This window comes from Gouania willdenowi, chromosome 8 (assembly GCF_900634775.1).
Source record: "Gouania willdenowi chromosome 8, fGouWil2.1, whole genome shotgun sequence".
Lineage (NCBI taxonomy): Eukaryota > Metazoa > Chordata > Actinopteri > Blenniiformes > Gobiesocidae > Gouania > Gouania willdenowi.
The window spans coordinates 31,139,848-31,211,936 of record NC_041051.1 but is presented as its reverse complement, the minus strand read 5'-3'; the positions used below and the strand labels follow the sequence as shown (position 1 = coordinate 31,211,936).

Here is a 72,089-nt window from a genome sequence, read left to right as displayed (position 1 = left end):
CCTCTTTTTGGAAATCAATATATGGTCACCCTAAGCATGCATTATGAGCAGTGTCGTTTTGTTTTGTCGGGGCAATAAGATGCCACACACTGCCCGCAGAGCAATTTCAACCAATTTATGTCAGAAAAACACTATCCACAGATTGTGTAATTATCCTTTGAGCCCCCCTGTGTGCACTTGTGCTAATAAATCACCCATCTATAGCCAGAAACGGTGACAATCCTGAAAATCGTCAATGTTTTGGACGATCGAAGCCCAGATTTCTTGCAGGTGTTGGTGTAAGTGTTGTGGCTGCAGAGGAGCTCACCTCTCAGTGTGTGTGTGTGTGTGTGTGTGTGTGTGTGTGTGTGTGTGTGTGTGTGTGTGTGTGTGTGTGGGGTTGATTCTCAGTGGGAGCTCAATGCTGGAGGGCTGCTAAATGCATTAAGTTATTTAAGTGCGTCTATGACCGTGAGATATGGCAACAGCAGACGTGTTAACTAGAGGTTGAGGCCAATGAGGCCTTCTCCCATAGGGCCTCACACTGGTTGGTGCTGACATATTCCCACTGCTCATAAAAACACAGACCCAGGCTGTTATAGGGAAACTATTGGCTCGGGTTACTGCGTATAAAGTATGTGCACCATATATAATATCTATATATATATAAATATATATTTATGGGCTGTATTTCTAAGGCTGTTCTTGGAGCCACAATGTTGGAGCAAAATAAAAGACTTCCTCACAGAATGTTTAATCAAATACGTCTCGACTTCACCGCTCATGAAAGGAAAGTCATCTTTTGGAAGACGGAGCGTGAACTGAACGAGGCAAGAGAAGGAATACATGGTAATGGTTTACAGCAGTGGTCCCAAACCCCCACATTGGTACCAAATAGTACCCCCCAAAAACTCAAAGTGACTTCTCAACACATTTTTGGAATGAGGTGATATCACGGGGAATACACGTGGTAAGAATGAAGTAAAAACCCTTCGATGCATCCGTCTGCAGGACTCCACATCCCACAATGCAATGCACCAAACTTGTCCAAAAATGTAAATAACAGAGAGTTTAAGATGGAGATCAAAACTAACTTCTGAGTGGCAATTTAAAGCTTTTACATCTTTTTTTTTGAGCAAATGATTGATTTCTGAGGCCTGATCTAAATAACAGGTGACTGTGGTTCAGTGGTAGAGCGGGTCGTTCAATAACCGGAGGGTTGGAGGTTCATATCCGGCTTTATCCAAGTCATTGGTGTTGAGTCCTGTGTGCATGCATGTTTTTTTTTAAGTTTTTCATCACCACCTGGGACAGTGGGGGTTCCCAGTCTCTGTCACTGTTGTTTTGGGGGGTGGCGGGTTGAAAAGTTTGGGAACCCCTGCTTTAGAACAACTTTAATGGCTTCCACACCCGTCGGTTGTCTTAAGATGCTGCTAATAAACGGTTGAAGGAGGATCTTCTTCTACTTATTATTAGGTGTTGTAAATTAACAGATTAGTACGCTAGCGCCCCCTCACATTGAGGTCAAAAGCTGAATTTTCAGGTTCCATTTCTGGTATACGTGACCGCGCCGCTCACAATCATTTATGAGGTCATGCAGCCCACGTGGATAAAGAGGCTCTGAGACACTCAGATTACTTCTGCTGTGAGCTCAGAGATGTTTTTAGTTACTTCCACTTCACTCTTTCTCTAAAAATATCATATTTTGCTTTTTACTCAACAGGGAATCCCTCAATGCATTAAAAGCTCTTTAATCCTGCTTTAAAAGCCACTCTCTTCATTACTGCCGTACTCTCCATAACGACGGAGCCAACCACCACAGCAGGGTTTAAAGTGTGGACTCCTCATGCACTCACATGGTGTAAATAAGTGACGTTAACCTTCAATGATCCATTCATGAAGCGAACGTGTGGTGGAGGATCCGTCAGTGGTGTTGTTGGCGAAGCGTGTGACTGGTGCCGTTTTTGCGTTTTATGAGGAGGAATGTCGGTGCGCGTACACCTCTGACCTCTCCATCACTCAATAATTCCCTAAAGTAATTAGAGCAACTGGATGATGCCACACGTAACAGCATCCCAGCGCAGCGTGGGCATGTGTGGGAGGAGAGCATCGACAGCAGGAGCATCAAAGAGGAGATGCACAGTAATTCCCAGGCTTTGTCGGTGTAAAAATAATAAGCACATGTTCACGCGCAGCCTTCCATGAAATCCATTTAAGACAAGGATTTAAATTAGGTCATCATAAATTCATGAAACAGCCGTTAGAGAGCGTTTGACTGAACCGCACACATCAAATACCATCCCTCCAACATTTTGATCTGATCTCAGCGAGGCTGTCCTTTTGATTTCTGGCTTTCACTTGAGGAAATGTTTCCGTTTTGCACTGCTTTGCACACACACACACACACGCGTGTGCTCAAACACCTACTAAAATTGCTCGAGCAGGAAAAAAAAACAGGTCAGCAAAAACTTGGATGACCCACTTTTAGTTTGGAGTCGTCGAGTTGGGAGGAGGTAATCAATGTTGGTGAAATTTTAAAGCACCGTTTCTGCCTCACAACACACACACGTATTCCCCTGCACACCTGCAGATATGTTGCAATATTAGGCTAAGATGTTCAATTCTGGAAGAAAGCGTACACATTCATACATGGGGGTTTTTGAGTACGCTAATCCCATTTTTTACAGGATCCACGCTGGAAAACCAACGGTTTCCACTCAAAATCAAAGAAATCCAAGATGGCCACCATCTGTATTGCCAATTTGGATATTTTGTCATAACTTTGGTTCTGTTTCACATGAAAGTATGATCTCAGTGGCGAATTCTAGGTTTTCAGAATCAAAGAATTCAATAATGTATCTTAAAATACCATAAATTGAGCTCAGACAAAGATCCAAGATGGCCGCCATCCCTAACTTTGGTTCTGTTCGACGTAAGAAAGTGATCTTTGTGCAAAAATGTAGGTTTTTGGGGACAAGGATTGTCATGAAATAGCTTAAGATGATGTAAATTTTATCCAGAGCAAGATATATGATGACCACCACAACGCTTTACACGTAGAAAGGGTGAAATTGTGATTTTTTTTTGCAGCCACAACTGAGTATGTACAGTTGGTTTTAAATCCCCATCAAAACATATAAATATACATATATTCCTTTATTTCTCAGGAAGATTATATCCATTGTGAACTTGGTGCATCTATGTATAAGCATTAATCTGATGACATAACTCATGCATGGAACACCATCCCAACAACAATACGAGATTTCTCAACTCTTATTTTTAGCTCATTTTCCAACTAACTCAAATCAAAATTGTCCAAACAACTGAATAAAACCTGACACAATCATGTGACTTTAGCACAGGAGCCGCAAACTGCAATCATAATGGTATTTAGATACGTTTTATATTGTGTGCGAGTATGCAGTGTTTGTGTTGTGTGAGTGAATAAATACTGTATGTGTAAATTTGGATGCCGACGCTTAAAAACATATGTGAGTGCGCTCGGATGTTGGTGATGTGTTGGATTAAATGTATTGTGTGGGTAACGTGGCTGGTTTTTGGTCCAGTCGGGAAACTGAGGATGGAATTTAGCTTTGGCTACTGTCAAGGTTGGAGTCAATTATAATTATAATTGTGTAATTGATAATTCATTACAATTATGGCAAAATTATAATTGTCGTTTTAAAAATCTGATGCTGTCGTAATTCTAATTAAATTGTAATTGAGTTCAGATAATTGACTTTGTAAATGTAATTGCCATGAAAATTCTATGAAAAAAAATGTAAATTATAGTTTAAGGCAAAACTGTGTACCCATGTTACAGTTCTACACATATGTAGTAAACAATTATTAAAATATGTTTCATATCAAGCTTTCTCACATTTTACCATTTAAAAATATATTAAAATAATCCTAGCACTGTAACCAATAGATAGGAAATAAATTAGATAATAGATATTTGTTTTTAGTGCATTTTAAAGTTTTTTTAGGACCTGTTTGTTATCTTTAGAGATGCTAACAGAACGCTAACACAAGAGGAAGGTTATCTTTTATTAGCTTATTTATTTCAGGCTCAGTAATTGTGATTAGTTGCAATTGACTTTAGTAATTGAAAACATAATTGTAATTGACTTTCTGAGGACAAAAAAAATATTGTAATTTAGTTGAAATTGGAAAAAAATGCCAATCACTGAAATCTTAATTGAATTGTAATTAAACACGGGTAATTGAAAACACAATTGTAACTGAAAAATGTAATTGAACCCTGGCTACAGTCCTGCATATTCACAGGTACTTGTTTACTTAGCATTTTGTAGTTTTTAATATGTATATGTAACGGCCTGATTCTACCTTAAATGGATCTAATTATACACTTTTTATTGTTTTTCCTCTTTCATGGGGACGTTAAGGTCACTTCTGTCTCAGAGACAAGTTGATAAACATTTAGAGGTCCTGACATTGCTGTGATACACCGCACTATGTGTCTCTCTGTTGTTGGTATGCCCGCTGTAATGGTCATGCATGCAGAGGACTAAGGGATTAGACACCAGAGCCTGCAGAGGGAACCTGAGAAACTGCAGGGACGTATATAACACAGGGATGATGATGATGATGATGATGACTGATTTAGATTCCTTTAGTGTTCCTCCTGTGTGTGTTCTCCCTTTTCTGTTCGCCTATAATGGAAGGATGAGGATTCATGGATGAACAAAAGGAGGAAAAAGGAAGGTTGTACGGATCGATGGATGTTAAACTGAAGGGGAATTTAAGAGAAATGCTCTAAAGCACACGTGCCAAATCCAGCCCTTTAGAGGATCCAAATCGGGCCGCACGAGAAAGTTAAAAAGTCAGAGAAAGCATGAATCATTGAGTAAATTACCAGCGAATTCAGTTGTAGATATCTCCCCACCCCAAAAAAAATACACACATTCAATGAAACTCCACAATATTAGCAGAGCTTATTGATACCCCTATGCTTAGATCACATGGTTGAAGTCTCTTTTAATCTGAAATTGTTAAAAAATTCAAAATTCTTCAGAAATCCAGCAATTTTTGTCAAATTATTTTACAAAATCCCAACAAATTACATAATATTGGCCAAAGTGGAGATCCTGCATGGACTGATATGTGTCACTTGTCCTGAAGAGCTCATATCCTGCATGTTTCCGGTGTCTCCCTGAATCTAATGATGGTGTCATCATGCAGGGTTACAGAAATCCTGATAACAAGCCTTTCCAATCACATCTTCCAACCTCTGCTCTAAAAGAAAGCCTTAAAACACCAAAGAATCACATTTTAGGGCTCATTGAACATCAAAAGCTGTCCTGTGTGGAGCGACTGCAGTTCGAATGGTCGAATCCCTCATAAAAAGTGTCCACATAACCACTGACTCATTCAGGAAGTTGGAATCTTTGAAATCACAGAGTTAAGCTGCCGTCTTCTTATCTTCCTTTCGACCTCCAGTTCCGTGCTACAAATAGTTTCCGTCCTCTCCTTCAGGTCACGGAGGAGGTTCTCATGAAAAGGTTTTTCAAGTTGAGTTCTCAGTAGGCGTGGGCCACCTGTGCGCACCTCGCCTGGCCTGTGTTTGAAGAGTCTTTGTCATTGATAGATCCAGCCTGGCTTCACCTGTCACTCTGATCTTTGTAGCCGTTGGACTCTGCATCTGTCTGTAATCCATCAAACGTCCGTCACATACCTGTGGGAACCTGATGACAGCCCTGGTATGAGGTAACGCTACACTGGACTTGGTGTGCTTTCTCTGGGGGGGGCTTCAGCGTGCCTTAGACTGTAAGGGGGCGACGGGATCTCATCCTTCTTTTACGTTGATGCTTTTAGGGGTGATACCAGGATCGACCTCACACTAAAACAACTGGTGTCGAGCAAAAGATTGGAGGAAAGCTGCGTTGGAACCAAAAGATCCTGTGTCTGTAGATAAAAACACTCTTAATCACATTCGCTTACGGAACTACTACGTACGAACCATGTGAGGTGCCCTCCCCCTCAGGCCGGTTCTGGATATCTCGTCACCGATGAGCTTCGTCTAAAATCTGATTTACTTGCCAGGCTTCAAACCCACACAGATAAAGACAGATTACAGATGTAATTAGTGCCTTAGTAGAGTTACATACTGCTGCACTTCAGAAGTTTTTTTATTAAATTACCCATCACCCAAATCAGTGGTGCTGCCAGCCGGAATCCTGTACGCAATTTCTTTGACGGTGTGGGAATAAAATAAAAAATAAAGGGTTTTAGGAGACTTTTATCCCAATGTGCATACTGTTGTGAAGGTTCTCCTTACAATGTCCGTGTCCACTGCCAGTACTGAGCGTTCATTCAGCTGTTAACGGCGGGGAATACACTGTGTGATTTTTGGCCCTTTATGAGCCGATTTTTGACTTGTGCATCTATTTTTGGGAGGTTTTCAAAAGTCCCCCAATTCCATTTCATCATCTTTCTCCATTTAGAGGACTGTACTGGCTTTTAAACTTCCCCAAATCATACCAAACATGCTAAATAGAATAGCGTCAATGGAGTCAACTTCTGTTATTCATTTTTTAAGGTAAATGGTCTTTGATTTATATAGCGCCAAACCAAGGTCATTTCCTCCGCCCATTTGTGCTGAGTCTGGGACAAAACTGATGTGAATGCCCCCTAATTGTCCATGTTGGGGCTTGAACCCAGCACCTTTTAACCACTACACCACCGTGCTGCCCATAAAGAACACATTATTTTTATAATTTCATGTTTAAAGAATCTTTATAGAACAAGAGACTCAGTGGAGAACATGAAGGTAGAGTTGCTCGGGCAACTCTCAGGCCACGAGACTTGTCAGCTTGGTAACTGGAAGTGGACCCATGCCAACCACTGGGTGATGGACTGGGTTGTTACCATGGCGACCAACCCTCTATCAGCTACTGGTGAAGGCACCAATCACAGCTCATAATTCACACAAAGTGAGTTAAGTATCAGCTGAAACAGTGACGGCAGTGACAGTTGAGCATCAGAATGGAAGAGTTGGTGTGAGAAAAGAGAACAAGAAGACTTGAGCAGTAAACAGCTCCAATCAGGGGACCAGCGTCTGCCGACGAAGCCAGAATAACAGTGTGAGGATGAATGTGGCGCCTCCTCTCAGAGCGAGGAGGGAGGGGTGTGAGGGAAGGGAAGCTGACCCCTGTCCAGATCAGGATCACAGCTGACACAGGAAACAAACACCCTGTTTCACATCACTGAGTGTGTGAGAGTGTGTGTGTCAACGAGGGCAGAGGTTCTCAACATGTTTGCTGGGACTCAAAAACAAGTCCTTTTATCGATGCAGAAGAGCACTGACAACAAACTTACCAACTACCAACTTTTCTATAAATGCTTCAGTTTAAAATTACATTTTTTTGATATTTTTATTCATTTAAAATACACTTTTTGTTTAGTCCTCAAAGTCACTGGTAACAGGTATCAGTTACAGCTGATGATTCACACACAAAGTGTAAAAAATCTGCCAAAATTCTGTTAAAAACCCCCTATCAGACACACGCAACCCAACCTGGCAACGCAGCTTTTTTCCTTCCCTCAGATGCAATTCTTAAGAAAGTGACGAGGCAGATTTTAAAATCTAATGTTTAGAAATTTCAGTAAGTAAAGAAAAGTGAAGATACCTTCATTGATCGATCCGTCCATTTCCTGTCACTCATCCATGGTCAAGTCACTGGGGCAGCATCCTTAGCAGCTAGGCCCAGACTTCCCTCTCCCAGGTTAGTTAGTCTAGCTCTTCCAGGGGTATCCCAAGGTGTTCCCAGGCCAGCCGAGAGACATAGTCTGTTCAGCGTGTCTTGGGTCTTCCTCGGTGTCGCCTATTGATGGGACATGCCCCTTAAGTCTTGAAGCCAAATCATCTGGGTTTTCTCAATCTTCTTTGAGCCTCTCTCGGATGACTGAGCATCTCACCCTATCCCTAAGGGAGAGTCTAGCCAGAGAGAGGACTCATTTCGGCCGCTTGTACCCGCAATATTGTTCTTTCGGCCATGGCCCAAAGTTCATGCCCATAGGTAAGGGTAGGAATCAAGATTGTCTAGTAAATCGAGAACTTTACCTTATAATTCAGCTCCGTCTTCACCACAACTAACCAAAGACTCTGCACCAATTCACCTGTTTTTCTCTCGATCCATCCTTCCCTCACTTATGAACAAAACCTCAAGGAACTTGAACTCCTCCACTTGGGGCAGGACCTCATCCCCAAACCAGAGCAGGCACTCCACCTTTTTCAGGTCAAGAACCATGGACCCAAATTTGGAAGAGCCGATTCTCACCCGGGCCACTCACACTTGAACCGCTGTGAACCGATCAAGTGAGAGCTGAAATTTTGGTGAAATTTCAGAAATTCATATCTTGGTTCGTAATTGACCATTCGTTATGGAATTTGATTCATTTATGGAGGTTTGTTCCTCAATTGCAATTTTTTGGGGAAAAAGTTCATGTTATTGGAACAGTTTGGCGCATTGCATCGTAGGATGTGTTTTCCTGTAGACGGATGCATCAAAGAAATTTTTATTCATTCTTACCATGATTTCTTGTGTTTGCCCCCAAAAACTCTGCCAAAGTTACTTCCCAACACATTTCTGGTGTTTTCATGGACGGAAAGTTGTGGCAAAAGCAATGGGCCGATGTTTATTTTAGGGTTTACACGGAAAGACCTGATACCAGCCAAAGTTTAATGTATGGTGGAGTGAGGTGATAGCACAGGGAATACTGGGAACAAACTAGAACTAAAATCATGTCAAGTCAATCACTGTCCTTGTCTGGTGAAGAAACACAAGTTACAAAGTATTTGCACTATTATTGTCCTGCCCTGAGGCGTCCTCTGTTTCCTGGATCTAAAAGGCCACGGGCCTCAACTTCACACTGCACAACTATTCCTGTTGCTGTTTATTGGGAAGCACGCCTCACCTCTCCTCGCTCAGATTGCCGTACGCAGCCACACCCAGAGCGAGTCCAGCACACTGACGGACAGCGGCAGAGGGGCGTTATGAGCTGAGAAAATGCAAAGGAGTTCAGGCGTGGGACAGACGTAGGGACGGATGGAAACACAAGAACGAGAGACGCTGTGAAGGAGGCACTAATGTGGTGTCAGGAATCCAATATGTGTGATGTCAGGACTGGGAACCGGCGGCACATTGGTGGGGTGCATGGATGGAATTACGGCGCAACGGAGGAATAAATAAATACAGTACAGGGTTGGAATGATTCAGCTCATAGACGAAATGAGCCGCAGCACTAAATGTGGTCTCAGAGGGACACTTTGACTTTGTCGTCAGATTCCTGATTTGTTAGCGAAGAATGACGGGATGCAGTAACAGAGGGAAGGAGTCAACCAGGGTCAAATGAACGAGGTGGCATTGAGTACTTCTTATAACCACTCAGACGGAGTTTATGAGTGTCCTCTTTTTCTTTAAGCACATGTTCCCATCTGGTCTTGGTTTGGAACTCTCTGTCCGTTCCTAATAACTAGTTATCACCAAAAATAAAGGAAGTTTGATGATAAAACAACATTTATAGTAGATGCTGATGCCACTGGGAAGGGAAGATCCACAGCAGCCATTACTTTAATGTCCTTTACGTTTCTTCACTCATGCAAAACTTACTGAAAACATGTCCACATTATCAACATTCATGTCAGCATTCAGAATAGTGTCCAATCTGAGCATTACTACAGGAAACAACAAAGATTGTGTGTGTTTTTGTTGTCATTTTGTGTATTTTTCTGTAAAATATTTGTGTAATGACTGTGTAGTTTAAGAAACGTGTTTGTGTATGTTGTTGTTTTGGTGTTAATTTGTATATTTTGCCATCATTGTGCAGGTTTTTTGGAGAGATTTGGTTTATTTATGTTGTTTTGTGTCTTTGTTTTCATTGTGTGTTTGAGTCTAGTGTTTGTGTATGTTGTAATAATGTCGAGTAGATTTGTCGTTTTTGTTTGTCTTGTGCATTCTTTAGTGCATTTCCTGTCATTTTGTGTGTTTTTGTAATTATTTGAATAGATTGTTCAGTCATCTTGAGTTATTTTTAGGTAATGTGTTGTTTTGTGAGTCTTATCGTTATTTTGTGCATTTTTCTGTCATTTAGTGCATTTCCTGTCGTTTTGTGTGTATTTGGAGTCACAGTGTTTTTGTTGCAGTTTCAGGTATTTTTCTATAGTTCTCAACTGGTGGGTCGGGGACCAGTACTGGGTGGGTCGCGGACAGCTGGTCAAAAATAAATAAATACTTAACGTCTCTCGTGCTGGACTTGTCTTATTTTGAAAATAACTTTTCTTTTGACAGGCATGCTGTGAAATATATTGATTTTTGTTATTTAAAAACAAGATAATACATGTGTGTTTATAACAGTTATTTTTGAAAAACCTAATTTGTTTGGTGGAATTCTGTGGGTCGCAATTCAATTACCATCGCAAAATGTGGGTCCCAGTGTGAGATCAGTTTAGAACCTCTGGTTTAGAGCATCTTTATAATCATGTGTTTTTCAAGTGGTGTGTATGGTGTTAGTTTTCATATTCCTTTAACTTCGCAAAATACAATTTTGCGCGGATTTGTTTTTCAAATGAGGCCGAGGAAGCTGAGGTTTACTGAACTCTGAACAAAAGCTGGAAAGTATGTTTCAATCCCAGAGAGAGACGTTACGCCGTGCACGTCACTGTCACATTTCAGTCCGTTGGCAGTGCAGTTAGCATGTCACCACTGAAGGCTTTAAATCAGGGCAGGGAATCATTCCTGTGCTGGAGAGAGTTAAAAGCATTTTATGGTGCGAAGAAAAGGATCCACAGAATCAAGTTTCTTAATTGCCCAAAGCAAGCATGCACTGTAATAGATGCATGAAGAAGTCTGGTGGAAAAAAAACATTCCATATATCAGTGTTTCAAGAGTCACATTATCAAGATTTATGACAGCATTTAGAATAATAACCAATCTGAGCAGTAATACAGGAAAGAATAGATGGTCTGTGTGTTTTTGTTTAGTGTATTTCTGTATGTTTGGAGTCATATTGTGTGTTTTTCTCAGTCAGATTGTATGTTTTAGGAGTCATTGGTATGTTTATGGGGTCATTTTGTGTGTTTCTGTTGACATCTTGCTGTTTATTGTAGTTTTTGAATATTTTTGTTGTTGTTTTGTGTATTTTATGTCCCATTCTGCGTTTGGCGTGTGTTCTCGTTGTAAGTTTGTGTATTTTGGTTGACATTGTGTATGTTTTATTGGCATTTTGTGTATTTTTGTTGACATTGTATGTGTTCTTGGTGACATTGTTGTTGTTTATTGGGTTTTTTTTTCTCATTTTGTATATTTGGAGTCATTTTGTCGATTTCATGTCCCATTTTGCGTTTGCGGGGTCCTCTTGTGTGTTCTTGGAATAATTTTGTGTATATTTTATTCATATTTTGTATGTTTTTGTTGACATTGTTGTTGTTTAGTGTTAATTTGGGTGTTTTTTGTATGTCTGGGGTCATTTTTTTAAATTTTTTTGTCTGATTTTGCAGATTTTTTAAGCCTTTTCTTACACATTTTGTATGTTTTTGGAGTCACTGTTGTGTATTTGTTATAGGGGCTGGACAAAATTTGGCCCGCGCCCATCGCGGCCCTAGAGTTACACATTCACATAGCTGGGGATGCACTGAATCCCATATCTATTTATTTCCATCTTAATGAATAGTTTTGTGCTGTAAGTGTATTTTAATCTCTTTCCAAGTGCATTCAACAAATTTTCCACCCAGTTGACAACAACTGGCACCAATTAATAACCCAATAATAAATAATGTATGTGTACTCATGCAATCTTTGCTCAAAATTCATGTGTAAAATAAAACTTAATAAAGCTACTGAGAGTTTAGCACAGGAGCTGACAGAACTTCTGGAAAGAAATGCAAGTTAATATTTTTTTAAATGAAAATGTAAAAAAAAATTAGGGATTTTTTGTCCAAATTATGCGATGGGAATATCTCACCAGGACGTTGTTACTAGTCAAATTTATATGAGAAACAGCAAGGACAAGCCTGGTGATTTTATTATTGGATTTGTTAGTTTGTGTTGCGATTTCCTTCACCAAACGTTAAAAATCAGGTTCAATCTGCACGTAAAATAATTCAAAACACTGCTACGTTCAGAGTCAAGGCAGCTGTGGCTACAGATGTGGTTGGCCTCCACCGGTGGGACTGCAGTAAGCCTGAACAACACTTTCTGACAGCACGACACAAAGAGAAAAAGGATGAAATAGTAAAATTCTGCAATGCAGCATAGTATTATAGCATAAAACGATGCACACAAAAAAATTTAATTAACCTGAAGGTTAAAATCTCAGTGAAAAGACTAAATGACTGAATCAATGATGATTCAACACGTGCAACAAAATGTCTCACATCCTATCAATAAATAGCATATGTAATATTTACTTCAAAGCACGAGCAAGATCAGAAAATAGCACAATCTGCAGGGAATTTCAGAATATGACAAACTGTGTTAGTATTCAAAATCGCTCGCCTTGATCTTAAATAGGTTTGGGTTGGATAATAATCTACATTTTACAATTTTCCTGCTGTTTGTCACCAAAAAGCAATAAAGTAATGATTTGATTTAATAAACTGCTCACAATCACATTAAAAGGAAAAAAGGAAACAAAAGATATTTATTGGGCAAATGTTTGCTCATTTGGATGAAAAGTGGAACAAAAAAATTAAAGAAAGGACAAAAATTGGATCAAAGTGTCAAAAAGAAGTTCCAAAAAGGGACAAAAACAGGAATAAAAGGGATATTTATTAGCAAATGGAAGTCTGAAAAAGCATCAGAACCACTGGAAAAGGGGCAAAAATGGGACAAAGGAAGTTGCGAATTAGAAATAGGTAAAAAGGGGTTAAAAAGTTTCCCCCTTTTAAGGTTTTTCTGGAGGAATAATAATTAAAACTAAGACAAAGAGCCACATGTTGAGAATCACTGACTTTATAACTGCTTCTACATGGTGTCCCTGGATAAAACCTCCCTTTGCTCCTTATCTGCTGTAAACCAACACGCCACCGCATGTTTTCCTCCTTTAGCATCGTTGGTGAGCACCTGAATAAAGCCGACTGTGGAAATGTTATAAATACGTGCGATTAAAGCTGTTAAACATGATGAATGTCTGCTGTTTATTAATAACTGGGAGAAATGGTGATGGATTGATCATAGGAAGTGGCTTTAATGACAGTAAAGTGTTGAAACGACAAACAGACACTAAGTTAGCGACTAATGAGAAACATCAGACAAACTCAACCTAATGTAAGCTTGTTTAGTCCATTTTTTTAAATCATTTTCCACTGATTGTTTTGTCATTAGGTCATTTCATTCGGGACTAAACTCTTGGATATTAATTGATTCGCTCCAAAATATTCTTTTTTTTTTTTTTTTAAATCAATTTTCCAACAGTCCTTGAACGCCCCTCATTTTCCGCACGATAACAGAGCGACAAAATCTCTGTATTCTCCCCCATCTGTGATGCCAACAACATTAGTGTGACCATACGTCCAGATTTACTCTGGGATCATTTAGGAATCAATGCATTTGTCCGGGTTTCCCAGACACATCTCAGGGAACACATTAGTTTAACTTAAAGTAACTCCGCTAAGATTTGCTTTATCTGAGAAGGTGCACCAGTTTCTGAAAGCTAAGGAGTTGCTCTTTACAGTCAGCATCATCTCATTTTTAAGGGTAATAACAACTTATTTATCTACTATATTGTATTTTGCTGTTAAACGTCGGCCCAAGTGTCCCCTTTATTGCAAATCAAAATACAGTGACCTTAAACAACATACTCTACAAGATAAATGAATGATGAAAGACACTCACTTTAGTCTGAAATAACTTGAATGTCACTTTAGATGTCTCAGGATAAGCAGTATATCAGTAGGTATTTAAAGTTACAATAAACTGCGTATCTTTTTTTGTTTAGTTCGGTAAAACATTATGAAACACTTTGCATGCACAATGAAGCGTACTAAAAAGTTTGCCGCATGCGCATTTGTCATTTCCCTCTGGGCTAAGCCCCCGATGTTTCAGACACCTAGAATCGCCCCTGGTTCAAGTTGACACTTAATACATACATTATCACACAAATAATATCCTTTCCTGCAGGGATTTAATTTAAATAAGCCAAGATTAACTGCAATATGTGCAAAAACACTGGAATATTCCACTTTGAGAGTTTTTTGCATTTGAACACTGAGTTGAGTTTGTGACCAGCTTACCTGGCTGCTCAGGCTCAGGCATGTCGCTGTCTGTTTATCGGCTTTGCTCGCAAAAATCTCTTCCTCCGACTCCGGGGGCCTGTGGGTACCTCTGTCTGCCTGCACTCCCTCATCCCTTTTATGCCTTCAGCAACACACACACACACACACACACACACCAACAAGTGGAACAAGGAATCGAGGGATCCAAGGCCTGTCACTTGAAACCCTTGCAGGGATTTGTAGAGGAGAAAGAAGACACTGTGGGGGGGGGGTAAAAGTGCTTGGGAGACGTAATGGGCGCTCCAGCCTTTTTGGCAAACCATCCAACTGTTCATTAACTCATTAGGGACCTGGCCAATAACGAGCTGACTGATGCTAATGATCTTCTGACAATTTGACGGAGGACGTGTGACGGTGACGGAACCTGAAGGATTTGCGGCGTTTTGAGTCGGAAAGTAAAACAAGCTGAAAAAGGATGAGGCTGAGGATTATGTTCCCACCTCGTTCGTCTGCTGGGAATATGACTGATGAAGATGATGATGGGACTGCTGTGCTCACGAAGGAAGCCAAACTGTGGGTCCAGAATGTAGTTCTACACGTCAACATCATTGGAGAGTTTGTATGTTCTCTGTGTAATGGGATGAAAAGGAAATTTCCTGAAAAACAGTTGTCTGAATAAATTTAACCTTAACATATTATTCAAAAAGAAGACAAGAAGAACTTGCTGGAATTATTGCGCGGAACTTTACTCACTGACTGCCAATGACGTCTATAGACGTCAAGTATGTTTTTCAGTGAACGGGTGCAGTTCATACACAACTTCCATGTAAAGATTTTACTCGTAGACAATATTTTATTGAGTCAGCAGGTGGCAACAGTGCTCTTTGGATGACCGATCACAGGTAGCAGAAGTAGAAACCGCAGCTACTTCCTACTTATTCATATTCCAGGAGAAAATTGAAAGAGAATGGCATCAAAATCAGGTAAAAATTATTCTTTTGCCATCAAAGGCCAATTTTTCAGTGTTGTTTTTGCTGTTTTCTGGAATGAAACCACTGTTCAGATGTTTGAGGTGTCACTAAAGCAAAAAATATTAGCGTCAAAGTCACTGTTCTGCTTGATATGTTTCTTTTTACAAAATGTTCATTTTCTCTGTTTTTTGGTCATAAAAGGCTGTTTTTGGTGAAACCAGCCTATGTTATACTGCTGATAACTAAATATAAAAAATATATATATTTGTTTTTGCTGTAATTACTACGCAGAAGTCAAGGTAACATCAAAGCAACCAGCAGACGCCTCTGAACAAGACTGGCGGTTCACAGTCGAAACATGTCGGGAGATCAAAGTAAATATCCTAACAAAAAGATGACTGAATAAATTAAACCATATTTTTCAAAAAGAACTTGCTGGAAATATTACGCAGAAGTCAAAGAAACATCAAAGCAATCAGCAGACACTAGACTGGCAGCTGACAGTCCAAACGTGTCGGGAACTCAAAGTAAATTTCCTGACAAAAGTTGTCTGAATAAATTGAATTGCATGAAATAAAATGTAATATAACAAATCAGAATGTTGGTTGATCTGAGCTGCTTTCAGCTCAATAACCAGCTTCTGATATCAGGTTATTTATATTTTTATCTTACTTTTCCATATTAGGGATAACAAGATGAATTTGATTCTCCCCAGATGAGGTCAAGCACTCAGGTTTGGGGGCCCCTAGTGGATAAACGGGGGGCTGTGCAATCTCATAGTCCGCCTATAGCCAGAAACACCAATGGTTTTAATGTTATGGGGGGAAAAAAAGACCTCGGGAAACACAAACTTCCCCCAACAATTCTGTCTTGCCTGTTTTCCCATGAATAAGTTCTCGTCGTAGGTCAGAGATCTTATTTTCAGGCTGTTGTGAGAAATAAGGATTCATTCTTCCTATAATGGAGATGAAACACTAATAACCAGGAGGAGCGTGTCGTTTCAGCCTCACGTTCCCTCCCAAACTCGATCCTTTCTGCCGGTTGAGACGGAAAAAAACAGGAAATTGATGAGCGCAAAAGCAGCAGCCTTGCATTCCCCCAGGCTCTGGTGATCCCATTTCTTCTCCAGTAGCTGTAGCTGTCAACGGGGAGTGTTTTATGGGACGAGCGCCGTCACCCAAGGATGGAAGGGACAATGTCGGGGACATTAGAGAGAGGTCGCTGACCTCCTGAGCTCCTGGCAACCTGTCACTGACAAGTCTGTAGATATCAATGTTTGTGTTTGCAGCGTTCTCCACATGTGGTCGTAGCAGGCGCTTTTCATTAAAACAAAAATAATCCCCCTCACTTTTTATAGAGGAATTCATTGTTAAAAATGTATTGGTCCAGTTAGCTGTGATGGACTGGCGCCCTGTCCAGGGTGTACCCCCAGCCAGCACCCACTGAAAGCCGGAGATTGGCACCAGCAGACCCCCGCGACCCTGTACAACAGGAACAAGTGGGTCTGAAGATGGATGGATGGATGGTCCAGTTAGATTGATTGAATGGTGATCAAGCTAATCACAGCCAGCCATTTGACGAAACCGACGTTCAGAGAAGATAAACAAAGAGTTCACAGTAATGAATAAAATGTAGGTAAAGTGGCAAAAATTTAGTAACAGGTGGCAAAAAAAAAATTGTCCAAAAGTGGGAAAAATCAGTCGAGTGGCAAAAACAGTACAAAACAGAGGAAACAGGCGGTATGTAATGGCAAAAGGTAGCTTAAATGAACAAAATGTGACAAACAAAAGTGAAAAAGGGAAAAAACGTGGAACAAAAAAAGTTAAAATGTAGGGGAAAATGAAACAAGTGTTATTTATTTGGCAAAATGTACATTATTTGGATAAAAAGTGGCAATCATGGTTAAAGAACGAACAAAAATTGGATAAAAATGTCAAAAAGAACTTGCAAAAATGGACAAAAGTTAGGAAAAAGGGATATTTATTGGTAAGAAAGTTAAATGAGAAAAAAACAAGTGTCAATTTTTTGTTAAAGTGACTAAAATGGGCCAAAAGCAGTCAAAAGTGGCAAAAAAAAATTACAAAAAACAGGAAACAGTTGGTAAGACAATAGGTAGCTTTAATGAAGAACATGTGGCAAACAATGAAAAAGGGCAAAAATGTCGAACAAAAAGAGGCTAAATGTAGAGAAATAAGGAAACGAATCAGAATCAGAATCAACTTTATTGACCAAGAGTCTATGAATACACACGAGGAATTTGTCTTGGTTACCTGTGCTCTCTCAGATAGTGTAACATTAAATAATAACAATCAACTAGAATAAAGAAAAATAAATAAAAATAGAAGTATAAATATAAATATAAGAGTAGTTAAACTAATATGTGCAAAAACTAAATAAAAAACAAGATAATAATAATAATAATAATAATAATAATAATAATAATAATAATAATAATAATAATAATAATAATAATAATAATAATAACGAAATAAAATAAAAATACAATAATAATAATAAGATAATAGTGCAGTAGTGCATTGATGATTAGTGCAGGTGAACATTTAAATGAAAAATATTATGTAGCGTCTGCCGGAGGGGAGGAGTTTAAACAGGTTGTGTGCAGGGTGGGAGGGGTCTGCAGTGATGCTACCTGCCCGTTTCCTGACCCTGGACAGGTATAAGCCTTGGATGGAGGACAGATCAACACCAATGATCTTTCCTGCAGTCCTGATTATCCTTTGTAGTCTGTGTCTGTCTAGTTTGGTTGTAGATCCAAACCAGACAGTGATGGAGGTGCACAGAACAAACTGAATGATGGAGGTGTAGAACATGATCAGCAGCTCCTGGGGCAAGTTGAACTTCCTCAGCTGACGCAGGAAGTACATCCTCTGCAGTGCCTTTTTCCTGGTTGTGTCTATGTGGGAGGTCCACTTCAGGTCCTGTGAGATTGTGGATCCCAGGAACCTGAAGGAATAAACGAGTGTTATTTATTGTGCAAAAAGTAGATTATTTAATTGAAAATGGCTAACGAATGGACAAAAATTGGGCAAAAAGTAGTTTATTTAGATGAAAAGTGGCAAAAATGGCTAAAAAAAAATCAACAAAAATTGGATAAAAGTGTCAAAGAACTTGCAAACAGACAAAAATTAGGAAAAAGGGAAATTTATTGGTAAGGAAGTTAAATCTGAAAAAACAAAACAAATTAAAATTCTTGGGAAAAGGGGCAAAAATGGGACAAAGGAAGGTTTTCTGGGGGAATAATAATTAAAATTAAGACATAAAGAGCCGCATGTTGAGCATCACTGACTTAATAACAGCTGTGTCATGGTTTTAGTAAATTATTTTTAGAAACTAAATTGGGAGTCAACGGTTTCACAAGCCTTAGAACACCCTCATTTTTAAAATCACTGCTCCATCACGTTTCATGATAACTTCGATCAAATTTTATTAATTCTGAGCAACTGTTTCACTTTATTTTTAAAATGTTCAATAATCTGGATAAAGATCAGCAGTCAGGAGATGGATGGTGAAGAACTGGTATTTAAAGGCAAGTGCAACTTGAGATTCAGACGTTCAAGGAGAACCAAACACCCTGGAGGAAGAAGATTACACAGCGTTGTTTGAATAGGACATAAAATGGAAAAAAGAAAAAAAAGTCCTTGAATCCCTACTTACAGCACTTTTAGGCTTAATAAGTCCTAATACAACTTTACGAGACCTCCACAGTTCATCACTTTTCATTCACAGCGACTGAACTTTTGGTATGGGTTGTAAATATTCATATACGGTGGATTTAAAGAGGATGAGAGAGTTTAGCTATAGACGTCCTACATGATCCAGTGATCCGCTGTGGAGGATGACACTGCAGTTATTTAACGCTTGTGTTAGCAAAGCCTCTGGTGAAGTACACGCTAAGCCAGGTCTCCTTCACCATCAGAACGGCAACACATGTTGAGAAGACTGAGATTTCAATGGAATGTTCAGGGCAAAAAGAAGAACAGTCCAAAGACGAGAGTTCTGCCATCATTCCTGCAGATAGTACATATAGAACGCTATCGATCTGTAATTTAAACTCCAAGTCAGCAGGTGGCAGCAGTCAGCACAACAACACTAACATTTACTAGAGATGTGGATGACATCACAGGGTTAAGGAAAGGTTTTAGGAGACTCCCTAAAGGAGTTAGGGGAAAGGTCATCCCGTTGTTTTGACAATCAGATGCACTTCCACTCGGTGACGTAATAATCCGACTTCGGTGAAGGTTTGATGTTTGCAGTGGTTCCCCCTGTGCCTTTACCGCTGATATAATCTCAAATATCACAAGGTTTAAATGTAAATCAAAGGACAAGAGGCTATGAGGAATAAAAGTGACACTATGAGTGAGATGTCTCACTATGGGATGCATCTATTTCAATCTTTCAATCCTGATTGGCCGGTGAAGCACGTCTGTCCTCTACCTCCTACAAAAAGAGGACACGGACAGACGTGCACCATTCAAAAAAAGCACCTCTTCTCCTCGTTCGAACAAGAAGGGTAGTCTGGTGAGACATCTCACTCATATTACGCATAGAACTGGGGTTATATACGTAACCTAAAGTTCTATTTTATAATATTTCATGAGATGTTTCACTATGGGATATGCAAACTCCCGTAGTGCAGACATGCTTATCGAGCGGTACCAGCCCCCTGGGCAGTAGTCTGATCACATCAGGACAGTAAAACTGCCTGTGCCACGCACAGGGCGGAAACGTCCAGCATGTAAAAGCAGACAAACGTGAGGGGTGAGGTCCAACTCGCCGCTGCACAAATGTCCTGAATAGACTCCCCTGAACAAAGCCCAGGATGTGGCAAGACCCCGAGTCGAGTGTGCACGCAGACCCGTAGAATCAGGTCCTTCAGAAATGACAAAATCACTCCCACCGGGCACTGAAAAGGGATGTGGTTCCTCTGGAGGCACCACCCCTCAAACAGCCTTCACCTAGAATCATAAAGAGACCTAGTGGAGGGGGCTTGAGCGCTCTGTATGGTAGAAATCACACTGATAATCCCACGGCTGACAGATTGAGCCACAGTTGCCCTGGGGCAGACTGACAGAAAAGTCCGTTTTCCTCATCCACACCCGAGCCGAGAGGGTCAGAGGAGTCTTCATCAAACTCTCCACAGTCAATCACAAGGGCATCCTCGTGAAGCGAGGAGGGGGTCGCCAGGTCGAGCTGGGAACCCTAGCTGGAACCCTGAGCAGCCGCATCTTCCATCAGCGGAGTCTCTACTTCACCCGCCTCCACGGGGACACCGTCGGGGGGGGAAAGGAGTCCTGCTCAGACAGGCGTGCCAGTCTCCTGTGGCTGCTCCGTGCATTAAACACGGCGCAGTGCTTACACGAGCCTGGAGTTTTGACCGCTATGCAGGCATGTTGCAGACCCTGGCAGTTGGGACAGACTTTGTGCCTGTCCTTAATGGAGATTTTACCCCCACATGGACAGAGTCGTGCCTCAGAGCATCCCGCTCCCTTGGTGAGAGAGGCCTTAGCTTCCATCCCCGTGTGACGCAGTTAGGAGAGCAGGTGGCTAGCTTGCACAACCACGAGGCAGCTCGCACAGGTGCTAGCAGGGATGCAGGCCAACGTGTGCTGGTCCGTCAGAGACGTCGAGGACAGCATTGGTTTTCGAAACGACAGCTTTCACCCGAAGCTCGGATGCCGTAGTATCTGGAGCTGGAGCGGGGCTACACATGTTTTTGAGCGCCCAGAGGGAGGACCGACGTGCGCACGGGCCCGTAGGCGCCGAGGGCAGTGGGACTGAGACGACAGCAAGGTGTGCTATAGGTCAACGCACCGGCTTTGCGGCAAGGAGCATGCAGCGGGGCTGACACCAGAGTGAAAGAGCCGCTGAGGACCAACGTGTGCCTGAGCAACAGCGTTGAAAGGAGCCATCAGCCAGAGCTGAGGCCTGGAGGTTCACTACCTTTCCGCAGTGAAAGATAGCACCTACCAAGCAAAGCAAGGTAGGTTACCTACTTCTTGACCTGTTGTGGTCTAGAGCAGGAGCTAGTTCTGCCAGTGTCCGTTGACTGGAATAAGGAGAATCCGACTGTGGACAGTTAAGCTGGCAAAAAAACGCGAGATAGCTGAAAGGAGAAGAGGTGTTTGAATGGTGCACGTCTGTCTGTGTCCTCCTTTTATAGGAGGTGGGTCACCGGCCAATCAGGATTGGCAGATAGTCTGCATTCCTCAGAAACATTTGTTTCAGAGGTTGCATCCCATAGTGAGACATCTTACGAAATATTATGAAAACGAAATGCATATTTGCATATTTTTTTGTAGAAAAAATGGTTAAAAAGCATATAACTTAAAAAAAAAAAAAAAATAATAACAATAATGATAATAAAAAAACAGGGTAATATAAGGATTTTAAACTGCACCACTGCTTTCAAATATGTCAAAATGTTCCTGTTAAGTGTCACTTTTTTTTGTTAATGCTGATGGAGGCTCCCATAGCTGAACCAGTTGAGAAGCTCTGGTTTAAAGCATGTGTTAAACTCCAGGTAAAATTTTACCTTTTTTTTGTTTATTGTTTTTATTTCTTTGATTTGTTCCATGATCCAGAATAACTGTTTTATTAGAACAATATCCATTTATGATTTTCTTAAGATTAATTCAAAGCTACAAAAAGATCCAACCAAAGGAGACGTGATGAGTGATGATGACGTTGGTTCAAAGTTCACAACCAGGACTGTGTCACCACCATCATCATCACAACATCTGCAGCAGCCAGGATGAAGCCCTGCTCATATTTCCCACACTTCACAGAGACGCCCCTGGGTGTCTTCGTGAAATCATCAGATCATATTTTACAGTTTGTACTCGCTCATTAAATAACCTCTGCAGTCTCTGTTTTACAGCTTGTACTTATACAGATAAAAAGATTTAAAAAGGCTCCGTATCTGACCACAGACATCATTTGAGATGCCTTTGGATGCCTGATGTACGCAGCTTTTTATAACACCATGCATGGTGTGTTCAAATCACTTTAAAACACACACACACACTCGTCTTGAGGAGAGTGCACATTTGCCTCCCGCAAAGCACACTTAGGTAAATAAAACTCATGCTATGTTGGAACAGAGAATGCTGACTACAGGCTTTAAAACCAGGAATTACCCTCTTCATCACAGGACATAAATATTTATTACCCAGTGGATGGAAATGGTTCTTCATTGGCTTTGGAATAGAAGGGATGCAGTGCATCTGTAATCTGTGAGCAGCCTCTGCTGGACCACGCTGTGTAAATACACTCAAAATATACTATACACTACATATGAACATGAAGTTCTTCCTTTTTTATGTTTGGATTAACACTGCAGGTTAAATTACTTTAATATGATTCTAGCAGTAGTTGGAGTTTAGTTCTATTTCAAGCACACAATGAAAAAGTGTACAGTATGTACAACATAAAACAATAAGTTTAACACCTATTAATTATTCCCACCCTCTCTTCCAAAGTCTCAATACAATAGCTTACTTCCTATGGTTTTACCCACTTTCTCACATAACACAAGCACATACAGCATCTTCATACATTTAAACAATATGTTAACAACAAAAATTCCAGCTAAACCAACTCATTTTCCTTCATTTTTATAACGCTCAAAAATAATTTATTGAAATCTTTTCCTAAATTGTTTTATATTTGGACATTCCTTCATCAGTATTGATCATGTTCACGGCTATATTAGCAAATCAACTGTGACTCAAACACTTTTTAACACTAAATTGAGTCATAGAAGATGAACACAGGAGGCTGAAATGACTAAAATAAGAGTTAATTTTAGATTTACTCTGCTGCAGTGAAAAACTAACTCAGATAGATTCAAATATGTAGCGTTGTTTTTATTTGTTTTTTACACTTCTGTATCAGATTTCATTTTACTGTCATTTTAATGGGTCTGTATCAGCGTTGTATTTTGAGAGCTAATTTTCATTTGGTTTTAGTCTTTTTGACTAACTGCTGAATGACCAAGGATCTGGCTCTAATGAGGTCAACACACAACCTTCTGGAACTGCGAAGACTGAAAGTGCTTCAGGAAAACAAAAGCGACATGGTAGGCCAAAGCAACAACCTCACACACTGATAGTGGGAGACGTTTCTGTTAAAGATGCTCAGAAGATGTTTAGCAGCAACGTGAAAGTGATCTGCTTACCTAATGACACAGTATCAGACCTGGCTGACAAAATCTTGCATATCGTTGCAGATTACCCACATTTGAAAAATGTTGTGATTCATTTTGGGTTAAATGATTTAGCCAAGGAGGAGTCTGAGGTGTTAAAGCTGGATTTCACCCATCTGCTAAAAACTGTGAGCTGTTTACAGCCTAAAGTGTTCATCAGTGGCCAGATACCTCCAGTCCGCAAAGGAGATCTGAAATTCTCAAGGATTTACTCTTTGAATAAATTTCTGTCTTCGGCTTGTGCTGCCCTTTCACTAAATTTTATAGAAAATTTTCCTATTTTTTGGGAACGTCGTCATCTTTTTAGAGCAGATGGACTGTGTCTAAACAAGGCTGGAGTAAAACTCTTCACATCCAACTTGTTTTACTTCACCAGTCACACTGCTATCAGTTATGATAAAGACAGAGGACAACATGTACCATCGGAGAACAAAACAACAAGGAAAGAACATGGAGTCAATGAGCTTCCAGCAAGAAATAAAAATCGCCAAAATGAAGAGGTCAACCCAACCCCCGCATCTCAGGACCCACCTGCTTCACCCCAAAATTCACCTACTTCCACCTCATCCAGCTTCTCTCCTACCCCTGCCTTCTTGGATTTAACTGCCCAGATGAACGAGCTGGTTCTGGCTGGCACAAGACTAACACCCCACCCTTTACCCCACCATGGTCAATCTGCACCACCCATCCCTCCTCGAAGATACCAGGCTCAGGATCACTCTTCTCCTCAGGCCAGCTGTGTTCAACTTAGAGCGACACAGGCCTGATGTGTGCTGGGTCCAGACTGCAATAGCTCTATTTTTAGGAACAACCAGAAAAAGTCAGGGCCCTATGGAGTTAATGCAGCTTCTTTAATTCCTGTGGTGACAGGTAACACAGGTAAAATTGTGAAATTAAAGAAAAGCAAAAAGCTTTATAGAGATAAAAATTTGACTCCTATAACATGTCATCCAAAAAGTCCACCAGTGTCTCCAGTAAAGTTTTTAAAATTAGCTCTTCTTAATGTTAGATCTCTTGTTAACAAGTCACTAATAATTAATGATTTTATTTTGACACATCACTTGGACTTTTTATTTCTTAATGAAACATGGCTGAATGATGGTATCAGTAATACTATTCTCAATGAAAGTGCGCCACAAGACTTTATTTATTTAAATAAGTGTCGTACTTGCAGGAAAGGTGGTGGAGTTGCTGCCATTTTTAAATCAATATTTCAGTGCAAAGAAATAACATTTGGTGATTTTATCTCCTTTGAATATATGTCATTCTTACTGAAGGGTGATTCAAGAGTTCTGTTTTTAGTCATTTATAGACCCCCAAAATATTCTGGAGAATTCATGGATGAGTTCGCTGAACTGCTGTCAGTTGTATGCACTGAATACAACTTTTTAATAATAACAGGTGACTTAAATATTCATGTAGACAATAACATGGACAATACTTCCAAAGAACTGTATGCTTTAATGGATACTTTTGGTCTTACACAACATGTGACTGGTCCGACACACACTCAAGGTCACACTTTGGATCTGGTTATCTCTAAAGGTGTTGATATCTCTGCTGTTGATGTAAGAGACTTAGCTCTATCTGATCATTTCTGTGTCTTTTTTGACCTAGAGACTGTAACATCTGTTCCCCCTAGTTATGTGTGTTTAAAGAAAAGGTACATAAATGAGAACACAAGTGCACAGTTTATGGAAGCCATAGCAATGACACCAACATTGAGTGCTGAGACAGTTGATGATCTTCTGGATGAGTATAATAGAAACGTCTGTAATGTCATAGATGTGGTGGCTCCAATCAAAACTAAGAGAAAACCAAACACACAGAAAACACCTTGGAGGAGGACTGAGATAATGCAGAATTTGAAATCTGACTGTAGAAGAGCTGAGCGTAAATGGAGATCAACAAAACTCCAAATTCATCTAGAACTATACAAAATAAGTCTGCGAAAATTCAATGATGGCTTGTTCAAAGCAAGGCAGCAATACTTTTCTGAAATTATTGCCAAAAATGTCAACAACTCTCGCACGTTGTTTTCTGTAATTGAAAAGCTCACAACCCCCCCAGATCAGATAGCCCCTGAATTACTGTCAGCTGGAAAATGCAATGAATTTGCTGTATATTTCAATGAAAAAATACAATCAATAAGGTCAAACATCAGAACAAACCAGCAAAATCACAAAAAGCTTGAACAGCTTCAACCACTGAGGGATGAGTCAATTACAATGTTAGAGTTTATTACAGTGAACCCAAAAACAATAGAGGAAACTGTTCAGCAGCTGAATCCATCAACGTGTTGCCTTGACACAATACCCTCAAACTTCTTTAAAACTGTTGTAAAGTCAATTGTCACTGATCTGTGTCAGATAATTAACTGCTCATTCCAATCAGGCACCGTACCAAAATCCCTGAAAGTAGCTGCTGTGAAACCGCTGTTAAAAAAGAGAACACTGGATGCCTCTATACTGGCTAACTATAGACCAATCAGCAACCTTCCATTCATGGCCAAGATCATTGAGAAGGTGGTCTTCAACCAACTGAGTCAATTCTTAACATTCAACAAAATATTTGATAAATTTCAGTCAGGTTTTCGTTCTCATCACAGCACTGAAACTGCTCTTATCAAAGTGATCAATGACATAAGGTTGAACACTGATTCAGGAAAAGTATCTGTTCTCATTCTGTTGGATCTAAGTGCTGCATTTGACACTGTAGATCATACAATTTTGTTGCACAGATTGCAAACATGGGTCGGACTAAATGGAAAAGTAATGCAATGGTTTAAGTCATACTTGGAGGAGCGAAGCTATTTTGTAAGCATTGGAAACTTTGAATCTGACAGATTACCAATGTCCTGTGGGGTTCCTCAGGGATCTGTTCTTGGACCCCTTCTGTTTAACCTTTACATGCTTCCTTTAGGACAAATTTTACAGAACTGTAAGGTTGATTATCAGAGCTATGCAGATGACACACAACTATATCTATCACTGAACCCAGATGACCATGGTCCCATTGAGGTGTTGTGTGACTGTTTAGAAAAAGTAAACTGCTGGATGAGTGAAAACTTCCTTCAACTAAACCATGACAAGACGGAGGTGATTGTCTTTGGTAACAAGGAAAAAAGGACTGCTGTCAGCAATTATCTTGAGTCTCGATCTTTAAAAGCTAAAGACCAAGTCAAAAACCTTGGTGTTCTGATTGACTCAGATCTTACATTCAGCAGTCAGATCAAATCTATCACAAAAACAGCCTTCTACCACCTAAAGAACATCTCCAGAGTGAAAGGTTTAATGGCTCAGAAAGATCAGGAGAAACTGGTCCATGCTTTTATCTCCAGCAGACTGGACTATTGTAATGGTCTTCTGACAGGAATCCCCCAAAAGAGCATCAAACAGCTACAGCTGGTTCAGAACGCTGCAGCTCGGGTCTTAACCAGAACAAAGAGGTCAGAGCACATTACTCCAGTTTTAAAGTCTTTACACTAGCTCCCAGTCAGCCTCAGAATAGACTTTAAAGTTCTGCTGCTGGTGTATAAATCTGTGAATGGGTTTGGTCCAGAATACATCAGTGACATGTTGGTCAGGTATGAACCCAGCAGGTCTCTCAGATCTATGGACACAGGTCAGATAGTGGAGCCCAGAGCTCACAGTAAACATGGTGATGCTGCTTTTAGTTGTTATGCTGCAAAGAAGTGGAACAAACTGCCAGCAGAGCTGAAGTCAGCATCCAATGTGAACATTTTTAAATCAAAGTTAAAGGCACTTTTTTTCTCTACTGCATATGATTGAGAGAGAGATTTTTTGTCATGTTGTTGATGTAATGATGATTTTACTGATGATTTTAATTGATTTTACTGTTGATTTTAATTGTTCTTATTGATTTAAATGTTCTTATTGATTTTAAACAATTGAATGTTTTATCATGTAAAGCACATTGAGTTGCCTTGAGTATGAAATGCGCTATATAAATAAATTTGCCTTGCCTTGCCTTGCCTAAAATGCATCTTAGTTTTAGTCATCAGGACTATTTCAGTAATAGTCCAGTTTTAGTCAACTAAATAACTTTTAGATTTTAGTCGACTAAATTTGTTTCAGATACAGTCAACTAAAATACAAATAATTTGAAAGATTCCATTAGCATTGATCAACCTGATATGGGATGGTATTAATGTCTGATGTGATCAATGTGCAAGATCACGTAGTCACATGGGTTCCAATTGGGATTTCCTCACATGTGACCAAGTTATTGTTTATTTTTCATTAGTCGCCTAAAATATAAAAAATAAACTTCGATATAGTTTTTGTCAAACAAAGTAAAATAACTAAATAAGTGCTAATTTTAGATTTCTCTGCTGCAGTGAAAAACTAACTCAGAATCAAATATTTAGTGTTATTCTATTTTTATTTTTACACTTCTGTATAGATTTCACTTTATTGTCTTAAATCTAGTGTTGTACAGCCTTATATCATCAGATAACATACAGTCTTAGAGCTGTTGAGAATAAAGTAGAAATGTCGAGAATGAAGTCAAAATGTTGAGATTAAATTTTAAATATCGAGAATAAAATTATTGTAGAAATTTCAACTTAAATTTTGACATTTCGACTTTATCGATTTGCCCAAAATTATTTTCTCCATCAAAATTGGCCCTCGTGCGCTTCCGTAAACTGGTGTTTTTGGACTGCAGTAGAATGTTTAATTGTATCAAAGTCAACATTATCCCTTAATAACATCAGCCAAAATTCGGTTAACGGGCGTGAAAATATTATTAATAATAATAATAATAATAATAATAATAATAATAATCATCCAATCATTTTATTGTGAATTCCACCGGAAGCGGTGACGTTGTAGCATCTTCGCTGCTGTGTATCAAAACATGGCCCTACCGCTGTCGTCTAAAATCACTATTATTTTCTCTATTTTTACAATATTATCTACACGTTTTGTGTCATGTAACAACGGAAGAAGGGTGAGTGTCTCTGTTTTTTTTTTTTCCTCAGCGGTTTAACCTTTTTTTATTATTATTCCATGGCGGTGAAAGAATCGTAGTCTGATGTAGTTAGCTTAGCATTAGCACCGTGTGACAGTACATGATGGAAGCTAACAGCGGGTGTTTCTTTCACAGCTTAACAATGACCCCTTGGAGGCAGAGTTCAACAGCTTCTCTGTGCCACTTGAACACTCGTTTGAAGTTGGTGAGATTATTTTGTCCTTATTTCTTACATGACACGCAGTTGTCGTTGTGAATGCTAAGCTAGCCGGTGTTGTGTATACTGTCATTAAGCTAACAGGTGACTTCTCTACGGCGGAAGCGCATTCATTTACAGGCTGCATTTCTCCTGTTTAGACATTCAATGAATGCATTTTTATTTATGAATTTATCTTGTAACTACAACAAGTGTTGATTTTAAAATAGGTTTTAAATTTGAAAAGCAGCCATTAATAAAGGCCGTGGCTATTGATACGGAAACGTATCAATAGTCGCCATATTATTAATACGCAGCGCCCCTCATTGGTCTGTTTATGAGACGTGTTAGGTGCACCACGTGACTTAAAGTTCCGTCAGTTTTATTTTAACTCATATTAATTTTTAGCTATCCCTCTAACCCTTTTATTAATATTTTTAATATTATTAATACCGGTACTTTAAATTTGAAATGCAGCGAGTAATAAATTCATAAATTTGGAAAGACATTTCCGTAATGTCTTTGGTCAATATGAATTTAGACAGGTTCATAAATATGTAATAATAATGTTAGAACTTATTTTAAACGCCTTTTTTTCTCTTTTTTTGTTATTTTCTTATCTTATGTATTAGTGCGTTATCTTTATAAATGCTAAGTTTGCTGTCATTATTGTTTTTTTCCATTTATTTATTTATTTGATATAGGACATTACATGTTAATAAATGTGTCAGCAAACAGCATTAACATGAATATGCCAGTTAGCGCAATAGCTATATTCACTTTTAAATAATTTTAATGCTGTATTTTCCGTTCATATATATATATATATATATATATATATATATATATTAATGATTTTTATGAATCAGGTTTAACATCTTTAACTTCCAGGTGAAGTTTTATTCATCAGACTTTTTAAATTTGAAAATCAGCAAGAAAAAAGTTAAATAGCAATTGACTACTTTGGACTTTAAAAATTCACACAGATATTCAATATTTAATCTTTATATGATTAATAATAACAATTATGTTGCACATAACAGCGCACTCAGACCTACACTGACTTTTTATGCTTTCATTTCTCCTTCATATATATATATATATATACGAAATAATGGGAATTTAATGAATGAAATTCAAAATATAATCTGGCAAAATCTTGTTATTTTAAATCATTTTTTAATTTAAAATGCAACGAGAGACATTTGTAAGAGGGCTTCTCTTTGTGCCTGCATTATCAGAATTCAAACATATTTGGATATTTATACGTGTCTATAATTGTGCCTTAAATGGCAACATATTCTAGTTAAACTGATAAAAGGTGAAAGCAGGTCTTTGTTAAAGCAGTAGCAGCAGAAATTAAATAAGTTTTTTTTGAAAAAAAAGACAGTTTGTGTTACCATATAACGTAGTAGCAATAAATCATTTTTAAAACGTTTAAATCTTCGATAATGATAGTATTAATTACAGAAATCAACATAATCATTTCTAGTAATTCTAGCTTTGATTTGTTTAAATATTGTCCTTTTACTTCTTCACTGCATCATTTCCACAGTCTAAAGTAGCTTTCATTAAAACAAAACATGTTGGTTTCAGGACAGACAGTTAGAGGTGTTTCATTTGCTGTAAGAACTCCTACTGTGTGAATAGTTTTCATTTAAAAACAACAATAGATGAACTTCTAATCAGCATCTGTCGTCCTTTACTAGGCAGACAAATTAAAATGTGCAACAATAAAGCAAGAAGCCTTGAATAAATCCATTCCAGTGAAACACACAAAGTGCTATAGTAGCAGATTCAGTGATAATATATTAAGGTTAAACACTGGGGTGATTAATTTCCACTGCTCTCTGTATTTCCAGATGACGTAGCCAACTTTGAGGTTCGTGGAGCTCTGGTGCTGAAGGCTGGAAGGGAGCCCAGCGTCTCCCTGGCTCAACAGCAGCTGTCGGAGTACGACCGAGCCAAACTCAAGGTGGACATTATTCCGTTTCTAAACTGTGATTCACGTGTGTAACATATGTTTTGTAGGGATATATCGTAAATCAGCTAAAAATCGATGCAGATAAGACGCAGGGTTCTCACCAGGAATTGTTCACAGCGAGGCCACAGAATGGTATTTGTTTGATCAGAGCGCCACCTGTTCAACATTTAGAATAATGACCAATCTGAGAGTTAACGCAGGAAAGAAAAAAGAGTTTTTATAGTAATTTTGTGTTTTTCTGTCATTCTGTGTATTTGTGTTGTTGTCTTGCTCATTATGAGGCATTTTGTGCTTTTCTATAGTCCTTTTGTGTATTTGCCCTGTAAAATATGTTTTTGGAGCCATACTGTGCATGTATTTATGTTGTCATTTTTTGTGTATTTCTGTTTTAGTTTTTACTTGTTAGCACTGTGGATGTGCAGAGTCATTTTCCATGTTTTTCTTGTCTTTTTGTGTACATTTGTCTTTTGGCTTTTGTTTTATGTATTTTTATGTCATTTTGTATAATTACTTTGGGGGCTGAATAGAATTAGAGTAAGGCATGTGGCACCGGGGGCCACCACTTGCCTATGTCTGGTGTAGGGGGAACACATGACGCGGAACATTTTGAAATGTATAACTCTTTGAGGGCCAAATTTAGTGACGTAAAGCAAATGGATTTTTGTTCCATTCAAACTGAAAGGAGTTAAAGTGCATCATTACATCCCAATCTTTGATTTGAGTTTTTTTTGTTTTTAAATCAGGATTCAAATCGAATCGTTAGTTGAGTATCTTTACACCCCTAATGTTTTTGTTGTTTCTACTGTACAGGAAGTGGCTGCGGTGGACGGGCTTTACCGTATCAGGGTGCCTCGTGTTTTACTGCAGGCCGACAGACAGACGGAGCGACTGATGGACGGACACCTGACTGCGTTTGTCAGAGCCGTACGTGTTTCACCTTCTACTCCTCTTTACGCACACTTCCTCTCATTTTTATGCTCCGCTCCCGACTCCATTCTAAATGCACTGGAGACGAGAAGAGACTTTAGTGTCGATGTTAGTTGAGGAAAATAAGGAATACAACATTCACAATGTAGTCTAGCATAATTCCACAAGCATTCGCACGACAAATAGTGTACAAGAGGAGTGAGATAGATTTATTTAATGTATTTGAATATTTCATACACGGTGTAACCCAATGTGTTTGACATGAAAATATGTGAAACATTAAAAAACATGAAGACAAGTTGTGAACTTCATCAGTGAAGCAACAATAACATGAGTAAGTTCAGCCTTTAAAACCAAACAGATGAATAAAGAACAACAGTACCTGCAGTGGAAATGTATATAACAAATAATTTGTTTACTGTATTACCAATAAACTAAATATGTACACCTTTTTATAGGAAAATACATTAAAAGATCTTTTTAGAACAATTTCATACCTTGGGGCATAAACTATGGAGAGTCGCCATTTTGGTCGGGATATGACGTACGTTTGTTGATCGCCACGGCCTGTCGCTTTAAAGAAATGGTGCATTGTGGGAGGTGGAGGCGTGACAGGTCTGTTTATATTGTGGGAACTAAAGTGTGCTCTCTATGCACCACTGCCTCCTGGAGCAGCGATATTATGGACGTCTGCATAACTGACTTTTTGTCGTTATTTGGCGCTGAGATGCAAAATAAATGTTTCTGCTGAGTTTTTCCCCTTGTTGTCATAGCAACCATTGGCTTTACACTCTGCCATTGTTCAGAAATGTCACCCAGTGCTGTACAGGGGTGTCAAACTTTAGTTCAGGGTCCGAAAATGGGCCGCAGGAAAAAAAACAATTTCTACAATAGTTTCCCAAAGTTGCATTTCGACTTATAAATGACACATAAATTATGTAAGGCTCTGACATAATCCAGGCAATAAGTGACAGATCCTTGCAAGATTTTTTTCTTTTAAATTTCATTGATTTTGGTAACAATTTTTTATTTAATCTTGGAAAAATATGAGTGATAATTTCTTCAAAGAATTTGAGATTAAAAATGACTGCAGTCATTTGATAAAAGCATGGGGAAAATGATGTTCCTCCAAATATTGTGGAGTTTCATTTAGAAGGGCTGAGATATCAACAACTGGATTATTTTATCATTTACACTATAATTCATGTTTTTTCTGTTTTTCCCCCTGCGGGCCGCATTGGATGGTCTAAAGGGCCGGATTTGGCACCCGGGCCTTGTGTTTGACACATATGGGTTAGAGGATCAGATTCTTAGTGCTCTTGTCTGCTCCACAGGCATTTCTGACCAACTTTACCTAAATGTATTATTTTCTACTCAACACATCTGCAACGTTTAAACCTTTGTGTGGGTGTGTCTCTTTGACCTCTGACCTCTGTGTGATGTCCAGTGTGCCATGGTGGAGTCTCACCTGAGTGACGTGATCACGCTGCACACCGACGTGGCGGGACATCTGATCGGCGTCTCCATAGTAACGATCCCCGGAGCCTGCAGGGGCTCAGAGGTGGAGGACGAGGTGGACCTGGAGGCTTTCAACACCACGCTGAGCATCATGGCCCCCGTCAACGCCCCAGGGTCAGCCTCACATTATTATTATTATTATTATTATTATTCCTTCTCCTCTGATCATCACAACACGTGTGGGTGCATGTGTGTGTGTGTTGGGGTGCATCAAACCCCACATTAAAAACCCCAATCTAAGTTTGTTCCAATACCTAAAAAAATGTTACCTGGCAAAAATATTAGCCAATTTTATTATTGTTTTTGGTGTCCACCAAGCCAGTGAAAAAATTAAAAAACACCAATATTAACATAAAATATGCATTATTTTGTTGTTTTTCTGAAAAACAGAAAATTACAAATTACAGCTAGATCATCAATTAATCATCCTAATTGTGTAAATGTGTCAATAGTGCTTTATTAGGCTTCATTATCCAAAGCAAAATACATCATTTATTTCAGCTAAAAATAACCCAAATGTTATATTAAATGTAAAAGTCGTTCATAATGGGGCATATGTAAAAATGTAAATCTTGATGTGGACTCATGAATATAAATTAATTTACCAATTATTTTACAAGGCTTCTATTTTGGTCATTAGATCATAATTAGACTAGGGACGGATTGATTTGAAAACATTCTGGGGTTTGATCCATGTGTGCATTCGCTGATATTGGCTGTGTGTTATCAGTTCTAAACTGATAACCTAATAATTTTGGGTATATTCTAAAATGTAAACATTTCATGGGATTTATTTAAATCAGTTAACCAGACGTTAAAAAGGTTTTTTAAGACGGGTGAGGAACAGAACCCAAGCTGCTTGAGGTCCAGTGTGAAATATCCACAGTCAGTCATGATTTGGAGTGAAATGTTCTGTTCCTCACACGTTCTCCTCCAAACCGTTGATTCCTGAATGAAAGACACACTTTACTTTCATCAGAAAAGAGGACCATGGACCACGGGCCAACTGTCCAGTCCTTCTTCTCCTCTTTTTTTTCTGCAAAAACTGAAAAGTAAATGGTGATTTCTTCACAGTATTCTCTTTTTTTTTTTATTCCTGTTTTCATGGGTTTTATGAGCTGGAAGCCCAAATAATGTAAAAAAAAAAAAAAACAATAAATATTTGAAATAGTTTAAATTGTAGCTTTTTCATGATATTACAGTTTTTTGGAAAGGGTCTGTATATATATATATATATATATATATATATATATTTATACATATATAACAATGTACGAATATGTTTTATAGATTTCAGGTTATTTTTGTAGTCATCTTGTGTTTTTGGAGTGATTTTGATCATTTCAGTCTGTTTTTTGTATATTTTACTGTCGTTTGGTGTATTTTTGTGTTTATTTTGGGGGTCGCCAGTTGCACGTCTGCGCTAGACACTATAAAAAAAAACATTACCCCAACTCTATTTAATTGATGTGGCATTTTTTCCCCCCAATTGTGTTTACTGTAAACTTGGTCTTAAATTTAATTTCATATGGCAATAAAAAGTCTTTAAAAAGTATTGAATTTAATTTGACTGATTTAAAAATGTGACATGTTTTATTGTACTAATGTGGATGGATTTTATATTTAGGGTGACTTTTAACAACAGAGGGAAAATTCTGTAATGTTGATGAATGTACATTGTTCCTGTCAAGTAAGCAAAAACTAAATTAATTAATTTAACTTGTTTTATAATAATGTTTATTCCTGTTAATGTCCAACATAAAGCCTAATAGTCTCTCAGACACACTGTAGTGTCCCAGGGTGCGTTTGATTCGTAATTGTTCATGTTCTCTCCTCTGTTGCAGCCCAGAGACGGCTCTGTTCCTGGAGCGAATGGAGCTGGAGACGGAGAAGAAAGGAAAGAACCCACAGGAGCAGAAATCCTTCTTTGCGAAATATGTAAGTACTCACTTTGAAAAGTGCTGATGAGGCAGGCTGGCAGGCAGGCGGAGCCTCAAGATATACTCGCTACCTTTGGTAATTGGGCAGAGACAAATGCAGTTTCATGTATCGTTAATTAATTATCGGGGAAAATGCTTGTTAGGCTCTTTTTTTCTTCTTCTTTGTCCTCTCACAATGACTTTAGAGCGAGTACAGCATGTGGTGAGATGCAGGAACATCTGCACTGCAGTGAAAAATAAAGTCTGAACGTTTGATAATCAAATTATAATTGTTTGAATTATAGAGCTTTAAGTGGTTGGTCTGATCTGTTGCTTTAACAGCATGTGGACGGCTTTGTGTGTGTGCGCGTAGCTGTGTGCGTGTGTGTAGCGTGTGCATGTGTGTAGCTGTGTGTGTGTAGCTGTGTTTTTGGCATCAGCGCGGTTTGAAGAAGGGCTGGGGTTCTCAACCTTGGGGTCAGAACCCCATTTGGGGTTGCGATACTCTGTGAGGGGGTTGCCAGATTCCTTTAAAAAAAACTAACAATACTCTTTTTTTGAACAATTTGAGCCAATTTTTTGCTTATTTCTACCTTTTTTCTGCCTCTACACCAAACTTGCCATATTTTAACCTATTTTCATCACTTTTTCTGGCCATATTTTTGCTCCTTTTAATGCATTTTTGCTACATTACTCCCATTACTGACACTTCTACATCAAATTTCAATGCCTTTTCAACACATTTTTTCCACTTTCAAGACATTTTCAGCACTTAGAAACCCTTTCCACCACTTATTATTCCTTATATATTCTCACTTTTAACCTCTTTTCACCATTTTTTATGTTTAGTTTTGCCAACTTAACCACATTCACATTTGTCATGCCCATTATTTGCCAGTTTTAACTAATTGTTCTAATATTGACACTTTGAACCCTTTCTTTTTTACCACTTTTCTGTTTGTTTTTTGGCCGCTTGAATTTGCAACTTAACTAATTTCTGTGGTTTTTAAAATCCTATTTCACCACCTTTTCCACCATTTTTAGTCACTTTTAACCCATTTTGTTTTTTCTGATTAAATAAAGGTAAAAAAAAAACATTTAAAAAAAATTGTCACGCTGACCAAACTAATCTTGACGCTGTATTTACATTTGTTACAATTGGTAGCCTGTGAAACTGTTTTTAGTATTTTAAACTCCTTAAAGTCAGTATGCCCCACCCACCTTTGTCAGCACTTCAAAGAAAACATTTCCACTCTTTATTTATCATTTAAAATCATACAAAGTTGTTCCCGTCATGGCTGTACTTCCTGTTTTGCTTTGTGCTGCGTTCACTGACCTGTGCTCTGCATCCTGTGTTTGTGTGTGTGTGTGTGTTTGTGTGTGTGTGTTTGTGTGTGTGTGTTTGGTGCTGTGCTGTGTTTCAGTGGTACTTGATTCTAGGAGGTGCAATCTTTCTCATGGTCTCCAACTCAGCCCAGCCCCCAGCAGGGGGCGAAAGAGAGCAGAGCTGAATCCCACTGAAGTACAGTCCTCTTTGTGGCTCATTGTCTGTCCCCACTGCTCCTCCTCCTCCTCGTGTGTGTGTGTGTGTGTGTGTGTGTGTGTGTGTGTGTGTGTGTGTGTGTGTGTGTGTGTGTGTGTGTGTGTGTGTGTGTGTGTGTGTGTGTGTGTGTGTGTGTGTGTGTGTGTGTGTGTGTGTGTGTGTGTGTGTGTGTGTGTGTGTAACCCCCACAGGAGTGTTCATTCTCAGCACATTTGGTGTGATTCAAAGAATTTGTGATTTAATTGATCAAAATCAACCCTGAAAAATGCTTTTATCATCCATGATTGAGTACTTTAAAGGGCAATTATCAAAATGTGGTCACAAAATTTAAATAAAATGCTGAGTCAAGATGTTGGAGGCTGGGGATGTAACGATTCACTCAACTCCCGATACGATTCGTTTCACGATACTGGGTTCACGATATGATTCCCTCATGATTTATTTTACAAAATGGGACTATAGACAAATGATGATATAATATAAAATATTCCTTTATTTTAGAAAATTTTCCTTTTATTTTTCATTGTCAAAAGAATCCCTTGATAAACTATTCAAAACAATGCAATTTAACTAAAAATAAATCTTGAATGATATAAATAAAGGAATAATACAAATGAAGAAGAAGCCTATTAATTTAAATTCTGGTTCTATAGTAAACAATGCAAAACTGCGTAGTAGTTCTTTTTCTTTTTAAAAGTGCAACTGAAAATATTTTTGGTGCCTTAACAATTTGACTTAAATAAAAAAACAGTCTGCACTGTATTTACAATCGATATGAACGTGATACCTATGAATCGATTTTTAACTGCCTTACGATTAATCGTTACATCCCTATTGGAGGCACAGTTGGTTGTGAATTATTGCTTGGATATTGCACATGCCTTGTATACTGTATATCACAAGTGTCAAACCTAAGGTCTGCTGGCTAAATCCGGCCCTTTGGAGCCTCCCATGTGGCCCGCAGGAGAAATTTTAAAAATGACAGAGAAATTAAGACTAATTCAGAATACACAAATTCATCCAAAAAATGCACAACATTTGCAGGGCTCACAGATTTGAAATGCTTACATGGTCATTTTGATTCTCAATTTTCCCAAAATCTTGCAGTTTTCCTCCAAAAATTTCCCAAATTTATTAAAAAATTGTCACAAAATTAAGGAAATGTGGGTTAATTTAAGTTAAAGGTCACTTATTGCTTTGATGATACTGATTCCGAATGCTTTACACACTTTATACACACCTATTAGGGCTGCACAATTATGGCCAAAATGATAATCACAATTATCAATTTATCAATCACAATTATTTATCATATTAGGTAAAAAAAAAATCTGTGTTACAGAAACAATATGTGCACAGTTTACAGTGCAAAATTAAGCTTTAAAATGGAATTATACCAAAATAATTATATTAAATAAATAGCTAGAGAATTTAAAATGTACCAAAGGCTAACTAAATAAATAAACTATTATAGAGTGCAGAGACTGTATTTTAAATGTAAATATTGCCAATGATCAGGTTAATTTAATCGTTGCAACAAAAATCGTATTCACGATTAAAATTTGATTAATTGTGCAGGCCTAACACATTTTTATATACTTTATATGTGGAAGTGCAATCTAGTGCACAATAGTGTTAAAAATATGTCAAACTGGTTTGTTTTTGGCCCCTGAACTAAAATGGGTTTGACGCCCCTGTTGTGTATATACGTTATACGTGGAAGTGCAAACGTTGGGTTTATTTTTCCTTAAACAAAATGAAAATGTTTGACTGGTTTATTCTGGTGTGAATGTGAACATAAACTGAGACCCAGAGCCTCGTTCTGCTTTCCTCTCTTTCTCTTTCAGGTCTAATACCAAATACATTCCAGGCATCTGAATCTAAAACTCAAATCTGAATAAATCCCATAAATCCTGCACGCTCAGTGGAAATAGATTCAGCCTCTGATTTCCTGTTTCAAAATTTACATTAATCTGCGTCAATTTACACAATTCCATGTCTTTCCATAATCATTACAGTTTATTAAACTTACTGAAATTGTATAAATATGGTCAATGGAGATAATTATTATCATAATTTTGTATTTATACACAGCAGGAATGCAACGAAAGAAGCACACGCTGAGTTTTGTTGTCCAGGTGTTTGTTACGCTTGCTAAAGCTAACATTTGCCAACATGTTTTACAGCGAAAAATATGGAAGAAATGTGTGTTATTGTCCCTAAATGTGTGACATGTGATGGTTTAGTCCATTTCCATTTCAGAAGATGAAGTCTGTCGTATTCAGTCAGAATTTGTTCGAGAATCGACTTTTAAATTTTTTTTATCACTATTTACGAAGACGTTATTTTATCAAAAGTGTCACATTACTATTTCCAGGGAGTTTCAGATTTTTTAAACTAATCTACAATCGGTATATTAATCTGTATTCCCTCCAAAATGTAATGGAATCTTCCATTGTGTAAGGTCTATCTTTAATTAACCCTCCTATTATCTTTAAATATTACTAAAACATTTTACCCTAGAGGTCAATCCGACCCAGAAAATCTTTGTTTATTTGTTTAATATATAAACAACATCAGGTCCCCCCGTTAACATATTTATTTACCTATTTTTTATCTTCTTTTTTTGTAACATATTTGGGGGTTATTCACTATAGAATTATGTCACTTTCACTGTGAAAGAGCTGTTCCAAAACCTCATTGACTGAAAACCATTACCTAGAGGACATTTTCACACACGTACATAAAAAGAAAGTATCTCCTTGTCATGTCTCAACTCTGCACACGCAGACAGGTTCTACGCAGCTAAAGCAGCCTGGGGTCAAATCGACCCCAGAGGAACACCAATGCGTGTAATGTGTGTTGACAAAATCATGATATTTTTACGCTTAATCACTTGTACCCATAAAATTAGGAAAATTAATGAAATATGAAGGCAAAAAAAATGAAATCAACTATTATTTTTTAAATGATAAACATTGAATGGGGTCAAATTGACCCCATGGATATCAGGAGGGTTACCATTTTGACAAAATCCGTTAAGTACTTTTGACATAAACCTGTTGAAAGACAAATAAATAAATGCAGGTAAAAACATTTGATCGTTGATAGAGGTAAAAACAAAATTACTATTTACGTTTCAGGAAGTGAATTCCATATTTTCCATTCGTTTTCCAATGTGTCTCCTGTTTGGATGTAAGATGCTTTGTCTGCATGTGTTTGGTGTTTGACGTCCTCTTTCCGCTGACTCATGTTAACTCACTGATCTTCTGGGCAGAATTAGAAGTGAAGCTAATCTGGGATGACCAATCTGGATCTGATCACACATTATTTATATAAACCAGTTGTTTAAACCACTTCCTATTCTTTTTTCCTGTCTCTTTCCTTCTTCCAGTGGATGTACATCGTTCCTCTCGTGCTCTTCCTCATGATGTCCGGCGCTCAGGACCCATCAGGAGGCGGGGCCGGGGGCGGAGCAGCCAATGGGGGCGGCCGATGATCGATCAGGTCACTTAGTGAATGATTAACTCCGTTTTTAACTGCTGTATATAATAATATTTAAAGAGTTAGAAGCCCGCAGACTGTTTTTAATACTAATGTGAAAGAAAATAAAGTGTTCGTTACTTGTCTGCGTTTCACTGATTTCTGTTCAGATTGTTTTGAAGATACAAATGTGTGTGAAATGTGCATTAACTATTAAAATTATTAAGATCCTCCTCACTTCATAACTCGTACGTTGTTTTTGTTGTTTTTTTAGGGTGGAGTTGCTGTTAGTGAATTTAAAACAGAGTTTTTTTAATTTGTTTAAAATTCACTACAGCAAAACAACCTCCAGGAAAAGTTTGATTTCATCACCGTTCCTCATCACAGAAATATGTGAACCATTACCTTCATTTCCCCTACACAAAATGTGATAAGTAAACAAGTAACAAGTATTCTTTGTATAAATTGTGTATTTTTAGTCAATTTTATCTATTTTATTGTAATTTTGTGTGTTTTTAAAGAGTAATTTTTTGGACTTTTGGGGTCGTTTTGATTCTTCTGTGCATTATTTAAGTAATTTATGAGTTTTCAGTCATTTTGTGTGGGTTTTTTGGACTCTTTTGAAATAATTTTGAAGGTTTTGGACTATTTATGTGTATTTTTAAGAGTATTTTAGTGTACTTTTTAGGTTGTTTTGTGCATTTTTAAAGTCATTTTGTGTAGTTTTGGAGTTGTTCTGTGTATTTCTGTTGTGGGTTTTTTTGTGTTTTTGTAGTTTGTACTTTATTGTCATTTTGTGTATTTTTGTTGTCATTTTGTGGGTTTTCTTGCACTCATTTTGTCTGTTTTTGTGGTCATTTTGTATATTTTTGTTATATTGTTTTTTTTTTTTAATGCTCATGTCTGATATTTAATAACTAGACTTAAATATGAAACACGCCTTCATGTCTGTCTGCCTCCACTTCATGTTGCCTTCAGTCTTCAACGTGTTTCAAGGTTGGAAAACACAAAAAAATTACTTGATTTTTGAAACATGAAACAGTTCAATTCCTGAAGGTCTTTGTGCTGCATTCGCTTTACAAAATATGCTACAGAAATGTTAGTCAGTAGGTTGATACCGCCAACCAGTTTGTAGGATCATTTTAATGTCAGTATATTATCATTTAATACCTTTTCAAATGTATATATAACTTCTCTGAATCACCGTCTGTGTTTCCCATATTTTTGTGTATTGCATCCCTTCATTACCTCTGCTGCACTATTTAAAAAGTGTTTGTTCACACTTCCAATCTGTGACAACATTTAGTTTATAAACTCAAGTTAAAAGAACAAACTGCACAGGTCAGAGATGTGTTGTCTTAAATTTTCAATAATATAATTTATTGACTCCGTACAGGATAAAAAATACACACAACTTTGTCGCTCATGCATAGTCCTATGTGTTGTAAAACCTTAGCAAACTGCAGCGGTTCTCAACCTTTTCAAAAATTAGATTTTAAAAACCACGGAAATCGGTTATAATGTGCAAATTGGAGTGGCCAAAAATGGGACAGAAAAAGTAGGAGCAATTAGTTTAAACTGGAAAATTATGAGTATTACGAAAAATAAGCATGAAATATGGTGAAAAGAGGTTAACACATGCAACATTAGGTGGAAAAGTGGTGCAAAGGGTTTATAAATGGTGAAAATGTCTTGAAAGTGAAAAGTATTTGCGGAAAAGGCATTGAAATTTGATGGAGAAGTGGCAGAAAAGGGAGTGAAATAGGAACAATTAGTTTCAACTGGCAAATAATGGGCATGACCGAATTTTTAATATGGTTAAATTGGCAAAAACAAGCATTAAATATGGTGAAAGGAGGTTAAAAGTGACAACAATGGGCCAACATATGCAAAATTAGGTGGCTAAGTGGCAGAAATGCATTTAAAGCAGCAAAGATATGGCAAGAAAAAGTGATGAAATTGAAAATTCGAGTGGCCAAAAATAGATAGAAAAAGTAATTAAAAGGGTTGAAAGTGACAAGTACCAGCAATTAGTAGGAACAATTGGCAAATAATGGGCCTGATAAATCATGAATGTGGTTAAATTGGCAAAAATATGCACGAAATATTGTGGGAAAAAGGTTGAAAGTGACAATAATGGGTCAGCTTTAGGTGGTAAAAGGGTTTATAAGAGGCGGAAATGTCTTGAAAGTTGAAAAGATGTGCAGAAGAGGCTCTGACATTTGATGGAGAAATGTAGCAAAAATGCACTAAAAGGAGCAAAAATATGGCAAGAAGAAGTGATGAAAATAGGTTAAGTTGCAGAAAAAGGGGAAAAAAAATAAGCAAAATGGGCTCAAATTGTTTAAAAACATGTTCTTAGTTTCTTGAAGGCATCTGGCGACCCCCTCCCAGTGTCTTGCGACCCCAAGCTTGAGAACCCCTGCTCTACATATTTGAATAAATACATGATTTTAAGTGAAACTTTTCCTTGTGTTTGGATAAATCTTTTTCTCCACACATCAGACTAAGTAGATTATTCTAGACGTCACAACAGCTTCATTCCCCAAACTTCCCAAATGTTCTCTCGCTCCCATCCGTCACTGCAGCTGTTTCCGGATGAGGCATCCGGAGGTGGTTCCGATCCAGAACGCGGGGAAAACCTTCTCCTGGAGCTTGACCTTGAACTTGTGGATGAGTCGCACCGACTGCTCTCCTCCTTCCTCCTCCAGCAGGAGGAACTTGATGATTCCGGCCGGTTGGTCCACGTACACGCCCATGGTGGAGGTGGAGGGCATGTGCACGTCCACGTTCTCCCCGTTGTGCCACACCTGGTAGCAGGTGCCGCCCCAGCCCGCGCCCCACGACGCTGCGTTCTCGCCCAGGCCGCACACCCCGTCCTGGACCTTCCTGGGGGCGCTCTCGCACACCACCCCGATCACCACCCAGCCCTCGAAGTCCACCTCCCAGTAGCCCCTTTGGCCCAGCAGACCCTCCTTACACAACACCTGGGTGGAAACCAGAACAACACAACATGGAATGTGTCAAACTCATTTTAGTTCAGGGACCAAATACGGAGCAGTTTGACCTCAAAAGGGCCACAGATTTAACGCTGGAAAATTAGTTATTTTAACATTATTGTGCCCTAATTTCTACGTATAAATAAAATACGAAATATGCAAGAAACCAGGCAATAAGTGACAGATATCAGTCCCAACAGGATCTTCACTTTAAATTTCTTAGATTTTTTAACCAATTTCTATCAAATGAAGGTTAATATGTCAAAATTTGAGGAAAATTGAAGAATTTTGAGGGGTTTTTTTAAAGGTTTGATATTATAAATGATGCAATAATGTGATATAATTAAGCACCAACTGTGAGCCCCTGCACTCCCTGTTTTATTTACACAATGATTCATGTTTTCTCTGTCATGTTTACTTTCTACCACGGGCCGAATTGGATGCTCCGAAGGGCCGGATTTGGTCCCCGGGCCATGACTTTGACACATGGACACACTTTATTGAAAATAAATTAATCATTTACTAATTATTTCCCACAAAATGTGCTTTTGCCTCATGTCAGAGTTTCACAACATTTGGGGTCAAGACCCCATTTGGGGTCGCGAAACACACATTTCAAAACCTTTTTTGCACAGTTTTTTCCACTTTAAAGACATTTCCAGCACTTTTAAACCCTTTCCACCACTTTTCCACCTAATGTTAGGTATATATTGACCCATTATTGTCACTTTTCACCTCTTTTCACCATATTTAAAAATTATTTTTGCCAATTTAACCACATTCACAATTTGTCATGCCCATTATTTACCAGTTTAAACTAATTCTTCCAACATTGACACTTTGAATTCTTTTTTAACCACTCTAATTTGCAAATTTTAATAATTTTCGGTGTTTTTTTAAATGCCATTTCACCACCTTTTCCGCCATTTTTAATCCATTTTATATCTGATTAAAACAAGGATTTACATCTTAAAGATGACTTTTTTTTTTTTTTTTTTTTTAATCATTTCTTAGTCCAGTAACAAAAAATGATCGTACTGCCATCTTTGTCCTGTAACCTTGTGTGTGTGTGTGTGTGTGTGTGTACCTGTGGGGAGTGATCGTATCTCTCAGGTCTGTTGGGATAAGGACAAACTGCATCTGATGTTCGAGCCACTTTGGATCCACTTTCAGAGATCCACAGCAGCTTCTGAGCAGTTTTATCATCCAGAGAGAGAGACATCCAGTCTGAGAACAGATAAGGAGATTATTCACTTACTGTATATATACAGTATATATATATTAATCCTGACTCCAAAAAAGCATTATGCTCATCAACAAACGCAGGCTCAACAAGCGAAGACAGCAGGGATTAGAGATGGATTTATGTCATTTTGTGGGTTTTTTGGAGTATTTAGTGCATTTTTAAAGTAATTTTTCTCTTTTTTTGTGGAGTCTTTTGTCCATTTGTAAAGTCATTTGTGTATATTTGTCATCATTTTTTTTGTTTGTTTTTAGAGTCATTTTTGTGGTCATTTTGTGTTTTTCAGAGTCATTTGTAAAATGTTTTTGTGTAGTCTTTCATAAATTTGTAAGTCATTTGTGTGTTTTATTGTTGTGATGTCTTTGTGTTTTTGGAGTGTTTATGTAATTGTTGTCATTTTGTCTATATTTGTCTGTTTTGGAGTCATTTGTGTGTTATTTGGACTCATTTTGACTTTTTGTTGTGGTTTTGCGTGTTTTTGGAATTGGTATGAAGCATAAAGCAGAGCTGGATGGATGGATGTAGAGATGGATGGATGCAGGAACAGTTGGATGTAGAGATGGTGAAACTCACGTTTCATGAAGTCTGCTCTGGTTGTTGGCTCAGGGATGTTGGGCTCGTACGGCGGCAACTTCACTAAACACATGGAGACACAAACCTTTTGGTTTCAAACTACACACATTACATATACTGGTACATATACTGGTCATATATATGGTATATATACTGGTCATATATATGGTATATATACTGGTACATATATATGGTACATATACTGGTACATATATATGGTACATATACTGGTACATATACTGGTCATATACTGGTACATATACTGGTACATATATACTGGTACATATACTGGTACATATACTGGTACATATATACTGGTACATATACTGGTACATATATACTGGTACATATACTGGTCATATACTGGTACATATACTGGTACATATATATGGTACATATATATGGTACATATATATGGTTCATATACTGGTACATATACTGGTACATATATATGGTACATATACTGGTACATATATGGTACATACTGTATATATGGTACATATACTGGTACATATACTGGTACATATATATGGTACATATACTGGTACATATATATGGTACATATACTGGTACATATACTGGTACATATATATGGTACATATACTGGTACATATATATGGTACATATACTGGTACATATATATGGTACATATACTGGTACATATACTGGTACATATATATGGTACATATACTGGTACATATATATGGTACATATATATGGTACATATATATGGTACATATATATGGTTCATATACTGGTACATATACTGGTACATATATATGGCACATATACTGGTACATATATGGTACATATATATGGTACATATACTGGTACATATACTGGTACATATATATGGTACATATACTGGTACATATATATGGTACATATACTGGTACATATATATGGTACATATATATGGTACATATACTGGTCATATACTGGTACATATACTGGTACATATATATGGTACATATATATGGTACATATATATGGTTCATATACTGGTACATATACTGGTACATATATATGGTACATATACTGGTACATATACTGGTACATATATGGTACATACTGTATATATGGTACATATACTGGTCATATACTGGTACATATACTGGTACATATATATGGAACAAATACTGGTACATATTTTTTATTTTTTATTTATTCAGTTCATTTCCGACACGGTTGCATTCACAGAAATTCATTTGACATTCAGAGCAATCACATCATTTTTTTTTTTTTTTTTTTTGTTTTTGTCCTTTTTACATGCCGGAAAGGGCGACGGAAAAAAGCATTATGCTTATCTAGATCCGTCCCCTAATTTGAACACAGATAATTTTACATCCAACCTCGTTTCTGGTCATATACTGGTCATATACTGGTACATATACTGGTACATATATATGGTACATATACTGGTACATATATATGGTACATATACTGGTACATATACTGGTACATATATATGGAACATATACTGGTACATATACTGGTCATATACTGGTACATATATATGGAACATATACTGGTCATATACTGGTACATATACTGGTACATACTGTATATATGGAACATATACTGGTCATATACTGGTACATATATATGGTACATATACTGGTACATATACTGGTCATATACTGGTACATATATATGGAACATATACTGGTCATATACTGGTACATATATATGGTACATATACTGGTACATATACTGGTCATATACTGGTACATATACTGGTCAGGTGAAGCTTCGTGTTGTCTCACCTTCTGCCACGGTGCTGTTCTTTCTTCCTGTAGAAGAGAAAGGTGTCACTGCATTGCAGACGTAGAAGTTTCATCACTTAATCACTTTAATATGTGTTTATTTATCATTACAGTACATTATTTTTTAACAAATTCAAATTATTATTAATGACAATAATAATATTCATAATTGTATTTATTTTTGTTTAATATTTTTAAATTTGGTATTATTGTCATTGAACCAGATATCAATATTTACATCTACTTTTTATAAGTATTATAATTAAATAATCATATCTATACATTATTAATGTTGTATTTTTTTTTAATATACTTACTTTTTCTTCTATTATCATTGGACCAGATGTATAAAAAAAATGGCACATCTTCAATTATATTTTTTATCTAATATTTATATCTATCTATCCAATTTTTATTATTTATATTTTATTAATCTTGTTTGTTTGAAATGTTAATTGTGTTGAATATATTACAAGAAAAAGTGATGAAAATAGGTTAAAATATGGCAACTTTGGTGTAGTTGTATAAAAAGTGTAAAAATAAGGTAAAGATTGGCTCATATTGTTCTAAAAATATTCTTAAGTGTCTAAAAGGCGTCTGGCGCCCCCAAGCTTGAGAACCCCTGCTCTACAGAGTTCAATAAATGCATGATTTGAAGTGAAACTTTTCCTCATGTTTGGTTAAATCTTTGAAGTAAAGGATGAGTTGAATAGAACCCAGTGAGCCTCCTGTCAGTCACAGTCACAGTACACTGACTAACAGCATGTGTGGCTTCGCTCGCTCTGATTGATGAAGGTTCGCTTTTCCTCTGAAGGTTCACGTTTCAGGAGGAATTCAGAGAAGGACACACATCAGGAATGGATGGAGTCTAAGAATAATCTGTGACTGTGGTCAGTTTCAGCCTGGGCTCAGATTTCTCTTCTGCTCATCCTTCATTTGGTTCCATCACTGCATCATCCACCACATTTAGACAGAACATGACTTTACCTTGTAGGGAGGTAGTCGCTACTAAACTAAACATTCCTCAACCATTAGCACTGAAATATATAGGTTCAACATATGTCCAGATTTCTATTTTGGCAATATAGAAACGATAAATATATATATATATTTTTTTTTATTTAATAGTTTATTTTGTATTAAAATACTAATTTTAAGAGTCGCTGCTTTCTTTACTTCTCAGAATATCATGAAAAGCTCAGTTAAATGGATTTCTGAATGCGTTTTTACTCATTTCCTGAAAAAAGTTTCTTGAAAAAAAAGCATATCTCTATAAAAGCAAGGAGTGTGAGTGTGTGCGTGTGTGCGTGCGTGCGTGCGTGCGTGTGTGTGCGTGCGTGTGGTGGGCTCAAATATCTGCGGATCAGGATCAGACTAACCTGAGAGTTTCAACATGGCTGCTGCTTGGTTTAAGGGTGTGCAACGTTGGATTTGTTTGGCCCCAGCCCCATGCCCCACCTACTGAGTCAACAACGCAGTGATGATGTCATCAATCCTAGCTCTACAGTGATGATGTCATCAGTTAGAACATTTGGAACATTGGTCCAACCCTCTACATGGTTCTACCTCTACGGTGATGATGTCATTAGTCCTGCCTCTACAGTGATGATGTCATTAGTCCTGCCTCTACAGTGATGATGTCATTAGTCCTACCTCCACAGTGATGATGTCATCAGTCCTGCCTCTACAGTGATGACGTCCCACCATCAAACACAACCTCATTTGGCCATCCATGAAAAAGCTACTTACCCTCCCACTTTTCTATAGCGATACATACTTGCTACGAGCACTGCACTAGTTTAAGAAAAGAAGAACATTATAACAAACATGATAAAAAATAAAATAACAGAAGAAAAGAAAATCTGGGGTCACAACCTAAAAAAGGTTAGGAATCACTGGATTAGAGTGTCTTTAAAATGTGTCGATTTCACAACATAACACCACATGTTGTTGGACTCGTAGCATCCTGTTCATGTCTCTCCATATTGGGATGCTATAAGCACTAAAGCCTAGGGTCCCAAAGTGAGGTACGGGTACCCCCAGTTGTACACAAATTGTTAAAAGGGATACATGAATAAAAATAGAGCAGCAGTCAGGAGCCTCCATGCATTGCCATAAATGCCACATTGGCCTCTGTTAGACTGCCCTCTAGTGGTGACAGAGAAACAATCTCATCAAAAAAGTGCAAATATGATGAGAGCTACAGTGCTTTGCGCTAGCCAAACTTTGATGTCAAGATGTTGAAGCTCTTTGCCTCCACGTACTTGTGTGAAAGTGGATTTTCAGCTTTGACAAACATGAAAAGAAACGTGACTACTTGTAATTCATTACTTTCACCTCTGCTCACTTTCGCCCCCTGTTGGCAGAGGCAGACATTGTATTTCAACTGTAATAAACACTAATAAACGTGTCTAATATCCTAACCCTCCTTTGTCCCTCGCTGCTGTAATTAAAGTCTAAATATATCCTGTCAGGATTCAAAACAAAGACATCTATGACTCGGCTGATGCGCGATAATGTGATAATTGATTAGCTTGCAGGCTAATTCGTCCAAACCTTCGGTTCCTAATCCAACGCTCAGATCAGATGTGACTTTGGCCTTTGCTCAGAGTCCAGAAGGAAGCTTTGAATGTTTGGCAGGACAGATCAGGGATTGGGTTGAAGATTATTAATATGCCGTAGTGATTTCTAAAACCTCTGCTGATGGATCGTTTAGTCTGACTGGGCTGAGCTCCATCAAACTGGAAGCACTAGTGTTGGTTTAAACCACTTTACAGACAGCAAAACACGGCCAAATGCCAAAATACCAAAAATAAGTAAATAAAAAAAACAATATTTGTTATGTATTTAGGTTAAAAAAAAAAAAAATTATGTATTTATTTTCATTTATTATGAATTTTTTTTAATTCGTATTCATTTTTTAGACATATTTTTTTAATAACATGAATAAAAGTTTAAAAACTAAGAAAAGAAAGCTAAAATAGTGAAGGTTTCATCATAAAAAAAATTCATAATTTTTTTTTATCTCATTCAAAAAAGAATGCAGTGACATTGTTTTTTGAATAATTATTATTATTATTATTATTATTAATAATACAAATAATGATTATCTATGAAAGCAAGGAACTGTCTGTGTGCGTGCGTGTGTGTGTTTGTGGAGCAAATATCTCCCCGACGCGGTATCTGATCGACCTGAAACTTTGTCAACAGCTTCCAAATACCCAGACTGTGTGCATCCGTTATTTTGGAGTAATTCGGACAGAACCTTTTTTTTTTATTGTTGTGCAATCTCAGGTAAAGCACTGTTGGTCACCTGTTTTTAAGTGCTATATATTAATTACTTTCTTTCTTTTCTTTTATTCTTCAGTTTGTTCTTTTTACTAATGAAATTGAATAATGCAGAAAAAACAGAAGACTGACCTTGACCTTAAAGATGACCTTGAGAAAAGGTCTAGGTCACAAATTGAAAGGAAATGTTGTTCAATGGTACCAGTCTGAGTTATAGGGAAAAAAGTTTTTTCTTTTTGTGACGTCATGAACTTTGACCCCTACCGATCTTTTTACTGGTAGGACGTACAGCTTCAATCTAAATAAATAAAATACTCCACTTGAGATGAACTTTTCATAAATGTAAGCATCAAACATGTACGATAAATATTTGTAGAGATATGAAAAATCATGGTTTTTGACACTTGACGCGACCTTGACATTTATGAGATGACATACGTGTCATTAGTGCTGCATTAACAGCCTAGGAGGAGTTCCTGGACTAAAGAGTTGAAGAAGAAAAATAATAAAAAGAACTCCTATGAGAACAATGTATTTGGCAATTTTGAATTGCTTTCAGTTGGAATGGAATGAGGCGCGGTTTCTTCAAAACACGTCATGTCGTGTTTCAAGGCCTGAGGCCGTTGAGTCTGATGACTTTTATTTTGAAGCCTGAGGCTGTGCTGTTTAACAGCGCTTGTATTGACATGTGAGGCCGTTAGAGTTGACGGAGGTTTTGCTGAGTCATGAGTCCATTTGGTCTGACAAATGATGGGTTTTCCTGATACCTCACACTGAGACCAAAGGACGTCCTAAAATGTACATCGTAGCAAAGTTATTTTTTAAGCATTGGAAACTTTGAATCTGACTGATTACAAATGTCCTGTGGGGTTCCTCAGGGCTCTGTTCTTGGACCTCTTCTGTTTAGCCTATATATGCTTCCTTTAGGACAAATTTTACAGAACTGTAAGGTTGATTATCAGAGCTACGCAGATGACACACAACTATAGAGTACTAATGTCAGTGAGTATCTTGAATCTCGATCTTTAAAAGTTAAAGACCAAGTCCCAAACCTTGGTGTTCTGATTGACTCAGATCTTACGTTCAGCATCAGATCAAATCTATCACAAAAACATCTTCTACCTCCTAAAGAACATCTCCAGAGTGAAAGGTTTAATGACTCAGAAAGATCAGGAGAAACTGGTCCATGCTTTTATCTCCAGCAGACTGGACTATTGTAATGGTCTTCATCAAACATCTACAGCTGGTTCAGAACAAAGAGGTCAGAGCACATTAGTCCAGTTTTAAGGTTTTTACACTAGGTTTTGGTCCAGAATCCATCAGTGAGATGTTAGTCAGGTATGAACCCAGCAGGTCTCTCAGATCTATGGACACAGGTCAGATAGTGGAGCCCAGAGCTCACAGTAAACATGGTGATGCTGTTTTTAGTTGTTATGCTGCAAATAAGTGGAACAAACTGCAGCAGAGCAGAAGTCAGCATCCAATGTGAACATTTTTAAATCAAAGTTAAAGGCACTTTTTTTCTCTACTGTGAATAACATTTTTTTATCATATTATTGTTGAATAGAATGTTTTTACTGCTAATTTTAAATGTTTTACTGCTAATTTTAAATGTTTCACTGCTAAGTTTAATTGATTTTTAAGCTGTTGAATGTTTTCTGTTGCACTTTTTAATAATGTAAAGCATTAAATTGATTTAATTGTGTATGAAATGCACAACACAAATAAATGTGCCTTGCCAACAACAAACTGTGTTTTGTCTCTTGTTAGGCATGTCTTTTAATAAATGTTTATTAAACGTACAACAGTTTAACCATTTGTGTTCTTTTCACCTAAAAAAAAACCTTCTCATTCTCAAACCATGGATTCTTTCCAATACTATATTTTAATCACTCTTTTATGTAAAATAGATTTTTTTGATTCCTTCTGTTTAAAAAAAAACACACATTTAGTTGGACTTTAAACTATTTAAACTATCAGCATCTTTTTAAACAAAGGTTTATAATGAAATCCTATGAAGTGAATTGTCCTTTACGGGCACCTGTAGGGACACAGTGGAGGATCTTACCTGCTTTCTTAGGCACAGGCATGATGATGATGATGATGATGATGATGATGAGGTCTTGAGCTTCAGACGAGGGTCGAGATGTGATTGTGTTGTGCTCCCGAGGGTCCCTCTTATAACTTTCCAGAGGGTGGGTTGGGGGTTGGTAAAGATGGAGGCCTGTCCTTCCTGTTACATGAACCTGTTCATCCTCTTTTCTAGGGATCAGGTTGATGAAGAGCAGAAAAACACCCGGGATATCCCGAGTATGTCTACTTATTTCACCGCACATGGGTCGAGCATGTGCACACACACACACACACACACACACACATACACACACCCATGCTCATGGTCGTCTATACCAGTGGTTCTCGAACTTTTTAGGCTCAAGTACCCCCTTTCTCTAACTTTTGACTCTAACTCTTTTTCTCTACTGTGTATGACTGAGAGGGAGATTTATGGTCATGTTGTTGATGTAATGTGTTTGTTGATGATTTTAATTGATTTTACTGATGATTTTAAATGTTCTTATTGATTTTTAAGCTGTTGAATGTTTTCTGTTACACTTTTTGATCCTGTAAAGCACATTGCGTTGCCTTGTCTATTGCATTTTGCTCAGAATTCTGTGAAAAACCAACTATAGATCATAATGATGGAATGAATGAGTAATTACACATATTTTAAAGCATCTCATTTTGTAAATAAGTGGAAATAAACAGTATCTAGTGCCTCCTGAATAGATTTATTTCTGTAGGTAATATTTAGTATGATTATCATTTTTTAATAATTGTAAAAACCCTATATTTTTAATGCTGTCATTTGTTAATTTCTCTCTCTCTCGCTCTCTCTCTCTCTCTACCCCCGAAGTACAATCACGTACCCCCATTTGAGAGACACTGGTCTATACCCATGTCTAATGATGTAGCTAAGCTCTGATTGAAAAGTGCATGATTATGGCTCCCGAAATACGTGGCGACTGTGTGCTAGCTTCTGCTGCTGGGCTTGTTTTCCTGGTGGTGAACAAATTGATTTCAGTGTTTAAAAAGGCAGCAGCCGCTCTGCAGGGAGCTGTCATCGTTTCCAGAAGTCATCCGTCAAACTCTCACCACTTCGTCAGAGCACACGGGGTCGGGGCTCAAACTGTTGCTGTGGTCACGTCCAAAATAACAGCCTGAGTCGGGTCCACGTCACTGCTTTTTAACAGTTTTATTCCAGATGCTTTCAGACCAGGAATGTACAGAGAAAAAGCTGATCATCTAAACTCTTTGATTAGGCCTCTTTGCATCCAGACAGGTCGCTCCTTTTTGATTTAAATCATAAAACTGTAAACAAGTGAAGGCTAGCGACAAACATCTACACACACCTGCTCCACCTCACTGCTCTACGTAGGCATACGAGTCATTTCACGGCTTCCTTCTGTCAGAGTTGGTTTAGCGAGAAGAATTCCAGTGGAGTTTGATGGATCCATGTTCAGGCCTGGACTACTGATGCAGAATTTCCTGTTGTGGTCAAAGCGATAGAAACGCCTACACGGATGATGTATTGACTATCAGCAGATCCATCCATCCATCCATCATCCATCCATCCATCCATCCATCTTCTACCACTTATCCGTAGTCGGGTTGCGGGGGCAGCATCCTTAGCAGGGAGACCCAAACATCCCTCTCCCAGTCACTTCTTCCACCTCTACCTGGGCTTCCCAAGGCGTGACCCAAAGCTCATGACCATAGGTGAAGGTAGGAACGTAGATCAACCTGTAACTCCAGAGATTCACATTTCAGTTCAGCTCCTTCTTCACCACGGTGCAGACAACGCACCAATCCGCCTGTCAATCTCTCGCTCCATCCTTCCCTCCCTCGTGAACAAGACCCTGAGGAACTTGAACTCCTCCACTTGGGGCAGGACTTCATCCCAAACCCGGAGAAGGCACTCCACCTTTTCCTGGTTGAGAACCATGGACTCAGACTTGAAAATGCGGATTCTCATCCTGGCCACTTCACACTCGGCTGTGAACCAATCCAGTGAAAGTAGAAGGTCACGTCATGATGGAACCAACAGGACCACATCATTTGCAAAATGCGGTGATGCAATCCGGAGGCCCCCCAAACTGGACCCCTTCAACACCCTGACTGCCCATAAAAGTTGTGAACAGAATCTCTGACAAAGAGCCTGGACGAGTCCAACCTCACTGGAAACAACTCTGACTCACTGCCAGCGATGTCGTACAGGAGCCATGTTTGCTGTTTTTTTGTTTATTCTTTAGGGATGTCTCGATACAACTTATTCACTTCTGATACGATACCGATCTCGGACCGATACAATATCAGCATGAATCATACATAGCTATATTACTTATTTTCTATTGTGGAATATTAGAAAAGGCTTGATCAAGTGATGTTACTCAAACAAAGAACCATAGTCAACAATTCAAGTTCACTTCAGTTATTTTTTACAGTCAGTATATGGTGGGAACAACTGTGGGCGGGGCCAAAAACAACAAAAACTTATCGGAGCGCTCATATCGGATATTTTAGATGCAGTCCGATAAAATCCTATAATAATTCCTGACTGATATGGGACCAATATTTAATATCAATATCGGATTGAGTAATTTTGTAAATTTTCTTGTCCCTATTGTGTATTTTTCTGTAATGTTTTATGTTTTTGGGAGTCATTTTGTGTATTTTTGCTGGTTTTATGTATATTATTCTGTTATGTAGTGTGTCTTTATTGTCATTTTGTGTATTTTTGTAGTCATTTTGTTTACTTTTGCAAGTTTGTATATTTTTTTGTTATTTTTTTGTGTGTTTGCTATTATTTCTCTGTGTTTTTTTGTTTTTTAGTGTGTTTTTTTGTTGTTATTTTATGTAATTTTGTGTGTTCTGTGTGTTATTTTTGTATTTTTGCTGTTGTTTGGTCATTTTGTGTGTTTTTGTAGTAATTTTATATGTTTACCTTGAGGCCTCCAGGCCTTAACTTAACTGCTTCATGTTTCTGAGGGTTTGATGCAAGAAGCAACAACATGTCCTCAAATTGGTCATTTCTTATTATTCGGAGGCTCAAATAAACCTATTTTCAGCCTCATGGTTGAACTAATTTGAGCGTTGCTGCTTTTACTTGTTTGTAAAACTGACAGTGAGTCTCTCTGGAACTGAAAACAGAGTTCATGGAAGTGTGAAATGCTCCATGTGAGGCATGAAAAGACTTTCAACACCAGCTGCTTACTGCGGTCAGTGAGTGAGCTTAAATAGTATTGTATTCTGACCCTGGGGTGTGTTTAGGAGCACTCCATTAGACGCACAGGACCTCTCGGGTTGCTTCATTACATGATAGGGCCGAGGGTTGAATGGTTGTACGATAAGGGGCCAGGAATCTTGTGTATGGAGAGCTGCTGAGACGCTTTCCAGGGAATGTCCAGAAAATTACTGGAAAGTTGTCTTTAAATAAATCATGAAATTGAAATCATTTGGAAAATCAATGACTAACTTGATTTTATTCAGTGACGTGCAGTCAAAGTAGGCAAGGTAGGCAGTGCCTACCCAAGGGTGAATTGATATTTTGATTATTTGTTTTAATTATAATATAATTGTAAATTATTTATTTTTCCATTTCCAATAGCCTACAGTACCTATATGTTTGAAAGTGTCTATTTCCTGGTACGACAGAGACACTGCACAGTCTCACTCCGCTGTAAGGCAGGAGGAGGAGCCAGGAGGAGGCCACACCCTCTTCCAAAAGCACATTGTTGCTTTCTGCTCTTTTTTCTTTTTTTTTTTCCCACTTGTCTGCACATACTGTCAAAGGTCAACTCTACAAGAAGTGCAATCATTATGAGACAGCAATGCATGTTTTGTTATTGCAATGAAATAAATTCATTCATTTTATTGCATAATTGTGACCATCACCAGCCCTCCCTAAGGAAGGGAAAGAAACATTTTATTATAGGGAGGATATAAAAAGGGAGAGCAGAGTTACACCTAAAGTGGAGGGGGAGGGGGAAGGGAGCAGGGAGGTGAGACTCAAGGCAGGAAATAGAAAGGATGGGGAAGAATGAGTGGTAGTACCTAAAGCAGGTATTTGGGATCAACGTGTCTAAAGTTAAGCCCAGTACGAGTTTTATCCCACATCCCAAGGTGTGCCAGTGCATCGTAGACCAGTATATGTGCAAAAACCGCTACTGCAAACCCAGGAACTGCCCCGGGCCCATAGCGTATTTTTACATGTTTGTACATGCGCAGTCAGTTTACGTAAAAAGGCAGCTCTCTATGCTGCCTTTGGACGTAACCATGCTATGCTAAATGCTATACTTAAGTTCACAGTGCATTAGTGAATTGATATCACATGACCGCTGCTGCTACATTCTCTAGCTAGTGGGCGGAATAACACTACAGGCAGGATGACAGCGCTAGAGATGATAGAGAAACTTTCTTTTGAAGAAAAACAACAGCTTTTAAAAGATGGAGACAAACACCTGAGTTAACAGACCTTCAGCTAAGGTAAGGTCAGAACATTGTTTGTATTTTCTACAGTGAATGGAACAAAAGGAAGGACTGGTTTGGTGGATGCTCCTCACTGAGGCTGTTCTGAGTTGTTGTTGTTGTCATTTTCTCTGTGTTTCTGTGTTTCCAACACAAACAACAGATGTGCTGCCGTTTCATGAGATATATCTTGTTGGGAGAGTATGGAGACTATATTAAATAATTGTTTATGTTTCTTTTATGGCGTTTAGATGTTGATTTTGTTAGATGGCTAAATGCTTGTTCATGTGGATCTTGTTGGGTTTTTTTCTTTGTTATTATGAATGTTATATTTTGATAAGTCATTGAGATGACTTTGTTGGAAATTGCGCTTCACAAATAAAATTTAATTGAATTGAATTAACACTTCCAAGCAGAAACATGTGGAATTGTCATGGTATTCTAGTTTATTGTTTTATTCATTTTATATTACCAACAAAATAGATAATAATGGTGTGTATGATTCATCCTTATATTGTATCTGATCAGTGGTATACTATATCAGTATCGTGTCGAACAACGTGAAAACAACAACACATGCAAAATGACTCCCAAGAAACACGAAACTACACAAAACAACAACTAAAATGCACAAGAGCCCACACAACTGTGTGTGTTCTTTTCAGCACGGTGAAAGTGGCCCAGATTTACAACGTGAAAATGACAGGGCAGGAACAGTCCCTCCATGTTGCTGCAATGCAAAATAAACCCAGTAAGTGATCCTAAATTATGGGATGTCAGAAGTGGGGTGGGGGGGGGGGGGATTTATGTGTGACACGCTGCTGCAGAGCAGGGATCCGTTTCATGTCTACTTTTCACATCGTGCATTAAAGCACGCGTCAATGCTCAAAACTAATTAACAACAAATGTGTTTGGAGTTAAATTACGTTCAGTATTAAATGAAAGTCGTTTTCCATGTCAAAGGATATAAATTACAATACAAGCAGGCAAAGATTAAATCACTGTGGCACCGCGGTGAAGGACTAGATAAACATGGTGGATTCAGGAAGTCAGAGACTCCAACTGAGCTGTGGTGTCTGGTCCTTAATGAGGGGACAAATAGGCTGTGTTTGTAACTCAGAGTAAGGACAGATTTATTCTCCACAGTGAACCGCAACAGAGCGACAAGACAAATCAAAACAAGACAAGCTAAGGCAAGGTGAGAAAAAATAAGACAATAGAAAAGAAGAGGACATAAGATAAGGCAGGACAAGATAAGATAAGGTGAAACAAGACAAGACAACATGGGATGAGACAAGACAACAAAAGAGAAGAGAACATAAGGCAACGCAAGATTAGGCGAGACAAGACAAGCTAAAGCAAGGTGAGACAAGTTGGGAAAAGACGAGACAAGCAAAAGCAAGCCAAGATAAGACAAGGTGATTAAAGACAAGACCAGACAAGGCAAGAAGAGACAAAACAAATATAGGACAAGCTAAGGCGAGGCAAAACAGACAGGAAAACAAGACAGGGAAAGACAGTTAGACAGGGCAACACAAAACCAGACAAGGTGATTAAAGACAAGACCAGACAATGTGAGGACAGACTAAACAAAAACAAGGCAAGACGAGACGAGGCGAGATGAGAAATGATGAGACAAGCTGAGGCGATTGAAAACAAAATGAGACAAGGTGCGCTAAGGTAAGATTTCCATTTATTTCTCTAATGGTGGATCTTTATTTTGGGGTCTTTGAGTTCAAACTCTGCGTAGCCCTCGAACTGACAACGCTACGGAGCGGTGTCCTGTCCTCTCTGACACAGTCCACCAAACACTGGTTCGCTGACGGGGAACCATCGCGTGTGATTCCCCTCCATGTTTCCATGTGAGCTGCAGATGAACTCATAGATCACGCTCCTCATCCTCAGATGTCAAAGTGCTGAGTCAGCACAAATCACAGGAGAGCGATTGGTTAGCGACGCTGATGGTGGATCCATCGAAGCTGTCGGCAGATCTCCTTACAAACAGATGAGTGTGTGTGTGTGTGTGTGTGTGTGTGTGTGTGTGTGTGTGTGTGTGTGTGTGTGTGTGTGTGCGTGCGTGCGTGCGTGCGTGCGTGCGTGAGTGTGTGTGTGTGTGTGTGTGTGTGTGTGTGTGTGTGTGTGTGTGTGTGTGTGTGTGTGTGTGTGTGTGTGTGTGTGTGTGTGTGTGTGTGTGTGTGTGCGTGCGTGCGTGCGTGCGTGCGTGCGTGCGTGCGTGCGTGCGTGCGTGCGTGCGTGCGTGCGTGCGTGCGTGCGTGTGTGAGTGTGTGTCTCCACTACTGAGCGGCGCACAGTGTTGAACTTTGATACTACAGGGCCTGGCCTCTTTTCTGAGAAGGACACACACACACACACACACACACAGATTTGTGGACTTTGTGTCTCTCAGAGGAAACATGTGACATAATATCTCCAACACTGGACCAACCCACTGTGTTTTTTTACTGTTGTACACCAACTTTGGTCCTGGAGGGCCCCAGTCCTGCATGTTTCAGACGTTCAATCACAGCTGATCACACAGGGTTTCTGCAGAGCTGCATGATGACATCATCGATAGATTCAGGGAGACGTCTTAAACATGCAGGACAGCAGCTCTCCAGGACCAGACGTGAGCTGTGGGGGGGTGGGGGCCACAAAACTAATAATAATTTTGTTATGTTTAAGTAATAACAAAAACATTTTTCTTTCATTTTGTGTTTGAATCATTTTGTATAATTTTTGTGGGTTTTTAGATTGTTTTGTGTATTTTGTCATCAAAGTTTTTGCATTTTTGGAGTAATTTTGTGTATTTTTGTCATGTTTTTTTAAGGGTTTTTTTCGTCTTTTATGTATTTTTATCAGACTTTGTACGTTTTTGGAGTCATTCCATGTATTTCTATTTGATTGTGTGTGTTTGAGTCATTTTGTTAATTCGTGTTTTTTTGTGTGTGTATTTTTATTACACAGTTCGTTTTTGGAGGCATTTTTTGTGTTTTGTTTTCATTTTATGTGTTTTTGGAATTATTTTGTGTAAATTTGTTGCTGCCTTTTTTTGGTTTTTGGAGTCTTTTGTGTATTTTTATCACACTTTGTGCATTTTTTGTGTTTTGTTGTAATTTTATGTGTTTTTGGAGTCATTTTGTGTATTTTTGTTGTGGGTTTTTTGTGTATTTTTGTTGTGGGTTTTTTGTGTATTTTTATCAGACTTGTGCGTTTTTGGAGTCATTCCATGTATTTCTCTTTCATTTTGTGTGTTTGAGTCATTTTGTAAATTGATTTTTGAGGATTTTTCCTCACACAGTGCATTTTTGGAGGTATTTTTTTGTGGTTTTGTTTTCATTTTATGTGTTTTTGGAATGATTTAGTGTATTTTTGTTGTAGCCTTTTGGAGTTTTTGGAGCCTTTTGTTTGTTTTTATCAGACTGTGTGTTTTTGGAGGCATTTTTGTGGTTTTCTTTTAATTGTATATGTTTTTTGAGTCATTTGATGTACTTTTGTGTAATTTAATGTCATTTCTGTTTCTGACTGAGGTTTTATACACTGAACAAAGTGTGTGTTTGTGTGTAGTTTGACGCTGGTTGTGTAGCGGCAGCAGCAGCTGCTCTAATCCATCTTCAAGCTGTATTAAAAGGGCTTAAAGCGCTGAATGGAGGCTTTCCTGTTCTATTGAGTCACAATGGTTTGATGGTGTCTCTGGTTTCCCTCATTTAGCAGAGACAACAACGCATTCATACCTGTTGTATTGTCACCTATTCATTGGCTTTATGTTCAATATGTTTAGAATATTGTTTAGCAAACATCTTACACGTGACTTCTACGCCCAATTGTTTTGAATTAGGCTTTTATTTTGAAAATTGTCCGAGTTTATGCTGCCGAGGTCAAACCAGCAACAACACAGAGGTTCTCAACCAGTGGGTCAGGACCCAAAAGTGGGTTGTGGACAAAAAAAAAAGTTAAAAAAAGAGTTTTTTAGTATCTAAACACTGATAACACGAATGTTTCTCACATGAGTTTGTGGATGAAGATATCAAAAAATAAGAATATATAACACAAAACATGTTTTACTCGCACCTAATAATTCAATCACAAATAGATTTGCAAATGCAAAAACGTCATTTACAAATGAATGCAATATTGTTTATGCCAATAAGAAACGTACCTATCGAACAAACACAGCATGTTCTAAACATGCAAAGAAACATGTTTGCAAATGTCCTTCAAGTACAAAACAGGACTGTTTTTTCTTTTTTTTGGTTTTGTTTTTTTGGTTTTTAGAAAGTTTACTGGCATTTGTGTTGATCTGCAAAATTTGTGCCAAAAGACAAGTCACAGTTTCTCAATGTTGTAGAGTTGCTTTTTGTTCTTGAAGGATATTTCTTGTAATTGAAGAAATGTTTCTTTATCTATGTGGAAAACATGGTGTATTTGTTTGATAGGTACATATCTTATTTGCAAACCACAACAACTTTATTTGTTCATTTGGTGTGAGTAAAAAAAATGTGTGTTTGTTCAGGTTTTGGCATGATTGTGGAATGAAAATGTTAAACCTTAAACCTTAGCAGCTCATTTGTGTCCTAATTAGTTTATATGACGCTCTGTTGGTCAGTTTTAAGTGTTTGAAATGCTAAATAAATCTCTGTTTTGATAGCTGTGTTAGCATAGGCTAAATACCTGAGCTAACGTCAGTGACCTCAATGAAAACTATGTCAACTGGCCATTGTGCAGCCCCCAAAGTGAACGCACAAAATGACAAAAAAAAATAAAATAAAAAATACACAAAAAACAAAAACATTATTACACTAAAATATACCAAAAATACATTACAGAAATATACATTAAAAGACACGAGAAAACAGGAAATACTCCAGAAACACACAAAACTACTACAAAAACTTACAAAGCTGCAACAATAATACAGAAAATGGCACAAAACGACAACAAAAATACACAAAATGACTCAAAAAACAGAAAATGAAAAAACTAGACAAGAAAAAAAAAAAACACAAAATGATTCCAGAAACCCACAATACTACAAACACAACAGAATTACACAAAATTGACTCCAAAAAAATAAATTATTTTAATACGAAACATTTAATAACTGCATATTTGTACGCCATAGATTGAATTGTAATTGTTTTTTCAAATCAATTTGTCAAGCCAATTACAATTACTACATCAATTATCAGAACTCAATAAATATTCTCAACAGCAAAATTTTTTCAAAATTAAAAATGACCCCAACCCTGATTTTAGCTCATGCTAAATAGTAGAGTGGAGGAGGCATTTGATTGGCTGCTAAGAGGGTCGAGTGCTTTGAGCTGTGGCTCCATCTAGTGGTCAGTGGTGATAATTCCTCATTAAAACAAGTCATTTCTTTCAGTTGCTTTTATTCAAACATAAAAGTACTTAATGGAACATTTTTTTTCTCCATTTTCAAATTATTTTTTTTCTTCTCAAATTGTCTCCATTTCTTCTCCTCATACAGTCACTTTCTCATTCATTCAGTCTTTAACGGAAAATGAGCAAAAAAAAAAACAAACCTCAAACGCCATCGTTTTCCAAACCCTGGTTTGGGTTTACATTCACTCCATCAGTCAGTCATTCATTGGCAAAGTTAAAAACAGGCGTGTTATGACCAGCTCACATTATTCTGAAAAGCCAGACGCTTCCTGTTCAGTCGACCATCAGACAAGCTGTTGGTCGTTTCACACATCGAGTGAGAACTCGATAAAGTAGGAGGAGCTTTGAGGACTTTATTTTTTAATGATCGATATCAACACTGACTGAACGTCGTGGATTTGTTTTGGATTTCAGCTTTAAAGACTTTTAGAAAAATAAAAAATAAAATATGATTCATTAGGAACTAAAACTTTAGACTTTTTTTTTTAACTTAAAAAAATGTTTAAAAAAATGTAGGAAATTAAACAAATAATGAAATGACTAAAATATTTGTTTAAAAATGTAAAAAAAAAATAAAAAGTCTGAACCAAAAACATACAAAATAAAACAAAAATAAGCCTTAAATCACTTTGATTTTAGCGTCAGTGGTTTCCACGTTTGTGACTTTATAAAAAATATCCAAATTAAAACACAAATACATAGTTTGAGTATTTAAGGTTGAACCAGTTATTTTAATGGTTTTGTGAAACATTCTCCATAAGCTTCAGTGTCGTCACTCGACGTGTAAAACGACCACAGTTTGATTCTTAGATGTAGTGATGAGGGAAATAACTTGAGGCCCATAGTGTGTGTGTGTGTGTGTGTGTGTGTGTGTGTGTGTGTGTGTGTAGTGTGTGTGTGTAGTGTGGAGATCGTTAGTGTTCACACAACCTCGTCTTTCCTCAAAGCATGTGCCGTTAATTTTGGTTAGTGCGAGACAAAACGTTGCGTCCCTCCGTCACTTCCTGTCGCTTGGTGCCACTTCCTGTCGCTCAGTGTTTGAGGGAGAAGTCTCCGGTGTTGAGGCGAGGTCGAGGCAGAGCTCCAAACATTTCCGTTCCGTCCGTGGCTCCGGGAGCAAGAAGCGCCTTCATGCTCGCTGCGATGTGATCCAGGTCTGCACATCCCACCTGAGAACACACACACACACCAAATATTACTCCAAAAGCACAAAACAACGACACACAAAATAAAAGTAGCCTACTGTGTCAATCATATTTCAAACAGTTTTTATTATTATGATTATGATCTCACCCGCTCTCCACTGTTAGCGTCTCCCTGAGCGGATCTGTTCCCTCTGCAGCTCCACACAGGCACAGATACGGGCAGCGAGCGGGCCAGGGCCATGTGGTGGGCGTGGCGAGACGAGAAGGCGGAGTGACCCATGGCCATGCCCCGTGTCGGGGGTGGAGCTTCCTCACTCAGTGAGCCTAAACAAGAAAGACAAAACAAATGAATAAACAGGACACATGAAGCACAGCAGCTCCCAAAGATCCACCGTTTTTAACTGGATTATACAGGTCGCTGTGTGGTACAGCTAACTAACACTTTTTAGCTAACGTAAATACTTTTTAGCTAACTTTAACAATTTTTAGCCAACTAACTATTTTTAACCAACTTTGACACTTCTAAGCTAACTTTAACACTTTTTAGCCAAATTTAACACTTTTTAGATCATTTTGACTCTTTTTTTAGCCAACGTAACGCTTTTTAGCCAACATGAACTCGTTTTAGCTAACGTAAACACTTTTATAGCCAACGTAAACACTGAGCTAATTTTAACTCTTTTTAGCCAACTTCAATACTTTTTAGAGACCCAAACAGAGTGGAAACACATCTTACCATCAGTACTCTCCTCCTCCCCGTCGGACTCAAAGAACGGTTCACAGTCTCGAGAAAGTGAGTCTTCATCCATGGAGAAAACTCCTGAAGCAGAACAGGCACAGTGAGAACATGCAACCTTCCCTCAAACCTCTAAACCAACAGTGTTGATGTTGCAGCCTTAAACAGCCTGAATCCCCTCCCCCGGTGGTACAGAGTGGTATTACACAGCCTGACGAGCAGGGCTGAGATAAATTGGAATTCATAGGAAATTAATATTGAGTCATTTAGTGGGATCAATGCCATTCATCCACATGTTCTGTAGATTCAGAAAAGGACTTTAGGCTTTTTTGTCACAGTTTCTTTGTTCGCTAACAACTAGATTAAAAAGCTTAGAGACCGCTTTGTTTAAGTACACTTACTATTTTTATACACTTTTTGAAGAAAAATAAATAAATCATCGTCTCCAAGAGCTTTACATGTTTCTACGTCATCCTTTCAGTGGTTTTCATTCCTCTCGAGCGGAAAAGTCAAACGTTCCTCACCAGCACTTTCGTTCCCATAAGGTCTTCTCTCGTCCATGTCGTCCTCCTCTTCCTCCTCTTCTTCTTCCTCATCCTCGCACTCTTCCTCCAATTCCACAATCCCGGCCCTCTGTCGACCTCGCTCCGCCTCCAGCACGCCCTTTTCCCGCTCCTGCTCTGCGTTCCCGTTCACGCCGGGCCCGCTCGCCGCTCCGGAGCTGTAGATGGACGGGTAGCTCTGGGAGTAGAGTCTGCTGTTGGGACTGACTCCGCCCACACCTCCATCACCTGGAAAACTCTGGAGAGACAATGTTACTGATGAGGAAAACCACACGACACAACTTCCCAGTCTGTTTAATTTAAATCTGGAACAAAGTGGAGAGCACAGCTCATTTATTTATGACGCTTTAAACAGTAAACGCATAAAATGACTTAAAGAAAAACATTTAGAAATGACGGAAAAAACACACTAGAGAACCAAAGCACGCAAAACTTTTTTTTTTTTTAAATGCACAAAAATGACTGTAAAAACCCACCTTACAGAACAGAAATATGCAAGACAACAAATATAGGGGTGTAACGATTTGTTTTAGCAACGATTCGCTGTTGCCAATTTATTATCATTGGTTAATTTAGAACGATTAGATCTGAAATGATTCAGTGACTTTTTAGCCAAAGTAATAATTCAACCAGTGTGAGTGAAATAAATCCCTGAATAATGATAGATTCCTGATGTTTCTTGTAAAGGAATCGTCTATGAATTAATAATGGATGTAAACAAACAGCTAAACAACATTTAATGACAAATGTGTTCACATTTAATTTGAATAAAGTCCAACCAACACTTCAGTTTAACAGGACGTTAACTTTTCAGCTCTCATTTTCAATATGTATTAGGTTTATCAGACTCTTCTGTTGGTTTTTTATACATAAAAATAATGAAGTGCAGCCAAGATCTGTTCAGGTTAAATGAGTAGTTATTAAACCTGAGCATTTTGCTTTAACTTGATGGATGTCATGATGCTTCTGCAGAGCTAATGCTAACAAGCTACATGTGCTGCTGCAGTGAACGTTGTCACAAGGATCTGATGGTGGACGATGGACACATTGAGCGACTACTTCAAAACATCTCCGTCTGTGTTAAAGTCAAAATGTCTCCACACACTGGACCCAAAGGTGGTTCCATCAAATTCTCGTTCTCCGACTTCTCCATTTTGTCGACAGAGTCGGTCGTAACGTCTTCATTATTAAAAGTGCTTTTAAAACACATCCACGTAAAGTCTTCTGTGCTTAAATCCAATGCATTATTACCTTTAGAAAATAATTTTAGATCAATCAATGTCATCCAGAAGGGCAACTTGTTGAGCACAGATCAATGTAGGGGGATCGTAGGAATATAAACTGATTAATCGATCTAATAGATGAATCGTTACACCCTTAGCGCTTCCTGATGGAGACTTTAAATAAATCATGTGGTGTGTTTTAGGATTCCTCAGAGGAGGCGCACTCACCGTGTGATGGGCGGAGTCAGAGGTCAAGTCAACCCTCAGCTTGGCTCCACCCTCAGCGTGGCGCATGTGCCTCTGGGCGGTTAGCATGGTGGTGGAGTGCAACACGCCAATGTCGTCCACGTAGCGACGAGCCGACTCAGCCAGAAACCCTTGGCCCCACACGCTGTAGGAGAACTCGCAGTCCCTGGGAAAGGCCCCGCCCCCGCCACTTTCCCTCTTCTTCGCCGCTTCGCCCTCGCCGCCCGACGACCGGAACTTCTTACAGGCCGTCAGGATGGCCAGGTCACAGCCCGACTTCTGGCAGTAAGCCTCTGCGGCGGAAAGCAGCGTCAGCCAGCTCTCCTTGTGGTTGTCGGGGATGTCGGGCTCAGTGGACTGGGTGATGGAGGCCATAATGGGGCCTGATACTGGTTACAGTGGTTGGCTTTGAAATGAAGCACCTGGGGCCAATGAGGGGATTTTATTCCAATCTGCTGATGGTCGAATCTGGATCCGTGTGTGTGTGTGTGTGTGTTCCTTTTTAGCGCCTGTGGTTCCTGATGGGGATTGATTGTTGTCGCTTAAATAAAAACACGAGAGGCACTTTGAAGATATGATGAACTGGGTGCTGGCCTGACACACTGGTGAGCACGGGGAGAGAAAATATGTTGCCAAGTTGCTGGTGATACCTGAAGAAAGCAGACATCAAAGGGATGTTGTTAGCGGTTACCTCTGAAAGGCAAACACAATTCTGCCTTTGAACCAATCAGATTTCAATACAACGTGAAATTTCTGGAATTATGAAGTGGAAGTCAAGGACACAGCAAAGCGATAAGCAGAGGCCTCTGAAGAAGACTGGCAGTTGACAGTCGAAACATGTCAGGAAATTTAAGAATATTTTCTGAAAAACAGTTGTTCGTCTTCTTTTTGAATAATATGTTAAAGCTTCATTTATTCAATGTGACCTGGCTGGAATTATGACGTGAAAGTCAAGGAAATATCAAAGCCATCAGCAGACGCCTCTGAAAAAGCCTGGCAGTTGACAGTCAAAACATGTCAGGAGATCAAAGTAAATTCCCTGAAAAATCAGTTGTCTGAATAAATGAAACTTTAACATATTATACAAAATCAAGACAAAAAGAACTTGCTGGAGTTATAGGCAGAAGTTAAGGAAACATCAAAGCAATCGGCAGACGCCTGTGAAGAAGACTGGCAGTTGACAGTTGAGAGATGTCAGGAGATCAAATTAACGTAAAAACCTTAACATAATATTCAAGAAGAAGACAAAATAAATTTGCTGGAATTACTACGCAGAAGTCAAGGACACATCAAAGAGATCAGCAGAGGCCGCCGAAGAAGACTGGCAGTTGACAGTCAAAACATATCAGGAGATCAAGGTAAATTCCCTGAAAAATCAGTTGTCTGAATTAATGAAATGTCAACATATTATACAAAAAGAATTTGCTGGAATGCCTACGCAGAAGTTAAGGACACATCAAAGCGATCAGCAGACGCTGCTGAAGAAGAAAGGCAAGTGACACTCAAAACATGTCAGGAGATCAAAGTAAGTCTCCTGAATGAATGAAACCTTAGCATATTATTTAAAAAGAAGTTTCTGGAATTATTACACGGAAGTCAAGGACACATCAAAGCAATCAGCAGACACCGCTAAAGAAGACTGGCAGTTGACAGTCAAAAGAACAAAGTAACCTAAAAACCTTAATATATTATTCAAATATAATACAAAAAGAACTTGCAGGAATAATTTAATATAGTGAACTTTTATCATCCTACAGTGTTGTTTCTGTTGGTTCTAAAGCTCTGGTTCCATTTAAGGTGCAACATGTTTATCAACCTGGAGCTGTATTATGAGCCCAGCACGTGCTGTTTGCAGATTTTATTTTTAATGCACGCGCTCAGGTGAGCCCACCTTTGCTAAGGGCTGTGACGTCACCAGGGTTCGGTGTTCCGGTCCAAAGCCTGGAGGACTGTCACTGTTTGTTACCTGCAGAGCAGCTGCTGCAGTCTCTTCTTCTGCTGCTGTTGTTTATACTGCTACATTCACCTCCATTTCACAGCGTCCACGCGCACAAACACGGACACTTTTAACGCGCAGCGGTGATCAAAGTGCTCCACCTACCTGTTCGCCTTCTTTACGTCCCGTTTCCAGATGTTTATCGAGCTTTAACCTGATTTATTCCCACGGACCGTGTCCTCCCCAACGGTTTCTCTCCCCTTGCTAAGGCTCAACACCAGCGACTTGCAACATGTCAGCCTCTTATATGGGCTGTTCCGGCGAAGCACTTCAAAATAAAAGCCTCTTTTTTTTTTTTTTTTTTTTTTTTTAAACCCTGCCGCTTATTCAAAGGTTAACAAGTAAACCACACATTTACAGTATCAATATTTAATACAAACTGTAAATCCTCCAAAGGGAACTAACTTTTAAGACACTGATGTTCGACTTAATTAAAATCTCAGGAACTTCAGGACCTTGAGCTGCTTCTCTGAAGCTTTATTCATCAGTGACAATGTTTATTAAATCATATTACAGTGCGTTATACATGTATATTCTGTGTTACAGTGTTTATTACAAGTATATTGTGTATTCAAATGTTTATTACATGTATATTAGGTATTACAGTGTTTTTTACATCATGTTTCAGCACGTTATGCATGTATATTCTCTGTTACAGTGTTTATTACAAGTATATTATGTATTAAAATGTTTATTACATCATATTACAGTGTTTAATACAAGTATATGTATTAGTGTTTATTGTATGATATTACGTATTCATTTTTATCACATGTATATTATATATGACAGTGTTTTTATTACATGAATGTTATGTATTACAGTGTATACTGTGTATAGCTTGTGTATTATAGTTTATATTTGTATTATAGTGTGTATTACGTATATATAGTGTATTATGGTGTGTTACATGTATATTGTTTACTATGGTGTGTATTACATGTATATACCATGGTATGATAGACATGTATATTGTGTATTGCAGTGTGTACATATGTTATGTATGACAGTGTTGGTCATGTGTATATTTAGTAATACATATTACGTCTTTTTGTTCACCTTGTATGTGTGTTTTAAGAGTTATTTTGTGTGGGGCTTTTTAATTTTGTGTTTTCTTTGTGATTTTCTTGTCATTTTGTATGTTTGGAGTCATTTTATGAATATTTATTTGTTTTAGTCATTTTTTGTAGTCATTTTTTATGTTATTTTATGTCATTTTCTCAAACTTTCTGTCATTTTTATTGTTTTTTGTTTTCATTTTGCGATTTTGTTTCTCTTTAGTGTAGTTTTGTACGTCTGAAGTACGTCTGAAGTAATTTTTGTGTTCATTTTGTGTGTTTTTGAAGTAATTTTCTGTCATTTTTTCTATTTTCATTATACTTTTGTATTACTGGAGTTTTATTATTTCTGTATATTTGTTGTCTTTTTATTTATATGTGTTGACCTTTTGTGTGTTTAAATTGTTGTCCTTCTTTCATTTTGACTATTTGTTTTGGGGGGCCACACTAAAACAGACAGAGGGCCGCATATGGGCCCACGACCCACCAGTTTCCTTCACTAATGTGTGGCTTTTAGTTTGTGTTGACTTCCATACATTTTGCTCTTTCTATTAATCCATCTGCATGGTCCTGCATGCGTCCGACTTTCATAGAGAAAAATCAGGAAACCAATCAATTATTTTGATTTATTTCCAGTTTGTTCTGGAACAATCTAATCTAAGTTCAGTTTAAGGTTCAGCTGATACGCCGCCAATAAACCGATCGCTAAGCTGTCGCATGGTATTAGTAGTTTGTTAAGCCGTGTGGAGTCACCCGAACAATCAAAAGTGTGAATAATAGTGCGATAATGTTTCCTATATAGTCTGGTGCAGTATCTCATTGTGGCCATTTCTGTTGCCAAAATTGATTTGTATTGCTTTTTTTTGGGCTTAGTTGGGGTTCAAATGAGCCAGAAATGTTGGGGTTCTATTTATTTTTCCAGCCTGTATTTTGGTTTATGAGAAATGTCCTGACTCCTGGCATATCTTAAGGTGATAATGGAGTTTCAGCCATCTTGAAAATCCAAGATTTCCCAATATTTCTGGCTTATTTGAGCCCTAAATTAGTTTTTAAAAAATCAATTTTGGCAAGAACATATTTCTGACATACCACACCAGACTAATAGTAGCTTTAATCCTACTTACCGTACATTTCTACAATTACAAATTAAGCTTTTAAAAGCTAACGCCAGCTCAGGATTTATCCATCATAGACAATTACTAATGGTTTATCAGATTAAACGTAATGCATCACATCATAGCCGACCAATCAGATTAAACGTAATGCACGGCACCAAAACAGCATTAAATGGAGGTTATTTTATAAATGTAGCTATACATAGAGCCTGATAATTATTTTATTTTGAATTGAATTTATTGGTAAAAAGAATTATGTTCTGATTGTCAGGGCCGGCATTCTCGACAGGCAACACAGGCGGCCGACGAGGGCGCCATCTGTTGGTGTTGCGCAAACTTGCACCCCCCCTCCCATTTTTAAAATTACAATTTAAAAAGGTATAATAAACGTCAAACACTCCCTTTACAATCACTGTACATGTTTTCTCTTAATTTAATATTAATATTAAAATCTTTAACTATCCCTGCTAATCTTCTGCACATATTCATATTTATTTTATTTTAATTCTTGTTCTATTCTATATTAAACAAACAGGAAACTAGAAATGTCCTTGTACCGACACTTTTATATCTTATTTTAACTTTTGATTGCACTGTTTTTGGATTTTGTTCCCTCGATACATTTGCACTATACCTGTAGGTGTTATATTGTGTTATAGTGCATTATTTCTAAATTTTAAAATAGTTTGGAGTTTTTTTCAATGGTACTGTATGTTGTGTCGCAGAATTACATTGTTTTGTTTTGATTGCCAATTGTGCAAGATTTGGTCTCTTCCATTTTAGGTTTATACATGAGATGTTTACTTTGTGCAAAGGAACCGTATCAAGATTTATTACCAACAATAAACGTGGGGGGGGTGAAAGTAACTATTACATTGATTACTATTTATTTGAGCTACTTTTTATTTGTACTTCAGTATTTTGTGTAGGAGTTACTCATACTTGTACTTGAGTACAATTTCAATCTAGTAACAGTACTTCTACTTGTTTTATCAGTACTATTTACACCTCTGGTGATAAGTGAGTCATTGAGTGCAAAGATGCAACATCTATTTTCATTGAGCGGAGGAAAATGTGTGTGTTAAGTAAATGTTTGCCCAACACGAGCACACGCGCACACACACACACACACACGCACGCACGCACGCGCACACACACACACACACACACACACACACACACACACACACACACACACACACACACACACAGCTGTGATGCAATAGTGAGCTCTTTAGCCTCACATCATCACCTCCTAACCTGGAAACTGAGTTAAAGTGTTTAAGAGTAACATTAGATTATCTTTAAAATCAGTTTCACTCACATAAAAAAAGACTTACTTTTTGTCACAATGTGGGTCTTTGGAAGTCTATCGTGTATTATAATTTGTATATTCTTTCTTGTATTTCCCACTTTTGTCTCCACACAGGTGAAGCTCATCTCCTTCATTGCTTTCCTGCACTGTTTAAGGAGTGCGTTTTCACAGTGTGGCTGCTGATAAATTATCGTTGCTGCCTTTGAGCTCCTGAATCATTTCTTCTTTTTGTTCCTTTGTACATTGCTGGAATTTTGAGTTGTCATTAAAAATGCATTTATAATTTATCTGTTTGTAGGATTACGTCAACCGTACCCTTTTGACAAAATTCTAACCAAAGATTTGACCTTACACCATGGAAGATGCCATACAATTTTGGAGGAGATCAGGATCAATATACCGACTCTTGATCAGTTTGAAAAAACAAAAAAAATTCCTTATTTCTCATTATTTGCAAAATTTAAAAAATTCATACCTCGGTTTGTATTTGACCGATCTTTTTGAAATTTGACTCCGTTATGTCGGGTTGGTTCCTCAATTACACCATCGTGTTTCATCCGGATCAGATCCAAATTGCAGATTTTATCACAATTTGAATTTTTAAAAAAATGGGGTTGCCCATGCATTTGGACCTACTGTATGGTTATTAACCATACAAACATTTGCGTCGCCGGCGACATATCCAGGTATACGCACATGAAATTTACCATAACTCTGTTAAAACTCCCCCTATTGGAAAATTCCAACTGTTTCTGAGAGCGAAGATGTTGCGCTTATCTGACAATCTACAAACGTTACAGTAATCACGTTCCGTCGTTCAGAGAAAGCCTGCGAAGAAATCGCTTTGGCTTTTTTTTTTTTTTTTAAATTGTGAATAGTTTTATACATTCTAGTTTTTATATATTTGTTGAAAATTCTGG

The 72,089-nt window shown here is 38.1% G+C and overlaps 4 protein-coding genes across 5 annotated transcripts in view; 1 reads left to right on the top strand and 3 right to left on the bottom strand.

The window, feature by feature from the left end:
* The window catches only part of mybpc2a (myosin binding protein Ca), a 78,698-nt gene extending 70,443 nt beyond the window's left edge, over positions 1-8,255 (bottom strand). The window contains exon 1 of the mRNA XM_028456160.1: positions 8,156-8,255. Within this exon, the coding sequence (XP_028311961.1) occupies positions 8,156-8,255 (100 nt within the window). The remainder of the gene's footprint in view (positions 1-8,155) is intronic.
* A 19,996-nt stretch (positions 8,256-28,251) lies between these two features.
* On the top strand, positions 28,252-40,123 carry emc10 (ER membrane protein complex subunit 10). Of its 2 annotated transcripts, XM_028455125.1 has the most exons (8): positions 28,252-28,387; positions 28,544-28,613; positions 30,467-30,579; positions 31,399-31,512; positions 32,963-33,147; positions 34,878-34,971; positions 36,377-36,474; positions 39,890-40,123. In XM_028455125.1, exons 1-7 carry the CDS (start codon positions 28,295-28,297, stop codon positions 36,461-36,463), a joined length of 756 nt encoding a protein of 251 aa, XP_028310926.1. In that variant the 5' UTR covers positions 28,252-28,294; the 3' UTR covers positions 36,464-36,474; positions 39,890-40,123. The 2 variants fall into 2 exon arrangements, with proteins under 2 accessions (XP_028310926.1, XP_028310925.1); XM_028455124.1 differs by lacking the exon at positions 36,377-36,474.
* A 2,336-nt stretch (positions 40,124-42,459) lies between these two features.
* Positions 42,460-52,183, bottom strand: LOC114468972 (tripartite motif-containing protein 16). The gene is made up of 5 exons (XM_028456159.1): positions 51,916-52,183; positions 46,560-46,586; positions 44,794-44,856; positions 44,065-44,204; positions 42,460-42,965 (listed from the first exon to the last, which is right to left on the bottom strand). The coding sequence occupies exons 1-5, from the start codon at positions 52,181-52,183 to the stop codon at positions 42,558-42,560; spliced, it is 906 nt and encodes a 301-aa protein (XP_028311960.1). The 3' UTR covers positions 42,460-42,557.
* Positions 52,184-61,742: 9,559 nt separating this feature from the next.
* akt1s1 (AKT1 substrate 1 (proline-rich)) lies at positions 61,743-67,933 on the bottom strand. Its single transcript, XM_028456237.1, has 6 exons — positions 67,787-67,933; positions 65,668-66,335; positions 64,178-64,454; positions 63,654-63,737; positions 63,066-63,241; positions 61,743-62,941 (listed from the first exon to the last, which is right to left on the bottom strand). Exons 2-6 carry the CDS (start codon positions 66,058-66,060, stop codon positions 62,804-62,806), a joined length of 1,068 nt encoding a protein of 355 aa, XP_028312038.1. The 5' UTR covers positions 66,061-66,335; positions 67,787-67,933; the 3' UTR covers positions 61,743-62,803.
* Positions 67,934-72,089: the final 4,156 nt, after the last annotated feature.

Bases quoted from the DNA above. Each gene is read 5' to 3' on its own strand.
- LOC114468972 (XM_028456159.1), bottom strand. From the start codon at position 52,183: ATGTGCGGTGAAATAAGTAGACATACTCGGGATATCCCGGGTGTTTTT. The intron at 44,857-46,559 runs GTGAGACAACAC...CCATGTGTTTAG, and splicing joins GAACAGCACCGTGGCAGAAG to TGAAGTTGCCGCCGTACGAG. The intron at 44,205-44,793 runs GTGAGTTTCACC...ATCTGTTCTCAG, and splicing joins CAGAGCAGACTTCATGAAAC to ACTGGATGTCTCTCTCTCTG.
- emc10 (XM_028455124.1), top strand. From the start codon at position 28,295: ATGGCCCTACCGCTGTCGTCTAAAATCACTATTATTTTCTCTATTTTT. The intron at 31,513-32,962 runs GTACGTGTTTCA...TGTGATGTCCAG, and splicing joins TGACTGCGTTTGTCAGAGCC to TGTGCCATGGTGGAGTCTCA. The intron at 33,148-34,877 runs GTCAGCCTCACA...CCTCTGTTGCAG, and splicing joins GCCCCCGTCAACGCCCCAGG to CCCAGAGACGGCTCTGTTCC.
- akt1s1 (XM_028456237.1), bottom strand. From the start codon at position 66,060: ATGGCCTCCATCACCCAGTCCACTGAGCCCGACATCCCCGACAACCAC. The intron at 63,738-64,177 runs GTGAGGAACGTT...GTTCTGCTTCAG, and splicing joins TTATGGGAACGAAAGTGCTG to GAGTTTTCTCCATGGATGAA. The intron at 62,942-63,065 runs GTGAGATCATAA...GTGTGTTCTCAG, and splicing joins ACGCTAACAGTGGAGAGCGG to GTGGGATGTGCAGACCTGGA.